Source organism: Phalacrocorax carbo, chromosome 2 (assembly GCF_963921805.1).
Source record: "Phalacrocorax carbo chromosome 2, bPhaCar2.1, whole genome shotgun sequence".
NCBI lineage: Eukaryota > Metazoa > Chordata > Aves > Suliformes > Phalacrocoracidae > Phalacrocorax > Phalacrocorax carbo.
In genome coordinates this window covers 102,610,720-102,681,682 of record NC_087514.1, presented here as the reverse complement: position 1 = coordinate 102,681,682, position 70,963 = coordinate 102,610,720, and positions in this window count along the sequence as shown.

Sequence of the window (70,963 nt, the reverse complement as noted above, 5' to 3'; positions counted from 1 at the left end):
CCTCCAGCCACTGCACACTTTTACCCTGCTCCTCATACGTCTGTCGCATCCAACTATTGTCTTCTTTCCACACTACCGCCGGTCTGTTCGTCTTTGAGGAAGCGTCTGTGAAATATGTTGGTCCTGGGTGAGGGGTATCCAAAACTCTACTATCCACACTCAAATCTACCACTTTGGCTGTTTCGGCCCACTTCTGTACCGTGCCTGTGACTATTTTCCCTGGGTATGAGTATACTGCCAATTGTATATCCTCTTCACTCTCTACCACCTTCTGCCATTTCTCCCCATTCCACGGCACTGTCAGCTTATCTGGCTCTTTTCCAAAAATTACCTTGCTTTCCCGTCGCAGCCGCCAAATCATTCCCCCGGCCACCTTAACTTTTGTGGAGAATGCATCCTTGGGAACCTTCTGATATACCCATCGCAGTGGTTTTTCTTCCCCTGCTCGTATTTGATATAGCAATCCTAACCCTCTACTGGCGGTCAGAATCCAACCTGCAATTAATTCCTCCTGAGGGTCCCACCGCCATACTCCTTCCTTTCGCATTCGACGTTCTATCATCTGCAACTGCTGGACTGCCTCAGCGTCTAAACTCCTGGGCTCCCATGGGTTGGTCCCTTTCAGCAACGCATAGAAAGGTTGCATCTCCTCACCGGTGACGCGCACGAATGTCCGCAACCACTGCAGTGCTCCTACCAGCTTCTGGACATCGTGTAAATTTTTAACCTTAGGTGTAAGCTTAATAGGCTGAGCTTGTATGGAATCCCCTTGTATTCTAGCACCCAGAAATCCACACACTGGTCCTCGCTGTACCTTTGCCTCAGCTACCTTGAGGCCCTGTCCCGCAAGGCCCCTTTGGGTGTCTGAAAAGACTTGTTCACACAGCGCCTCGGTGGGCGCAGCTATGAGGACGTCATCCATGTAGTGGATCATGTAGATTTGCTCCTGATACTGCTGCCTTACTTGCTGCAATGCAGAAGCCACATACCTCTGGCAGATCGCTGGAGAATATTTCATCCCCTGCGGAAGTACTGTCCACTGCCATCTACTACCTGGTTCTGTGCGGTTCACCGCAGGCAGAGTAAAGGCAAATCTCTTTCTATCATCTGGATGTAGCGGAATGCTGAAGAAGCAGTCTTTGATATCTAAAATAATGACTTGCCATCCTCTCGGGACAGCACTCAGATCTGGTAAGCCAGGTTGGAGAGGCCCCATGTCCTCCATTTGCTGATTTACTGCTCTAAGATCATGCAGCATCCTCCATTGGTTTTTATCTTTCTTTTTTATAGCAAATATAGGGGTGTTCCACGGGCTCATCGAGGGCTCTAGGTGCCCTGCTTCGTGCTCTCGTTTTACTATAGCTCTTACAGCCTCTGTTTTCTCTGCTGTCAGGGGCCACTGCTCCACCCAGACGGGCTGTTCGGTTTTCCACACTAACTTGTGCTGATGAAGCCCCTCTGAGGCAGTGGCCCTTATGCTAAATTTTTCAACCCGATCCCCATCTGGGCAAGGGCGTCTCGCCCTAACAAGGGGCTTGCTACCCCATCTGCTACTAGTATGGTCACTACGGCCGTGAGGAGCTTCCCTGCGTCCTCGTCCACGACTTCGAGTTTCACAGGGCAAGTACTTTTTCTCGTCTGTTGTTCTCCTCCTACCCCTATTATACGCTTTCCCATGGCGAGGGGCCAAGTTGGTGGCCACCGTTCGAGTGGCATTATTGTGACATCTGCCCCGGTATCCACTAACATTCCCAGGCATATTCGTGCCGGGTAACTCGGTTCTTGTGGGGTAATCATCACTGCTGCCATGGGGCTCTAGTCACAGCCTATGACCAAGGCCACGCGGGGGCTGTAACCTGCAAATCTTGCCCCCCTGCGTGACGGTTCACTCCCCCTTGGCTCGCTACGGTGGGCCAAGCTCCTGGCGTTGGCACTGTGATGGGGGTCATTTGACTCATAGGAGGCGCGAATCCCCCTTGCTTCGCCCTCCCTTGGCCATTTCCCGGCCTCGTAGTTGGACAATCTCTTGCCAGGTGTCCTGGCTTCCCACACACCCAGCACCTCCCTACTGGGCGCGCTCCTCCTCCATTACATCCTCCCCTTTCCACTAACGGGCACCCAGCTCTAAAGTGCCCTCGCCGGCCACACAAGTGACATATCGGCCCCACCCCGGCTGCTTGCACCATCACCCTTTCTTCGCTTCCACAGTCAGTGTTCTGGCAGACGTGCGCTCCCGCACTGCCATGCTGGTTCAATGCTTCCTGGCGCAAGACATGCCTGATGGTTTCACCCAATGGCGCCCCTACCGCCAGGGTGCGGAGGATATCTTGTGTTTGCGGATTTGCTTGATTTCGGAGGCAATCCATAAGGACTGCCTCCTTGGCTGCTGGTGGCAATTCTGATTCTATAATAGCCTTTTGCAACCTGTCACAAAACGTTGTAAATGGCTCTGCTAGACCTTGCTGTATCTTTTGCCAAGGTTCTGCTTTTTTCTCATACCTGCCCACTTCGCTATACGCTCTGCGGGAACTCTCCGTTACCGCTTGTAGCTCCCTGCCCCTTAATTCTGCTGCTTGCAACTGCGGGGTTTCCAGTCCTTGACTTCTGCCAGTGAGCCGGTCAAGGGTGGTCCCCCTCAGCGGGTGGCCCGGAACTGCCGCCACTTGCTGTATGAGGGCATGGCAAGCACTGTGCATTGCCTCCTTCCAAAGTATGTACATTGTGGGAGCTAATATTGCTTTCGCCAACTGCTTAGCATCAGAGGGGGTCAATGGCGCTGCATGCGCAGCGTCCAGCAGCAATCCTACTCCTTCGTCTTTCAGCCCCTTTTCTTTAATTTCTCGCCATAAAGTTCGCACTAGTTTGGCATCTATCGGCGTCCACTCCACTCCTCCTCCTGGAGCTAATCGGACAGGGAAGATCCCGGGCATCTCTATCCTTACTCCATCGAGGCTACAATCTCTAGCTATCAGCCGCCAGTTAGGTAACGCAACTGACTGTCGCTGGGGTGCACCCTTCGTTAAAAGTCCTGTCTGCTGCCGAGTTACTTCCCCTAGTGCGCGCATAACCTGCTGCAGCTGCCGCAGCACGTCCTCCGGAGACCCCTCCGGAGCTGCAGCGCCCCGGACCTCCCCTTTTGACGGTCCCTTTCCTCCCTCCTTCTGACTGGTCCTCCGAGTCTCTGCTGTTTTGTGCCTCTTTTTTGCGCGCCGCAGGCAAGCTGCTCTCTCTTCCCACCTATGGGCATCGGTTTCTCCCCCAATTTCTGATTCGCTGCTACTCGAAGTTGTTCTATACTCCCCCTGTCCTCCCCTCCAGGCACCCCAATCCCCCTCCTCGTCCGACTCCCATCTCAAGGGTTGGCCCGGGAGCCAGTCTCGAGGGTCGGGCAGAGGGCGGTGCCGCTGCCAGCGCTGCTTCCGGCGCTGGTCATCTTCCTCCTTCCGCTCCGTCACTCCCGCTGCGTCCGCTGCCACGTCACTCTCCCCGCGCACCTGTGCCAAATCATCCCAGGGGTATGCGGGGGGGGGGACACTCTAAAGGCCCCGCTGGCTCAACAGGGAACACCGCCGCTTCCCGATCCACCTCCTTGGGAGCCTCAGACTGAGCCGCTGGCCAGGCTACTCCGTCCGAACTCTCCCCTTCTTCCCCATCCCCCGCGATGCTTGCCCCTGTCTGCGTCCCCACCGCCCCTCCTGGGTCTCTTTCCAGGCTACTGTCGCCCGTAACACCGTGCAGGAACCGCTGCGCCTGCCGCCACGTCTCCTGATCATCCCGAGCTTTCAATAGTAACCGGTGTATCTTTCCCCAGAGCTGTATGTACTGGGGTTTTCCCATCACAGCCCTTTCGGCTAACTCCTCTTTAATCCTCACCCACTTATCCTTATTAAATATGTCTGCGGGACTTCGTATGAGCCCCTGCGTAATCATCCATCGGATGGCCTTTGAGGTAGGCGTCTTCGATATCGAAGTACCATATTCCTTCCCCAATCCCTTCAGTACCTTTACGACTGAATCCATGGCGCGCCCGCCGACCTGCGGCTCCCCGTCCCGCCCCCGCGTGCCCCAAGCTCTCTTTCCCCCCGGCGAACCTGCCAAGCCTCCCCGCTAATCACGTCGGGGTCACCACTTGTAGCTGTACGCTTCTACGGGAGACCTTATCTTGGGCCGCATACCTCCGGGACACAGGGCTCTACCCACCCTGGGGACAGTGATGCACAGACATCAATATGATGGATGCAAAATGTCCGTTTATTTGGCTGCGTCACACGCTTATGTAGATCTTGCGGTTCCTGTTCCTGCCACTCCTATGGGGAGGAGTCTATCTTTCCGTCACATCCCGTAATCTTCCGGTCGCCGATCCCTGTCTATTCACCTACACCTCTTCAACACTGACTGGCCACGGGGCATAGGAAGCCTGTTCCAGGGGTTGAGCACCCTCTTGGTAAAGAGAGATTTCCTCATGTCAAGTCCAAGCCTCCCCTGAGGGATGCAGCTTTGAGCCATTCCCACACGTCCTGGCACTGGATCCCAGGGAGAGGAGATCAGCACCTCCCTCTCCACTTCCCCTCCTCAGGAAGCTGTAGAGAGCCATGAGGGAGGTCGCCCCTCAGCCTCCTTCTCGCCAAACTAGACCAACTCCTCAGCTGCTCCCCAGAGGACATGCCTTCCAGCCCCTTCCCCAGCTTTGGTGCCCTCCTCTGGATGCATTCAGGGACCTTAACGACCTTTTGAAATTGTGGGGCCCAGGTCACGTGACTGCATCCTCCAGAGTTCGGGAATGCAATTACTACAGCTAGAGGTAATTGTTTCGGGATGTGCTATGTCAGCACGCATTTGCCACGTGGGGCCCTTTGCAAGGAGGAAAGCATGGCCTGAAAATGCACTGGCTACCAGTTTGTAAATCAAAACATAGGCTTTAGCTTACTAACGCCATGTTGTTTGAAAGCCTTGCTCCTTAACGGTCCTGTTCTCTTCTTGTTAAAGCCCTCTGCACAGGGGACACTCCTGACAAGGGAATTCCCCTCTAGCCTCACTCTCTCTGCTGATCCACCACATTCATGTTTGGGCACATGCAAGGACCAGTTGCCTCTTCATACTGAGCTGGTATCAAAATGCTGAGATTCTTTAACTGAATAGACAGATGCTGGCAGCTTTCTGTACTCATTGCACTGGTTTTGCAAACTAATTACCAAGTGTGCGCTAGAAGACTGGTTTTCATAGTTGGTTTAATCAATTTGAAAAAAAAACCCAAACAATGACGTTCCTTTGTATCTGAACAACGTTATCAGTCATTTCACCACAGCAACATTCTCAGGTGGTTTCAGGTGGGCGTATAAAAAAGCAAAACCCTCAGTCCTTCTTGGCAGCTATCTTCCAGGCGTGTAGGGACTCTCAAAGAGAGGCAATTGCCTTTTGGTGTCGGGCAGCCACCTGGCCAGCCAACTCCTTACCCACACCAGCATGATCAGCAATGACCTTCCTCTCCCCTAAATACCTGCAGAATTCATTTCAAAACTCAGCAACGTGTCTTCACACTCCTGGAGAGTAAAGCTTATCCCTATAGACAGCCCAGTCAGCTTTCTCAGTGCCTGGCACTTTCTCCAAGGAAACTTCCAAAATGGAAGCTCAGTTCATGCCAGCTGTGGTTATTTCCTTCCCGAGGAGGCAGGCAGACATCCATTTCTAAAGGGGCTACACTGACACCACCAGCTTCTCACTGACAGCCCACCCACACCATCTGTCCATTGCCCACCTGGCCAGCGGAGGGCTGGATCTACTGGCTATGACTGCATGGAGCTGGACTCCAGCAGGCTACTGATGGGTGAAAGCCTCCCTAACACATCTCTCAGGCTCCACCCTTCAGGCTTTGCTGTCATCAAATGTAGGAAAGGGAGCACTTCGTGGTCAGGACTTTTCAATTGAGATTGCAGAAAACCATTGTTCGAGAACTGCAGCTTTCCCTGACTACATCATATTCTCAATGTCGTGGCACCCCATGAACCAGAAAATGCTGTATCCTCCTCGTCATCTCTTTCTACAGACCCCATGCTCCATACCAGCTGAAGCTCTGACAGGAGAGACAGCCCCTACCTCAAGAAAGCATGTGTGAAGAACTGCACTGTAGAAATAGGTAACCCAACATCAGGTGGAGCGCCATGAGTCTCTGCTCCAGTCTGGAAACATGGGAGCAGGCCGGTGTTCCTGTAGGCATGAGGAGATCACTGGGGGACTATGAGCCACCCATGTGATACAGGGAAATGCCTTCTCGCGTGTCAGGAAAGATGTTTCCATAGGAAAGGCAAGCATTGTGCAAAGCCCTGGTGAGAACTCACCTGGACCACCATGGACGTTTCTCATTCCTCAGGTTCAAGAGAGAGAAATTCCACCCGGGGTGAAGGCAGACAAAGGCTGAGCAGTTACTGACTGGGGACGTGGAGGGCCTGCAGGGCAGGTGACGACTCGAAGGAGCAAGGCAAAGACTGAAAAGGGCTGCCGTCACTTTCTTGGAAGTGCCACTATTTGGCACCCCTGTAAAAAATTACAAGAATAGTACCTTTGTTCCTCTTTCAGCACTCAAAATACTCAATGCTAAAGAAAAACGATATTTGCCAGGCTTTGAGATCAGATCTGAACATCTTCCCACAAAAGGAGGCAGGGAAATAACTCTCAGAAACATGAAAGTCACCAGACAGCTCTGAAAGTTGTACCCCATGGCTGAAGCGCACTTTGTACCCCATATCGACACGGCCAACTGCACAGCTTGGTTTCAGTGGGAAAAGGGGATGCGAGGGTGAGAGCAGCCATGGGCTATTTTTACAGTTTGGAAGAGTCATTGCTGACCTGGCTGTGTCTTGGGCACGGATCCAAATGCTCTAGGTCTGAAAATGAGCAGCCTTTCCACCAGACCAGTGTAACCTCTGCTGCCTTCTTTCTCAAAGGCTGTGTTATTTCCATGGCAGTCTCTTGGCACCGCCCATCCCACCCTATGGCGCTGGTTACACTTTGGCTTTCCTCCAGGCCGTGGCTGCTGAAATCACCCCCCTTGCACCCCAGGAAAAGGGTTTGTGCCCAGCCAGATCAAGGCCCTTGTCCTCCTCGCTGCCTGACCTCATGGCCGCCAGCTCTGGTGCAGAGACGGGGGAGAGGGGACAGCTAATAGGGGTGGTCTCTGGGCGGCAGGCTTGGTTTCTGCCATGGCCTGAGAGAAGAGTAACAGCGCGAGGTTTGTCCTTGGGAGCCAAGTGGCAGAGGACACATCAGGGACGGCCAGCAGCTGCGCCCAGTGCGTGGCCACCAAGGGCAGGGACGGCCCCCTGGGCCCCCCGGGCACAGGGACTGCCTCGGGGCCAGCACCCCAAAGGCCTTCCTCCAAAGGACGCTGGGCAGATGGGTGGTGGGCGGGGCGGCGCGGGGGCGGCGGGGGGGCGGAGCCTGGTCACACCCATGTCATAGGGCCACCACCCAGCAATGCAGCAGTCACAATGCCCCGGGACAGGATAAAAGGCAGCACCGTCCAGTGCCCGCTGCCAGGGCTGGCCTGGGGGCAGCCTGAAGACATCCGAGAGGAAGTCCTTGAGAAGCCGGCAGAATTACTTGGAGGGGGCTGCGGGAGCAAGACCGGAGGAGGCTGGACGAGGCTGCTGGAGAGGAGAAGAACCAGCGAGAGCTGGAGGCACCTGAGGCTATCTGGTCTTTTCAGCCGGAGATCTGTGGCTAAAGCAAGGGAACACCTTCTTGAGGAGCACTGCAGAGCTCGCTGTCCTCATCCCCTGCAGAGCCAGTGGCAGCAGCCATAAGAAATGGGACACGCAGGTGTTGCCAGGGGTCCCCGTGTTTTGGAGCAGGACCCACTGGTGTCCTGCCAGGCACAGAAAGGATTCTTGCCGCCAGGGCTGATCAGGCTGGGGACATCAGGCCACTCTGGGAAGCCCCTGAGATGGCTCCAGGTTGAGGGAGAACAGGCTTGGGCATCTCTTGGGAGGCGTGACCAGCCTGTGGGACGAGGAGGCAGGTCTTGCTCACAGGCTCAGGGAATAGCCGATCGCCAGCTCTGGGGTCAGGAAGGAATTTTCCCCCGGGGCAGATTGGCACCGGTCCCCGGGGGTTTTTTGCCTTCCTCTGCAGCACTGAGCATGACCACTTGTCAGGGCTCCTCTGCCCCATTTTGGCTAGGTTACTGCCTGCTGCTCATGCACCACGAAGACGGCCTCTCGTGCCCTGCAGCTGGGGGGAGGAAGGCTTTTTTTCCCCCACGGTGGGCTAGCAAGTGTCCCCGGGGGTTTTTTGCCTTCCTCTGCAGCACTGAGCACAGCCCCTTGCCAGGGCTCCGTTGGGCCATTTTGGCCAGGTGCCTGCTGCTCCTGCTCCACGAAGGTGGCCCTCGTGCCCCGCATCCGGGGGGAGGAAGCGTTTTAGACTCCCAGGGTGGGCCCCCAGTGTGGCCCCCGGGGGTTGCTTCTTTTCCTCCGTAGCATTGAGCACAGCCCCTTTTCAAGGCTCCTCTGGGCCCTTTTCGCCTGGTTCTTGCCTGCTGCTCTCGTACCTCCAAGGTGCTACTTATGCCCTGGCTCTTCTGGGCTCTCTTTCCCATTGCAAGTTTGTAGTGGGAGCCAGCTCGGCTCTTCCCTCGGCTCCATTTCCCCAGGGGTTCTTGCCTGTGCAAAACAGCCAGCACTTGGAAGGGCTCCAGGCTTGCTGCCCCATCTGGAGCTGCCACTTTTCGGCTCTCCCTGTGTGCAATAGAAGCGTGGGACAAGCACGAGAGTGCTTTTCATGCATCACTGGCCAAGAAGTACAACGGAGCAAGTTTTGGAAGGCAAAAAGGATGCTTGTTATCAACGTGTGTCCTGCTTTGGAAAATGCCCCACGATACCACACGCTGCTGCTGCTGCTGCTGCTGCTGCTGCTGCTGCTGCTGCTGCTGCCGCTTCTTCCTCTTTTGTGTGTGGTTGGGCCTGGTCCTCGTTCTCCAAGTTCTCACTCTCCAGGAAACAGGGACCGCTTGGCATGTATTCCTGCTGCCACTTTCTGCAGCTCTGTCACTTGCCTTTCCAAGGGATCCTGCAAAGGACTTTTTTCCAAGCTAAACTGAAGAATGCATCAGCCTGCTCCCGGCTCCATGGCCGTGTTCGGTTAATGCTTGCGAGCACTGGCTCTGAAATCGATTCAGAAAAATAACTTAAAATGATACAAAATCTAAAAATAACATCCTGCTTCCACTTATAACCTTTCTGATTTGTGTCCTTGAATGTGTTTTTGGAGCTGAAAACGCCCTGACATTTCAGGCAAATAACAGCCTCATTGCTATTTGGCTCCCGGTGAGCACCGGGAATAGAACAGAATAGGATAGAATAGTTATGCTATGTTATGCATGTGGTTCTGCATGACAAGCTGTGACCTAGGCCTGAGGGGTCCATCCAGGAGAGCAGCTCCCTGCAGGGCAGGCCCCAGGCCCATCCGTGAGAGAGGGGCAGAGGCGGTGGTTGGTTGTCCAGACCAACAGACGAGGTGTTGCACACCTGCAACATCGCTCAGGCAGGGACTGAAGGCTCCAGGCGGAGCTGAGACACCACGTCCCCTGGGCCCTTGGCAGGAGACGGTGTGGGCGGGGGTCCCAGGGGAGGCCGGTCCTGCCCGTTGAGGCCCCTGAGCACCCCCAGGACCCTGGCAGAAGTAGACCTGTAGCGCTCCTATGCTCTCCTTTCCTTTAGGCATTTATGGTTGGCCACCCTGGAGAACGAGTTTTGGCCCAGATGGACCTTCACCCTGATGGAGTACTGTTGTTCTCTGACTCTTCTTTTAGCATGTTTTTTCCAAAGGAAACAGCTCAGGCATTTCTAAAAAGGAGTACAAGGAGAAAAAAAAAAAAACCAAACAAATCCACAGGGGAAAGAACAGGTATTGCTCACATCAAAAAGGTTTGCAACCATTTAGTTCCAGAGCACTTCCTGCTTCAGACTGAGGGCTTGGTTTTTGAGCCTCGCTAGCGTCACAGATGTGGGGTTTTGCCATCCCGTGGAAACCTAGCTAAACTGGATGAACACAGAAGACTCTCAAAAACTGCAGTGGCCCCATGCTTTTGGCAAATTTGTTCAGGTGGTCAAATTATGTTCCGATGATCCCCAGCTCTCACCCCCATCAGAAGGTACAAGCCCCTTCCACAAAGTGACAGAGCCAGTGCCTAGGCTGGGACGTGATTACCCATTCAATGCCTTCTGCTAGTGCAAGGCTGGGAGTAAATGTCATCAGAGATTTCCTCAGCATGTGCTGGTAGGGAAAGAAGGAGGGAGGGAGGGAGGGAGCGAGGGAGGGAGCGAGGGAGGGAGGGAGGGAGGGAGGGAGGGAGGGAGGGAGGGAGGGAGGGAGGGAGGGAGGGAGGGAGGGAGAAGAATCAAATCAAAATAAATACAGTCAAATTGAACTGAACTGATTCTGAATCTAAGCAAATCATCTTGAATCAAATAGAATAGAAGAGTTGAGTTGCAAGGGACCTACAACAAGGACTGAGTCCAACTGCCTGACCACTGCAAGCCTGACCAAACGTAAAAGAATGTTAATACGGGTGTTGTCCAAATGCCTCTTCAACACTGACTGGCCACGGGGCATAGGAAGCCTGTTCCAGGGGTTGAGCACCCTCTTGGTAAAGAGAGATTTCCTCATGTCAAGTCCAAGCCTCCCCTGAGGGATGCAGCTTTGAGCCATTCCCACACGTCCTGGCACTGGATCCCAGGGAGAGGAGATCAGTACCTCCCTCTCCACTTCCCCTCCTCAGGAAGCTGTAGAGAGCCATGAGGGAGGTCGCCCCTCAGCCTCCTTCTCGCCAGACTAGACCAACTCCTCAGCTGCTCCCCAGAGGACATGCCTTCCAGCCCCTTCCCCAGCTTTGGTGCCCTCCTCTGGATGCATTCAGGGACCTTAACGACCTTTTGAAATTGTGGGGCCCAGGTCACGTGACTGCATCCTCCAGAGTTCGGGAATGCAATTACTACAGCTAGAGGGAATTGTTTCGGGATGTGCTACGTCAGCACGCATTTGCCACGTGGGGCCCTTTGCAAGGAGGAAAGCATGGCCTGAAAATGCACTGGCTACCAGTTTGTAAATCAAAACATAGGCTTTAGCTTACTAACGCCATGTTGTTTGAAAGCCTTGCTCCTTAACGGTCCTGTTCTCTTCTTGTTAAAGCCCTCTGCACAGGGGACACTCCTGACAAGGGAATTCCCCTCTAGCCTCACTCTCTCTGCTGATCCACCACATTCATGTTTGGGCACATGCAAGGACCAGTTGCCTCTTCATACTGAGCTGGTATCAAAATGCTGAGATTCTTTAACTGAATAGACAGATGCTGGCAGCTTTCTGTACTCATTGCACTGGTTTTGCAAACTAATTACCAAGTGTGCGCTAGAAGACTGGTTTTCATAGTTGGTTTAATCAATTTGAAAAAAAACCCCAAACAATGACGTTCCTTTGTATCTGAACAACGTTATCAGTCATTTCACCACAGCAACATTCTCAGGTGGTTTCAGGTGGGCGTATAAAAAAGCAAAACCCTCAGTCCTTCTTGGCAGCTATCTTCCAGGCGTGTAGGGACTCTCAAAGAGAGGCAATTGCCTTTTGGTGTCGGGCAGCCACCTGGCCAGCCAACTCCTTACCCACACCAGCATGATCAGCAATGACCTTCCTCTCCCCTAAATACCTGCAGAATTCATTTCAAAACTCAGCAACGTGTCTTCACACTCCTGGAGAGTAAAGCTTATCCCTATAGACAGCCCAGTCAGCTTTCTCAGTGCCTGGCACTTTCTCCAAGGAAACTTCCAAAATGGAAGCTCAGTTCATGCCAGCTGTGGTTATTTCCTTCCCGAGGAGGCAGGCAGACATCCATTTCTAAAGGGGCTACACTGACACCACCAGCTTCTCACTGACAGCCCACCCACACCATCTGTCCATTGCCCACCTGGCCAGCGGAGGGCTGGATCTACTGGCTATGACTGCATGGAGCTGGACTCCAGCAGGCTACTGATGGGTGAAAGCCTCCCTAACACATCTCTCAGGCTCCACCCTTCAGGCTTTGCTGTCATCAAATGTAGGAAAGGGAGCACTTCGTGGTCAGGACTTTTCAATTGAGATTGCAGAAAACCATTGTTCGAGAACTGCAGCTTTCCCTGACTACATCATATTCTCAATGTCGTGGCACCCCATGAACCAGAAAATGCTGTATCCTCCTCGTCATCTCTTTCTACAGACCCCATGCTCCATACCAGCTGAAGCTCTGACAGGAGAGACAGCCCCTACCTCAAGAAACCATGTGTGAAGAACTGCACTGTAGAAATAGGTAACCCAACATCAGGTGGAGCGCCATGAGTCTCTGCTCCAGTCTGGAAACATGGGAGCAGGCCGGTGTTCCTGTAGGCATGAGGAGATCACTGGGGGACTATGAGCCACCCATGTGATACAGGGAAATGCCTTCTCGCGTGTCAGGAAAGATGTTTCCATAGGAAAGGCAAGCATTGTGCAAAGCCCTGGTGAGAACTCACCTGGACCACCATGGACGTTTCTCATTCCTCAGGTTCAAGAGAGAGAAATTCCACCCGGGGTGAAGGCAGACAAAGGCTGAGCAGTTACTGACTGGGGACGTGGAGGGCCTGCAGGGCAGGTGACGACTCGAAGGAGCAAGGCAAAGACTGAAAAGGGCTGCCGTCACTTTCTTGGAAGTGCCACTATTTGGCACCCCTGTAAAAAATTACAAGAATAGTACCTTTGTTCCTCTTTCAGCACTCAAAATACTCAATGCTAAAGAAAAACGATATTTGCCAGGCTTTGAGATCAGATCTGAACATCTTCCCACAAAAGGAGGCAGGGAAATAACTCTCAGAAACATGAAAGTCACCAGACAGCTCTGAAAGTTGTACCCCATGGCTGAAGCGCACTTTGTACCCCATATCGACACGGCCAACTGCACAGCTTGGTTTCAGTGGGAAAAGGGGATGCGAGGGTGAGAGCAGCCATGGGCTATTTTTACAGTTTGGAAGAGTCGTTGCTGACCTGGCTGTGTCTTGGGCACGGATCCAAATGCTCTAGGTCTGAAAATGAGCAGCCTTTCCACCAGACCAGTGTAACCTCTGCTGCCTTCTTTTTCAAAGGCTGTGTTATTTCCATGGCGGTCTCTTGGCACCGCCCATCCCACCCTATGGCGCTGGTTACACTTTGGCTTTCCTCCAGGCCGTGGCTGCTGAAATCACCCCCCTTGCACCCCAGGAAAAGGGTTTGTGCCCAGCCAGATCAAGGCCCTTGTCCTCCTCGCTGCCTGACCTCATGGCCGCCAGCTCTGGTGCAGAGACGGGGGAGAGGGGACAGCTAATAGGGGTGGTCTCTGGGCGGCAGGCTTGGTTTCTGCCATGGCCTGAGAGAAGAGTAACAGCGCGAGGTTTGTCCTTGGGAGCCAAGTGGCAGAGGACACATCAGGGACGGCCAGCAGCTGCGCCCAGTGCGTGGCCACCAAGGGCAGGGACGGCCCCCTGGGCCCCCCGGGCACAGGGACTGCCTCGGGGCCAGCACCCCAAAGGCCTTCCTCCAAAGGACGCTGGGCAGATGGGTGGTGGGCGGGGCGGCGCGGGGGCGGTGGGGGGGCGGAGCCTGGTCACACCCATGTCATAGGGCCACCACCCAGCAACGCAGCAGTCACAATGCCCCGGGACAGGATAAAAGGCAGCACCGTCCAGTGCCCGCTGCCAGGGCTGGCCTGGGGGCAGCCTGAAGACATCCGAGAGGAAGTCCTTGAGAAGCCGGCAGAATTACTTGGAGGGGGCTGCGGGAGCAAGACCGGAGGAGGCTGGACGAGGCTGCTGGAGAGGAGAAGAACCAGCGAGAGCTGGAGGCACCTGAGGCTCTCTGGTCTTTTCAGCCGGAGATCTGTGGCTAAAGCAAGGGAACACCTTCTTGAGGAGCACTGCAGAGCTCGCTGTCCTCATCCCCTGCAGAGCCAGTGGCAGCAGCCGTAAGAAATGGGACACGCAGGTGTTGCCAGGGGTCCCCGTGTTTTGGAGCAGGACCCACTGGTGTCCTGCCAGGCACAGAAAGGATTCTTGCCGCCAGGGCTGATCAGGCTGGGGACATCAGGCCACTCTGGGAAGCCCCTGAGATGGCTCCAGGTTGAGGGAGAACAGGCTTGGGCATCTCTTGGGAGGCGTGACCAGCCTGTGGGACGAGGAGGCAGGTCTTGCTCACAGGCTCAGGGAATAGCCGATCGCCAGCTCTGGGGTCAGGAAGGAATTTTCCCCCGGGGCAGATTGGCACCGGTCCCCGGGGGTTTTTTGCCTTCCTCTGCAGCACTGAGCATGACCACTTGTCAGGGCTCCTCTGCCCCATTTTGGCTAGGTTACTGCCTGCTGCTCATGCACCACGAAGACGGCCTCTCGTGCCCTGCAGCTGGGGGGAGGAAGGCTTTTTTTCCCCCACGGTGGGCTAGCAAGTATCCGTCCCCGGGGGTTTTTTGCCTTCCTCTGCAGCACTGAGCACAGCCCCTTGCCAGGGCTCCGTTGGGCCATTTTGGCCAGGTGCCTGCTGCTCCTGCTCCACGAAGGTGGCCCTCGTGCCCCGCATCCGGGGGGAGGAAGCGTTTTAGACTCCCAGGGTGGGCCCCCAGTGTGGCCCCCGGGGGTTGCTTCTTTTCCTCCGTAGCATTGAGCACAGCCCCTTTTCAAGGCTCCTCTGGGCCCTTTTCGCCTGGTTCTTGCCTGCTGCTCTCGTACCTCCAAGGTGCTACTTATGCCCTGGCTCTTCTGGGCTCTTTCCCATTGCAAGTTTGTAATGGGAGCGACCTTGGCTCTTCCCTCGGCTCCATTTCCCCAGGGGTTCCTGCCTGTGCAAAACAGCCAGCACTTGGAAGGGCTCCAGGCTTGCTGCCCCATCTGGAGCTGCCACTTTTCGGCTCTCCCTGTGTGCAATAGAAGCGTGGGACAAGCACGAGAGTGCTCTTCATGCATCACTGGCCAAGAAGTACAACGGAGCAAGTTTTGGAAGGCAAAAAGGATGCTTGTTATCAACGTGTGTCCTGCTTTGGAAAATGCCCCACGATACCACACGCTGCTGCTGCTGCTGCTGCTGCTTCTTCCTCTTTTGTGTGTGGTTGGGCCTGGTCCTCGTTCTCCAAGTTCTCACTCTCCAGGAAACAGGGACCGCTTGGCATGTATTCCTGCTGCCACTTTCTGCAGCTCTGTCACTTGCCTTTGCAAGGGATCCTGCAAAGGACATTTTCCAAGCTAAACTGAAGAATGCATCAGCCTGCTCCCGGCTCCATGGCCGTGTTCGGTTAATGCTTGCGAGCACTGGCTCTGAAATCGATTCAGAAAAATAACTTAAAATGATACAAAATCTAAAAATAACATCCTGCTTCCACTTATAACCTTTCTGATTTGTGTCCTTGAATGTGTTTTTGGAGCTGAAAACGCCCTGACATTTCAGGCAAAGAACAGCCTCATTGCTATTTGGCTCACGGTGAGCACCGGGAATAGAACAGAATAGGATAGAATAGTTATGCTATGTTATGCATGTGGTTCTGCATGACAAGCTGTGACCTAGGCCTGAGGGGTCCATCCAGGAGAGCAGCTCCCTGCAGGGCAGGCCCCAGGCCCATCCGTGAGAGAGGGGCAGAGGCGGTGGTTGGTTGTCCAGACCAACAGACGAGGTGTTGCACACCTGCAACATCGCTCAGGCAGGGACAGAAGGCTCCAGGCGGAGCTGAGACACCACGTCCCCTGGGCCCTTGGCAGGAGACGGTGTGGGCGGGGGTCCCAGGGGAGGCCGGTCCTGCCCGTTGAGGCCCCTGAGCACCCCCAGGACCCTGGCAGAAGTAGACCTGTAGCGCTCCTATGCTCTCCTTTCCTTTAGGCATTTATGGTTGGCCACCCTGGAGAACGCGTTTTGGCCCAGATGGACCTTCACCCTGATGGAGTACTGTTGTTCTCTGACTCTTCTTTTAGCATGTTTTTTCCAAAGGAAACAGCTCAGGCATTTCTAAAAAGGAGTACAAGGAGAAAAAAAAAACACCAAACAAATCCACAGGGGAAAGAACAGGTATTGCTCACATCAAAAAGGATTGCAACCATTTAGTTCCAGAGCACTTCCTGCTTCAGACTGAGGGCTTGGTTTTTGAGCCTCGCTAGCGTCACAGATGTGGGGTTTTGCCATCCCGTGGAAACCTAGCTAAACTGGATGAACACAGAAGACTCTCAAAAACTGCAGTGGCCCCATGCTTTTGGCAAATTTGTTCAGGTGGTCAAATTATGTTCCGATGATCCCCAGCTCTCACCCCCATCAGAAGGTACAAGCCCCTTCCACAAAGTGACAGAGCCAGTGCCTAGGCTGGGACGTGATTACCCATTCAATGCCTTCTGCTAGTGCAAGGCTGGGAGTAAATGTTATCAGAGATTTCCTCAGCATGTGCTGGTAGGGAAAGAAGGAGGGAGGGAGGGAGAAGAATCAAATCAAAATAAATACAGTCAAATTGAACTGAACTGAACTGAATCTAAGCAAATCATCTTGAATCAAATAGAATAGAAGAGTTGAGTTGCAAGGGACCTACAACAAGGATTGAGTCCAACTGCCTGACCACTGCAAGCCTGACCAAACGTAAAAGAATGTTAATACGGGTGTTGTCCAAATGCCTCTTCAACACTGGCTGGCCACGGGGCATAGGAAGCCTGTTCCAGGGGTTGAGCACCCTCTTGGTAAAGAGAGATTTCCTCATGTCAAGTCCAAGCCTCCCCTGAGGGATGCAGCTTTGAGCCATTCCCACACGTCCTGGCACTGGATCCCAGGGAGAGGAGATCAGCACCTCCCTCTCCACTTCCCCTCCTCAGGAAGCTGTAGAGAGCCATGAGGTCGCCCGCCCCTCAGCCTCCTTCTCGCCAAACTAGACCAACTCCTCAGCTGCTCCCCAGAGGACATGCCTTCCAGCCCCTTCCCCAGCTTTGGTGCCCTCCTCTGGATGCATTCGGGGACCTTAACGACCTTTTGAAATCGTGGGGCCCAGGTCACGTGACTGCATCCTCCAGAGTTCGGGAATGCAATTACTACAGCTAGAGGGAATTGTTTCGGGATGTGCTATGTCAGCACGCATTTGCCACGTGGGGCCCTTTGCAAGGAGGAAAGCATGGCCTGAAAATGCACTGGCTACCAGTTTGTAAATCAAAACATAGGCTTTAGCTTACTAACGCCGTGTTGTTTGAAAGCCTTGCTCCTTAACGGTCCTGTTCTCTTCTTGTTAAAGCCCTCTGCACAGGGGACACTCCTGACAAGGGAATTCCCCTCTAGCCTCACTCACTCTGATGATCCACCACATTCATGTTTGGGCACATGCAAGGACCAGTTGCCTCTTCATACTGAGCTGGTATCAAAATGCTGAGATTCTTTAACTGAATAGACAGATGCTGGCAGCTTTCGGTACTCATTGCACTGGTTTTGCAAACTAATTACCAAGTGTGCGCTAGAAGACTGGTTTTCATAGTTGGTTTAATCAGTTTGAAAAAAAAACCCAAACAATGACGTTCCTTTGTATCTGAACAACGTTATCAGTCATTTCACCACAGCAACATTCTCAGGTGGTTTCAGGTGGGCGTATAAAAAAGCAAAACCCTCAGTCCTTCTTGGCAGCTATCTTCCAGGCGTGTAGGGACTCTCAAAGAGAGGCAATTGCCTTTTGGTGTCGGGCAGCCACCTGGCCAGCCAACTCCTTACCCACACCAGCATGATCAGCAATGACCTTCCTCTCCCCTAAATACCTGCAGAATTCATTTCAAAACTCAGCAACGTGTCTTCACACTCCTGGAGAGTAAAGCTTATCCCTATAGACAGCCCAGTCAGCTTTCTCAGTGCCTGGCACTTTCTCCAAGGAAACTTCCAAAATGGAAGCTCAGTTCATGCCAGCTGTGGTTATTTCCTTCCCGAGGAGGCAGGCAGACATCCATTTCTAAAGGGGCTACACTGACACCACCAGCTTCTCACTGACAGCCCACCCACACCATCTGTCCATTGCCCACCTGGCCAGCGGAGGGCTGGATCTACTGGCTATGACTGCATGGAGCTGGACTCCAGCAGGCTACTGATGGGTGAAAGCCTCCCTAACACATCTCTCAGGCTCCACCCTTCAGGCTTTGCTGTCATCAAATGTAGGAAAGGGAGCACTTCGTGGTCAGGACTTTTCAATTGAGATTGCAGAAAACCATTGCTCGAGAACTGCAGCTTTCCCTGACTACATCATATTCTCAATGTCGTGGCACCCCATGAACCAGAAAACGCTGTATCCTCCTCGTCATCTCTTTCTACAGACCCCATGCTCCATACCAGCTGAAGCTCTGACAGGAGAGACAGCCCCTACCTCAAGAAAGCATGTGTGAAGAACTGCACTGTAGAAATAGGTAACCCAACATCAGGTGGAGCGCCATGAGTCTCTGCTCCAGTCTGGAAACATGGGAGCAGGCCGGTGTTCCTGTAGGCATGAGGAGATCACTGGGGGACTATGAGCCACGCATGTGATACAGGGAAATGCCTTCTCGCGTGTCAGGAAAGGTGTTTCCATAGGAAAGGCAAGCATTGTGCAAAGCCCTGGTGAGAACTCACCTGGACCACCATGGACGTTTCTCATTCCTCAGGTTCAAGAGAGAGAAATTCCACCCAGGGTGAAGGCAGACAAAGGCTGAGCAGTTACTGACTGGGGACGTGGAGGGCCTGCAGGGCAGGTGACGACTCGAAGGAGCAAGGCAAAGACTGAAAAGGGCTGCCGTCACTTTCTTGGAAGTGCCACTATTTGGCACCCCTGTAAAAAATTACAAGAATAGTACCTTTGTTCCTCTTTCAGCACTCAAAATACTCAATGCTAAAGAAAAACGATATTTGCCAGGCTTTGAGATCAGATCTGAACATCTTCCCACAAAAGGAGGCAGGGAAATAACTCTCAGAAACATGAAAGTCACCAGACAGCTCTGAAAGTTGTACCCCATGGCTGAAGCGCACTTTGTACCCCATATCGACACGGCCAACTGCACAGCTTGGTTTCAGTGGGAAAAGGGGATGCGAGGGTGAGAGCAGCCATGGGCTATTTTTACAGTTTGGAAGAGTCGTTGCTGACCTGGCTGTGTCTTGGGCACGGATCCAAATGCTCTAGGTCTGAAAATGAGCAGCCTTTCCACCAGACCAGTGTAACCTCTGCTGCCTTCTTTTTCAAAGGCTGTGTTATTTCCATGGCGGGCTCTTGGCACCGCCCATCCCACCCTATGGCGCTGGTTACACTTTGGCTTTCCTCCAGGCCGTGGCTGCTGAAATCACCCCCCTTGCACCCCAGGAAAAGGGTTTGTGCCCAGCCAGATCAAGGCCCTTGTCCTCCTCGCTGCCTGACCTCATGGCCGCCAGCTCTGGTGCAGAGACGGGGGAGAGGGGACAGCTAATAGGGGTGGTCTCTGGGCAGCAGGCTTGGTTTCTGCCATGGCCTGAGAGAAGAGTAACAGCGCGAGGTTTGTCCTTGGGAGCCAAGTGGCAGAGGACACATCAGGGACGGCCAGCAGCTGCGCCCAGTGCGTGGCCACCAAGGGCAGGGACGGCCCCCTGGGCCCCCCGGGCCCAGGGACTGCCTCGGGGCCAGCACCCCAAAGGCCTTCCTCCAAAGGACGCTGGGCAGATGGGTGGTGGGCGGGGCGGCGCGGGGGCGGCGGGGGGGCGGAGCCTGGTCACACCCATGTCATAGGGCCACCACCCAGCAACGCAGCAGTCACAATGCCCCGGGACAGGATAAAAGGCAGCACCGTCCAGTGCCCGCTGCCAGGGCTGGCCTGGGGGCAGCCTGAAGACATCCGAGAGGAAGTCCTTGAGAAGCCGGCAGAATTACTTGGAGGGGGCTGCGGGAGCAAGACCGGAGGAGGCTGGACGAGGCTGCTGGAGAGGAGAAGAACCAGCGAGAGCTGGAGGCACCTGAGGCTCTCTGGTCTTTTCAGCCGGAGATCTGTGGCTAAAGCAAGGGAACACCTTCTTGAGGAGCACTGCAGAGCTCGCTGTCCTCATCCCCTGCAGAGCCAGTGGCAGCAGCCGTAAGAAATGGGACACGCAGGTGTTGCCAGGGGTCCCCGTGTTTTGGAGCAGGACCCACTGGTGTCCTGCCAGGCACAGAAAGGATTCTTGCCGCCAGGGCTGATCAGGCTGGGGACATCAGGCCACTCTGGGAAGCCCCTGAGATGGCTCCAGGTTGAGGGAGAACAGGCTTGGGCATCTCCTGGGAGGCGTGACCAGCCTGTGGGACGAGGAGGCAGGTCTTGCTCACAGGCTCAGGGAATAGCCGATCGCCAGCTCTGGGGTCAGGAAGGAATTTTCCCCCGGGGCAGATTGGCACCGGTCCCCGGGGGTTTTTTGCCTTCCTCTGCAGCACTGAGCATGACCACTTGTCAGGGCTCCTCTGCCCCATTTTGGCTAGGTTACTGCCTGCTGCTCATGCACCACGAAGACGGCCTCTCGTGCCCTGCAGCTGGGGGGAGGAAGGCTTTTTTTCCCCCACGGTGGGCTAGCAAGTGTCCCCGGGGGTTTTTTGCCTTCCTCTGCAGCACTGAGCACAGCCCCTTGCCAGGGCTCCGTTGGGCCATTTTGGCCAGGCGCCTGCTGCTCCTGCTCCACGAAGGTGGCCCTCGTGCCCCGCATCCGGGGGGAGGAAGCGTTTTAGACTCCCAGGGTGGGCCCCCAGTGTGGCCCCCGGGGGTTGCTTCTTTTCCTCCGTAGCATTGAGCACAGCCCCTTTTCAAGGCTCCTCTGGGCCCTTTTCGCCTGGTTCTTGCCTGCTGCTCTCGTACCTCCAAGGTGCTACTTATGCCCTGGCTCTTCTGGGCTCTCTTTCCCATTGCAAGTTTGTAGTGGGAGCCAGCTCGGCTCTTCCCTCGGCTCCATTTCCCCAGGGGTTCTTGCCTGTGCAAAACAGCCAGCGCTTGGAAGGGCTCCAGGCTTGCTGCCCCATCTGGAGCTGCCACTTTTCGGCTCTCCCTGTGTGCAATAGAAGCGTGGGACAAGCACGAGAGTGCTCTTCATGCATCACTGGCCAAGAAGTACAACGGAGCAAGTTTTGGAAGGCAAAAAGGATGCTTGTTATCAACGTGTGTCCTGCTTTGGAAAATGCCCCACGATACCACACGCTGCTGCTGCTGCTGCTGCTGCTGCTGCTGCTGCTGCTGCTGCTGCTGCTGCTGCTTCTTCCTCTTTTGTGTGTGGTTGGGCCTGGTCCTCGTTCTCCAAGTTCTCACTCTCCAGGAAACAGGGACCGCTTGGCATGTATTCCTGCTGCCACTTTCTGCAGCTCTGTCACTTGCCTTTGCAAGGGATCCTGCAAAGGACTTTTTTCCAAGCTAAACTGAAGAATGCATCAGCCTGCTCCCGGCTCCATGGCCGTGTTCGGTTAATGCTTGCGAGCACTGGCTCTGAAATCGATTCAGAAAAATAACTTAAAATGATACAAAATCTAAAAATAACATCCTGCTTCCACTTATAACCTTTCTGATTTGTGTCCTTGAATGTGTTTTTGGAGCTGAAAACGCCCTGACATTTCAGGCAAAGAACAGCCTCATTGCTATTTGGCTCCCGGTGAGCACCGGGAATAGAACAGAATAGGATAGAATAGTTATGCTATGTTATGCATGTGGTTCTGCATGACAAGCTGTGACCTAGGCCTGAGGGGTCCATCCAGGAGAGCAGCTCCCTGCAGGGCAGGCCCCAGGCCCATCCGTGAGAGAGGGGCAGAGGCGGTGGTTGGTTGTCCAGACCAACAGACGAGGTGTTGCACACCTGCAACATCGCTCAGGCAGGGACTGAAGGCTCCAGGCGGAGCTGAGACACCATGTCCCCTGGGCCCTTGGCAGGAGACGGTGTGGGCGGGGGTCCCAGGGGAGGCCGGTCCTGCCCGTTGAGGCCCCTGAGCACCCCCAGGACCCTGGCAGAAGTAGACCTGTAGCGCTCCTATGCTCTCCTTTCCTTTAGGCATTTATGGTTGGCCACCCTGGAGAACGAGTTTTGGCCCAGATGGACCTTCACCCTGATGGAGTACTGTTGTTCTCTGACTCTTCTTTTAGCATGTTTTTTCCAAAGGAAACAGCTCAGGCATTTCTAAAAAGGAGTACAAGGAGAAAAAAAAAAACTACAAACAAATCCACAGGGGAAAGAACAGGTATTGCTCACATCAAAAAGGTTTGCAACCATTTAGTTCCAGAGCACTTCCTGCTTCAGACTGAGGGCTTGGTTTTTGAGCCTCGCTAGCATCACAGATGTGGGGTTTTGCCATCCCGTGGAAACCTAGCTAAACTGGATGAACACAGAAGACTCTCAAAAACTGCAGTGGCCCCATGCTTTTGGCAAATTTGTTCAGGTGGTCAAATTATGTTCCGATGATCCCCAGCTCTCACCCCCGTCAGAAGGTACAAGCCCCTTCCACAAAGTGACAGAGCCAGTGCCTAGGCTGGGACGTGATTACCCATTCAATGCCTTCTGCTAGTGCAAGGCTGGGAGTAAATGTCATCAGAGATTTCCTCAGCATGTGCTGGTAGGGAAAGAAGGAGGGAGGGAGGGAGGGAGGGAGAAGAATCAAATTAAAATAAATACAGTCAAATTGAACTGAACTGAATCTGAATCTAAGCAAATCATCTTGAATCAAATAGAATAGAAGAGTTGAGTTGCAAGGGACCTACAACAAGGATTGAGTCCAACTGCCTGACCACTGCAAGCCTGACCAAACGTAAAAGAATGTTAATACGGGTGTTGTCCAAATGCCTCTTCAACACTGACTGGCCACGGGGCATAGGAAGCCTGTTCCAGGGGTTGAGCACCCTCTTGGTAAAGAGAGATTTCCTCATGTCAAGTCCAAGCCTCCCCTGAGGGATGCAGCTTTGAGCCATTCCCACACGTCCTGGCACTGGATCCCAGGGAGAGGAGATCAGCACCTCCCTCTCCACTTCCCCTCCTCAGGAAGCTGTAGAGAGCCATGAGGGAGGTCGCCCCTCAGCCTCCTTCTCGCCAAACTAGACAAACTCCTCAGCTGCTCCCCAGAGGACATGCCTTCCAGCCCCTTCCCCAGCTTTGGTGCCCTCCTCTGGAAGCATTCAGGGACCTTAACGACCTTTTGAAATTGTGGGGCCCAGGTCACGTGACTGCATCCTCCAGAGTTCGGGAATGCAATTACTACAGCTAGAGGTAATTGTTTCGGGATGTGCTACGTCAGCACGCATTTGTCACGTGGGGCCCTTTGCAAGGAGGAAAGCATGGCCTGAAAATGCACTGGCTACCAGTTTGTAAATCAAAACATAGGCTTTAGCTTACTAACGCCGTGTTGTTTGAAAGCCTTGCTCCTTAACGGTCCTGTTCTCTTCTTGTTAAAGCCCTCTGCACAGGGGACACTCCTGACAAGGGAATTCCCCTCTAGCCTCACTCTCTCTGCTGATCCACCACATTCATGTTTGGGCACATGCAAGGACCAGTTGCCTCTTCATACTGAGCTGGTATCAAAATGCTGAGATTCTTTAACTGAATAGACAGATGCTGGCAGCTTTCTGTACTCATTGCACTGGTTTTGCAAACTAATTACCAAGTGTGCGCTAGAAGACTGGTTTTCATAGTTGGTTTAATCAATTTGAAAAAAAACCCCAAACAATGACGTTCCTTTGTATCTGAACAACGTTATCAGTCATTTCACCACAGCAACATTCTCAGGTGGTTTCAGGTGGGCGTATAAAAAAGCAAAACCCTCAGTCCTTCTTGGCAGCTATCTTCCAGGCGTGTAGGGACTCTCAAAGAGAGGCAATTGCCTTTTGGTGTCGGGCAGCCACCTGGCCAGCCAACTCCTTACCCACACCAGCATGATCAGCAATGACCTTCCTCTCCCCTAAATACCTGCAGAATTCATTTCAAAACTCAGCAACGTGTCTTCACACTCCTGGAGAGTAAAGCTTATCCCTATAGACAGCCCAGTCAGCTTTCTCAGTGCCTGGCACTTTCTCCAAGGAAACTTCCAAAATGGAAGCTCAGTTCATGCCAGCTGTGGTTATTTCCTTCCCGAGGAGGCAGGCAGACATCCATTTCTAAAGGGGCTACACTGACACCACCAGCTTCTCACTGACAGCCCACCCACACCATCTGTCCATTGCCCACCTGGCCAGCGGAGGGCTGGATCTACTGGCTATGACTGCATGGAGCTGGACTCCAGCAGGCTACTGATGGGTGAAAGCCTCCCTAACACATCTCTCAGGCTCCACCCTTCAGGCTTTGCTGTCATCAAATGTAGGAAAGGGAGCACTTCGTGGTCAGGACTTTTCAATTGAGATTGCAGAAAACCATTGCTCGAGAACTGCAGCTTTCCCTGACTACATCATATTCTCAATGTCGTGGCACCCCATGAACCAGAAAATGCTGTATCCTCCTCGTCATCTCTTTCTACAGACCCCATGCTCCATACCAGCTGAAGCTCTGACAGGAGAGACAGCCCCTACCTCCAGAAAGCATGTGTGAAGAACTGCACTGTAGAAATAGGTAACCCAACATCAGGTGGAGCGCCATGAGTCTCTGCTCCAGTCTGGAAACATGGGAGCAGGCCGGTGTTCCTGTAGGCATGAGGAGATCACTGGGGGACTATGAGCCACGCATGTGATACAGGGAAATGCCTTCTCGCGTGTCAGGAAAGGTGTTTCCATAGGAAAGGCAAGCATTGTGCAAAGCCCTGGTGAGAACTCACCTGGACCACCATGGACGTTTCTCATTCCTCAGGTTCAAGAGAGAGAAATTCCACCCAGGGTGAAGGCAGACAAAGGCTGAGCAGTTACTGACTGGGGACGTGGAGGGCCTGCAGGGCAGGTGACGACTCGAAGGAGCAAGGCAAAGACTGAAAAGGGCTGCCGTCACTTTCTTGGAAGTGCCACTATTTGGCACCCCTGTAAAAAATTACAAGAATAGTACCTTTGTTCCTCTTTCAGCACTCAAAATACTCAATGCTAAAGAAAAACGATATTTGCCAGGCTTTGAGATCAGATCTGAACATCTTCCCACAAAAGGAGGCAGGGAAATAACTCTCAGAAACATGAAAGTCACCAGACAGCTCTGAAAGTTGTACCCCATGGCTGAAGCGCACTTTGTACCCCATATCGACACGGCCAACTGCACAGCTTGGTTTCAGTGGGAAAAGGGGATGTGAGGGTGAGAGCAGCCATGGGCTATTTTTACAGTTTGGAAGAGTCGTTGCTGACCTGGCTGTGTCTTGGGCACGGATCCAAATGCTCTAGGTCTGAAAATGAGCAGCCTTTCCACCAGACCAGTGTAACCTCTGCTGCCTTCTTTTTCAAAGGTTGTGTTATTTCCATGGCGGTCTCTTGGCACCGCCCATCCCACCCTATGGCGCTGGTTACACTTTGGCTTTCCTCCAGGCCGTGGCTGCTGAAATCACCCCCCTTGCACCCCAGGAAAAGGGTTTGTGCCCAGCCAGATCAAGGCCCTTGTCCTCCTCGCTGCCTGACCTCATGGCCGCCAGCTCTGGTGCAGAGACGGGGGAGAGGGGACAGCTAATAGGGGTGGTCTCTGGGCGGCAGGCTTGGTTTCTGCCATGGCCTGAGAGAAGAGTAACAGCGCGAGGTTTGTCCTTGGGAGCCAAGTGGCAGAGGACACATCAGGGACGGCCAGCAGCTGCGCCCAGTGCGTGGCCACCAAGGGCAGGGACGGCCCCCTGGGCCCCCCGGGCACAGGGACTGCCTCGGGGCCAGCACCCCAAAGGCCTTCCTCCAAAGGACGCTGGGCAGATGGGTGGTGGGCGGGGCGGCGCGGGGGCGGCAGGGGGGCGGAGCCTGGTCACACCCATGTCATAGGGCCACCACCCAGCAACGCAGCAGTCACAATGCCCCGGGACAGGATAAAAGGCAGCACCGTCCAGTGCCCGCTGCCAGGGCTGGCCTGGGGGCAGCCTGAAGACATCCGAGAGGAAGTCCTTGAGAAGCCGGCAGAATTACTTGGAGGGGGCTGCGGGAGCAAGACCGGAGGAGGCTGGACAAGGCTGCTGGAGAGGAGAAGAACCAGCGAGAGCTGGAGGCACCTGAGGCTCTCTGGTCTTTTCAGCCGGAGATCTGTGGCTAAAGCAAGGGAACACCTTCTTGAGGAGCACTGCAGAGCTCGCTGTCCTCATCCCCTGCAGAGCCAGTGGCAGCAGCCGTAAGAAATGGGACACGCAGGTGTTGCCAGGGGTCCCCGTGTTTTGGAGCAGGACCCGCTGGTGTCCTGCCAGGCACAGAAAGGATTCTTGCCGCCAGGGCTGATCAGGCTGGGGACATCAGGCCACTCTGGGAAGCCCCTGAGATGGCTCCAGGTTGAGGGAGAACAGGCTTGGGCATCTCTTGGGAGGCGTGACCAGCCTGTGGGACGAGGAGGCAGGTCTTGCTCACAGGCTCAGGGAATAGCCGATCGCCAGCTCTGGGGTCAGGAAGGAATTTTCCCCCGGGGCAGATTGGCACCGGTCCCCGGGGGTTTTTTGCCTTCCTCTGCAGCACTGAGCATGACCACTTGTCAGGGCTCCTCTGCCCCATTTTGGCTAGGTTACTGCCTGCTGCTCATGCACCACGAAGACGGCCTCTCGTGCCCTGCAGCTGGGGGGAGGAAGGCTTTTTTTCCCCCACGGTGGGCTAGCAAGTGTCCCCGGGGGTTTTTTGCCTTCCTCTGCAGCACTGAGCACAGCCCCTTGCCAGGGCTCCGTTGGGCCATTTTGGCCAGGTGCCTGCTGCTCCTGCTCCACGAAGGTGGCCCTCGTGCCCTGCATCCGGGGGGAGGAAGCGTTTTAGACTCCCAGGGTGGGCCCCCAGTGTGGCCCCCGGGGGTTGCTTCTTTTCCTCCGTAGCATTGAGCACAGCCCCTTTTCAAGGCTCCTCTGGGCCCTTTTCGCCTGGTTCTTGCCTGCTGCTCTTGTACCTCCAAGGTGCTACTTATGCCCTGGCTCTTCTGGGCTCTCTTTCCCATTGCAAGTTTGTAGTGGGAGCCAGCTCGGCTCTTCCCTCGGCTCCATTTCCCCAGGGGTTCTTGCCTGTGCAAAACAGCCAGCGCTTGGAAGGGCTCCAGGCTTGCTGCCCCATCTGGAGCTGCCACTTTTCGGCTCTCCCTGTGTGCAATAGAAGCGTGGGACAAGCACGAGAGTGCTCTTCATGCATCACTGGCCAAGAAGTACAACGGAGCAAGTTTTGGAAGGCAAAAAGGATGCTTGTTATCAACGTGTGTCCTGCTTTGGAAAATGCCCCACGATACCACACGCTGCTGCTGCTGCTGCTGCTGCTTCTTCCTCTTTTGTGTGTGGTTGGGCCTGGTCCTCGTTCTCCAAGTTCTCACTCTCCAGGAAACAGGGACCGCTTGGCATGTATTCCTGCTGCCACTTTCTGCAGCTCTGTCACTTGCCTTTGCAAGGGATCCTGCAAAGGACTTTTTTCCAAGCTAAACTGAAGAATGCATCAGCCTGCTCCCGGCTCCATGGCCGTGTTCGGTTAATGCTTGCGAGCACTGGCTCTGAAATCAATTCAGAAAAATAACTTAAAATGATACAAAATCTAAAAATAACATCCTGCTTCCACTTATAACCTTTCTGATTTGTGTCCTTGAATGTGTTTTTGGAGCTGAAAACGCCCTGACATTTCAGGCAAATAACAGCCTCATTGCTATTTGGCTCCCGGTGAGCACCGGGAATAGAACAGAATAGGATAGAATAGTTATGCTATGTTATGCATGTGGTTCTGCATGACAAGCTGTGACCTAGGCCTGAGGGGTCCATCCAGGAGAGCAGCTCCCTGCAGGGCAGGCCCCAGGCCCATCCGTGAGAGAGGGGCAGAGGCGGTGGTTGGTTGTCCAGACCAACAGACGAGGTGTTGCACACCTGCAACATCGCTCAGGCAGGGACTGAAGGCTCCAGGCGGAGCTGAGACACCACGTCCCCTGGGCCCTTGGCAGGAGACGGTGTGGGCGGGGGTCCCAGGGGAGGCCGGTCCTGCCCGTTGAGGCCCCTGAGCACCCCCAGGACCCTGGCAGAAGTACACCTGTAGCGCTCCTATGCTCTCCTTTCCTTTAGGCATTTATGGTTGGCCACCCTGGAGAACGCGTTTTGGCCCAGATGGACCTTCACCCTGATGGAGTACTGTTGTTCTCTGACTCTTCTTTTAGCATGTTTTTTCCAAAGGAAACAGCTCAGGCATTTCTAAAAAGGAGTACAAGGAGAAAAAAAAAACAACAAACAAATCCACAGGGGAAAGAACAGGTATTGCTCACATCAAAAAGGATTGCAACCATTTAGTTCCAGAGCACTTCCTGCTTCAGACTGAGGGCTTGGTTTTTGAGCCTCGCTAGCGTCACAGATGTGGGGTTTTGCCATCCCGTGGAAACCTAGCTAAACTGGATGAACACAGAAGACTCTCAAAAACTGCAGTGGCCCCATGCTTTTGGCAAATTTGTTCAGGTGGTCAAATTATGTTCCGATGATCCCCAGCTCTCACCCCCGTCAGAAGGTACAAGCCCCTTCCACAAAGTGACAGAGCCAGTGCCTAGGCTGGGACGTGATTACCCATTCAATGCCTTCTGCTAGTGCAAGGCTGGGAGTAAATGTCATCAGAGATTTCCTCAGCATGTGCTGGTAGGGAAAGAAGGAGGGAGGGAGGGAGGGAGAAGAATCAAATCAAAATAAATACAGTCAAATTGAACTGAACTGAATCTGAATCTAAGCAAATCATCTTGAATCAAATAGAATAGAAGAGTTGAGTTGCAAGGGACCTACAACAAGGATTGAGTCCAACTGCCTGACCACTGCAAGCCTGACCAAACGTAAAAGAATGTTAATACGGGTGTTGTCCAAATGCCTCTTCAACACTGACTGGCCACGGGGCATAGGAAGCCTGTTCCAGGGGTTGAGCACCCTCTTGGTAAAGAGAGATTTCCTCATGTCAAGTCCAAGCCTCCCCTGAGGGATGCAGCTTTGAGCCATTCCCACACGTCCTGGCACTGGATCCCAGGGAGAGGAGATCAGCACCTCCCTCTCCACTTCCCCTCCTCAGGAAGCTGTAGAGAGCCATGAGGGAGGTCGCCCCTCAGCCTCCTTCTCGCCAAACTAGACCAACTCCTCAGCTGCTCCCCAGAGGACATGCCTTCCAGCCCCTTCCCCAGCTTTGGTGCCCTCCTCTGGATGCATTCAGGGACCTTAACGACCTTTTGAAATCGTGGGGCCCAGGTCACGTGACTGCATCCTCCAGAGTTCGGGAATGCAATTACTACAGCTAGAGGGAATTGTTTCGGGATGTGCTATGTCAGCACGCATTTGCCACGTGGGGCCCTTTGCAAGGAGGAAAGCATGGCCTGAAAATGCACTGGCTACCAGTTTGTAAATCAAAACATAGGCTTTAGCTTACTAACGCCGTGTTGTTTGAAAGCCTTGCTCCTTAACGGTCCTGTTCTCTTCTTGTTAAAGCCCTCTGCACAGGGGACACTCCTGACAAGGGAATTCCCCTCTAGCCTCACTCTCTCTGATGATCCACCACATTCATGTTTGGGCACACGCAAGGACCAGTTGCCTCTTCATACTGAGCTGGTATCAAAATGCTGAGATTCTTTAACTGAATAGACAGATGCTGGCAGCTTTCGGTACTCATTGCACTGGTTTTGCAAACTAATTACCAAGTGTGCGCTAGAAGACTGGTTTTCATAGTTGGTTTAATCAATTTGAAAAAAAAACCCAAACAATGACGTTCCTTTGTATCTGAACAACGTTATCAGTCATTTCACCACGGCAACATTCTCAGGTGGTTTCAGGTGGGCGTATAAAAAAGCAAAACCCTCAGTCCTTCTTGGCAGCTATCTTCCAGGCGTGTAGGGACTCTCAAAGAGAGGCAATTGCCTTTTGGTGTCGGGCAGCCACCTGGCCAGCCAACTCCTTACCCACACCAGCATGATCAGCAATGACCTTCCTCTCCCCTAAATACCTGCAGAATTCATTTCAAAACTCAGCAACGTGTCTTCACACTCCTGGAGAGTAAAGCTTATCCCTATAGACAGCCCAGTCAGCTTTCTCAGTGCCTGGCACTTTCTCCAAGGAAACTTCCAAAATGGAAGCTCAGTTCATGCCAGCTGTGGTTATTTCCTTCCCGAGGAGGCAGGCAGACATCCATTTCTAAAGGGGCTACACTGACACCACCAGCTTCTCACTGACAGCCCACCCACACCATCTGTCCATTGCCCACCTGGCCAGCGGAGGGCTGGATCTACTGGCTATGACTGCATGGAGCTGGACTCCAGCAGGCTACTGATGGGTGAAAGCCTCCCTAACACATCTCTCAGGCTCCACCCTTCAGGCTTTGCTGTCATCAAATGTAGGAAAGGGAGCACTTCGTGGTCAGGACTTTTCAATTGAGATTGCAGAAAACCATTGCTCGAGAACTGCAGCTTTCCCTGACTACATCATATTCTCAATGTCGTGGCACCCCATGAACCAGAAAATGCTGTATCCTCCTCGTCATCTCTTTCTACAGACCCCATGCTCCATACCAGCTGAAGCTCTGACAGGAGAGACAGCCCCTACCTCAAGAAAGCATGTGTGAAGAACTGCACTGTAGAAATAGGTAACCCAACATCAGGTGGAGCGCCATGAGTCTCTGCTCCAGTCTGGAAACATGGGAGCAGGCCGGTGTTCCTGTAGGCATGAGGAGATCACTGGGGGACTATGAGCCACCCATGTGATACAGGGAAATGCCTTCTCGCGTGTCAGGAAAGGTGTTTCCATAGGAAAGGCAAGCATTGTGCAAAGCCCTGGTGAGAACTCACCTGGACCACCATGGACGTTTCTCATTCCTCAGGTTCAAGAGAGAGAAATTCCACCCGGGGTGAAGGCAGACAAAGACTGAGCAGTTGACTGGGGACGTGGAGGGCCTGCAGGGCAGGTGACGACTCGAAGGAGCAAGGCAAAGACTGAAAAGGGCTGCCGTCACTTTCTTGGAAGTGCCACTATTTGGCACCCCTGTAAAAAATTACAAGAATAGTACCTTTGTTCCTCTTTCAGCACTCAAAATACTCAATGCTAAAGAAAAACGATATTTGCCAGGCTTTGAGATCAGATCTGAACATCTTCCCACAAAAGGAGGCAGGGAAATAACTCTCAGAAACATGAAAGTCACCAGACAGCTCTGAAAGTTGTACCCCATGGCTGAAGCGCACTTTGTACCCCATATCGACACGGCCAACTGCACAGCTTGGTTTCAGTGGGAAAAGGGGATGTGAGGGTGAGAGCAGCCATGGGCTATTTTTACAGTTTGGAAGAGTCGTTGCTGACCTGGCTGTGTCTTGGGCACGGATCCAAATGCTCTAGGTCTGAAAATGAGCAGCCTTTCCACCAGACCAGTGTAACCTCTGCTGCCTTCTTTTTCAAAGGCTGTGTTATTTCCATGGCGGGCTCTTGGCACCGCCCATCCCACCCTATGGCGCTGGTTACACTTTGGCTTTCCTCCAGGCCGTGGCTGCTGAAATCACCCCCCTTGCACCCCAGGAAAAGGGTTTGTGCCCAGCCAGATCAAGGCCCTTGTCCTCCTCGTTGCCTGACCTCATGGCCGCCAGCTCTGGTGCAGAGACGGGGGAGAGGGGACAGCTAATAGGGGTGGTCTCTGGGCGGCAGGCTTGGTTTCTGCCATGGCCTGAGAGAAGAGTAACAGCGCGAGGTTTGTCCTTGGGAGCCAAGTGGCAGAGGACACATCAGGGACGGCCAGCAGCTGCGCCCAGTGCGTGGCCACCAAGGGCAGGGACGGCCCCCTGGGCCCCCCGGGCCCAGGGACTGCCTCGGGGCCAGCACCCCAAAGGCCTTCCTCCAAAGGACGCTGGGCAGATGGGTGGTGGGCGGGGCGGCGCGGGGGCGGCGGGGGGGCGGAGCCTGGTCACACCCATGTCATAGGGCCACCACCCAGCAACGCAGCAGTCACAATGCCCCGGGACAGGATAAAAGGCAGCACCGTCCAGTGCCCGCTGCCAGGGCTGGCCTGGGGGCAGCCTGAAGACATCCGAGAGGAAGTCCTTGAGAAGCCGGCAGAATTACTTGGAGGGGGCTGCGGGAGCAAGACCGGAGGAGGCTGGACGAGGCTGCTGGAGAGGAGAAGAACCAGCGAGAGCTGGAGGCACCTGAGGCTCTCTGGTCTTTTCAGCCGGAGATCTGTGGCTAAAGCAAGGGAACACCTTCTTGAGGAGCACTGCAGAGCTCGCTGTCCTCATCCCCTGCAGAGCCAGTGGCAGCAGCCGTAAGAAATGGGACACGCAGGTGTTGCCAGGGGTCCCCGTGTTTTGGAGCAGGACCCACTGGTGTCCTGCCAGGCACAGAAAGGATTCTTGCCGCCAGGGCTGATCAGGCTGGGGACATCAGGCCACTCTGGGAAGCCCCTGAGATGGCTCCAGGTTGAGGGAGAACAGGCTTGGGCATCTCTTGGGAGGCGTGACCAGCCTGTGGGACGAGGAGGCAGGTCTTGCTCACAGGCTCAGGGAATAGCCGATCGCCAGCTCTGGGGTCAGGAAGGAATTTTCCCCCGGGGCAGATTGGCACCGGTCCCCGGGGGTTTTTTGCCTTCCTCTGCAGCACTGAGCATGACCACTTGTCAGGGCTCCTCTGCCCCATTTTGGCTAGGTTACTGCCTGCTGCTCATGCACCACGAAGACGGCCTCTCGTGCCCTGCAGCTGGGGGGAGGAAGGCTTTTTTTCCCCCACGGTGGGCTAGCAAGTGTCCCCGGGGGTTTTTTGCCTTCCTCTGCAGCACCGAGCACAGCCCCTTGCCAGGGCTCCGTTGGGCCATTTTGGCCAGGTGCCTGCTGCTCCTGCTCCACGAAGGTGGCCCTCGTGCCCCGCATCCGGGGGGAGGAAGCGTTTTAGACTCCCAGGGTGGGCCCCCAGTGTGGCCCCCGGGGGTTGCTTCTTTTCCTCCGTAGCATTGAGCACAGCCCCTTTTCAAGGCTCCTCTGGGCCCTTTTCGCCTGGTTCTTGCCTGCTGCTCTCGTACCTCCAAGGTGCTACTTATGCCCTGGCTCTTCTGGGCTCTCTTTCCCATTGCAAGTTTGTAGTGGGAGCCAGCTCGGCTCTTCCCTCGGCTCCATTTCCCCAGGGGTTCTTGCCTGTGCAAAACAGCCAGCGCTTGGAAGGGCTCCAGGCTTGCTGCCCCATCCGGAGCTGCCACTTTTCGGCTCTCCCTGTGTGCAATAGAAGCGTGGGACAAGCACGAGAGTGCTTTTCATGCATCACTGGCCAAGAAGTACAACGGAGCAAGTTTTGGAAGGCAAAAAGGATGCTTGTTATCAACGTGTGTCCTGCTTTGGAAAATGCCCCACGATACCACACGCTGCTGCTGCTGCTGCTGCTGCTGCTGCTGCTGCTGCTTCTTCCTCTTTTGTGTGTGGTTGGGCCTGGTCCTCGTTCTCCAAGTTCTCACTCTCCAGGAAACAGGGACCGCTTGGCATGTATTCCTGCTGCCACTTTCTGCAGCTCTGTCACTTGCCTTTGCAAGGGATCCTGCAAAGGACTTTTTTCCAAGCTAAACTGAAGAATGCATCAGCCTGCTCCCGGCTCCATGGCCGTGTTCGGTTAATGCTTGCGAGCACTGGCTCTGAAATCGATTCAGAAAGATAACTTAAAATGATACAAAATCTAAAAATAACATCCTGCTTCCACTTATAACCTTTCTGATTTGTGTCCTTGAATGTGTTTTTGGAGCTGAAAACGCCCTGACATTTCAGGCAAATAACAGCCTCATTGCTATTTGGCTCACGGTGAGCACAGGGAATAGAACAGAATAGGATAGAATAGTTATGCTATGTTATGCATGTGGTTCTGCATGACAAGCTGTGACCTAGGCCTGAGGGGTCCATCCAGGAGAGCAGCTCCCTGCAGGGCAGGCCCCAGGCCCATCCGTGAGAGAGGGGCAGAGGCGGTGGTTGGTTGTCCAGACCAACAGACGAGGTGTTGCACACCTGCAACATCACTCAGGCAGGGACTGAAGGCTCCAGGCGGAGCTGAGACACCACGTCCCCTGGGCCCTTGGCAGGAGACGGTGTGGGCGGGGGTCCCAGGGGAGGCCGGTCCCGCCCGTTGAGGCCCCTGAGCACCCCCAGGACCCTGGCAGAAGTAGACCTGTAGCGCTCCTATGCTCTCCTTTCCTTTAGGCATTTATGGTGGCCACCCTGGAGAATGAGTTTTGGCCCAGATGGACCTTCACCCTGATGGAGTACTGTTGTTCTCTGACTCTTCTTTTAGCATGTTTTTTCCAAAGGAAACAGCTCAGGCATTTCTAAAAAGGAGTACAAGGAGAAAAAAAAACACCAAACAAATCCACAGGGGAAAGAACAGGTATTGCTCACATCAAAAAGGTTTGCAACCATTTAGTTCCAGAGCACTTCCTGCTTCAGACTGAGGGCTTGGTTTTTGAGCCTCGCTAGCGTCACAGATGTGGGGTTTTGCCATCCCGTGGAAACCTAGCTAAACTGGATGAACACAGAAGACTCTCAAAAACTGCAGTGGCCCCATGCTTTTGGCAAATTTGTTCAGGTGGTCAAATTATGTTCCGATGATCCCCAGCTCTCACCCCCATCAGAAGGTACAAACCCCTTCCACAAAGTGACAGAGCCAGTGCCTAGGCTGGGACGTGATTACCCATTCAATGCCTTCTGCTAGTGCAAGGCTGGGAGTAAATGTCATCAGAGATTTCCTCAGCATGTGCTGGTAGGGAAAGAAGGAGGGAGGGAGGGAGGGAGAAGAATCAAATCAAAATAAATACAGTCAAATTGAACTGAACTGAATCTGAATCTAAGCAAATCATCTTGAATCAAATAGAATAGAAGAGTTGAGTTGCAAGGGACCTACAACAAGGATTGAGTCCAACTGCCTGACCACTGCAAGCCTGACCAAACGTAAAAGAATGTTAATACGGGTGTTGTCCAAATGCCTCTTCAACACTGACTGGCCACGGGGCATAGGAAGCCTGTTCCAGGGGTTGAGCACCCTCTTGGTAAAGAGAGATTTCCTCATGTCAAGTCCAAGCCTCCCCTGAGGGATGCAGCTTTGAGCCATTCCCACACGTCCTGGCACTGGATCCCAGGGAGAGGAGATCAGCACCTCCCTCTCCACTTCCCCTCCTCAGGAAGCTGTAGAGAGCCATGAGGGAGGTCGCCCCTCAGCCTCCTTCTCGCCAAACTAGACCAACTCCTCAGCTGCTCCCCAGAGGACATGCCTTCCAGCCCCTTCCCCAGCTTTGGTGCCCTCCTCTGGATGCATTCGGGGACCTTAACGACCTTTTGAAATCGTGGGGCCCAGGTCACGTGACTGCATCCTCCAGAGTTCGGGAATGCAATTACTACAGCTAGAGGTAATTGTTTCGGGATGTGCTATGTCAGCACGCATTTGCCACGTGGGGCCCTTTGCAAGGAGGAAAGCATGGCCTGAAAATGCACTGGCTACCAGTTTGTAAATCAAAACATAGGCTTTAGCTTACTAACGCCGTGTTGTTTGAAAGCCTTGCTCCTTAGCGGTCCTGTTCTCTTCTTGTTAAAGCCCTCTGCACAGGGGACACTCCTGACAAGGGAATTCCCCTCTAGCCTCACTCTCTCTGATGATCCACCACATTCATGTTTGGGCACATGCAAGGACCAGTTGCCTCTTCATACTGAGCTGGTATCAAAATGCTGAGATTCTTTAACTGAATAGACAGATGCTGGCAGCTTTCTGTACTCATTGCACTGGTTTTGCAAACTAATTACCAAGTTTGCGCTAGAAGACTGGTTTTCATAGTTGGTTTAATCAGTTTGAAAAAAAAACCCAAACAATGACGTTCCTTTGTATCTGAACAACGTTATCAGTCATTTCACCACAGCAACATTCTCAGGTGGTTTCAGGTGGGCGTATAAAAAAGCAAAACCCTCAGTCCTTCTTGGCAGCTATCTTCCAGGCGTGTAGGGACTCTCAAAGAGAGGCAATTGCCTTTTGGTGTCGGGCAGCCACCTGGCCAGCCAACTCCTTACCCACACCAGCATGATCAGCAATGACCTTCCTCTCCCCTAAATACCTGCAGAATTCATTTCAAAACTCAGCAACGTGTCTTCACACTCCTGGAGAGTAAAGCTTATCCCTATAGACAGCCCAGTCAGCTTTCTCAGTGCCTGGCACTTTCTCCAAGGAAACTTCCAAAATGGAAGCTCAGTTCATGCCAGCTGTGGTTATTTCCTTCCCGAGGAGGCAGGCAGACATCCATTTCTAAAGGGGCTACACTGACACCACCAGCTTCTCACTGACAGCCCACCCACACCACCTGTCCATTGCCCACCTGGCCAGCGGAGGGCTGGATCTACTGGCTATGACTGCATGGAGCTGGACTCCAGCGGGCTACTGATGGGTGAAAGCCTCCCTAACACATCTCTCAGGCTCCACCCTTCAGGCTTTGCTGTCATCAAATGTAGGAAAGGGAGCACTTCGTGGTCAGGACTTTTCAATTGAGATTGCAGAAAACCATTGTTCGAGAACTGCAGCTTTCCCTGACTACATCATATTCTCAATGTCGTGGCACCCCATGAACCAGAAAGTGCTGTATCCTCCTCGTCATCTCTTTCTACAGACCCCATGCTCCATACCAGCTGAAGCTCTGACAGGAGAGACAGCCCCTACCTCCAGAAAGCATGTGTGAAGAACTGCACTGTAGAAATAGGTAACCCAACATCAGGTGGAGCGCCATGAGTCTCTGCTCCAGTCTGGAAACATGGGAGCAGGCCGGTGTTCCTGTAGGCATGAGGAGATCACTGGGGGACTATGAGCCACCCATGTGATACAGGGAAATGCCTTCTCACATGTCAGGAAAGGTGTTTCCATAGGAAAGGCAAGCATTGTGCAAAGCCCTGGTGAGAACTCACCTGGACCACCATGGACGTTTCTCATTCCTCAGGTTCAAGAGAGAGAAATTCCACCCGGGGTGAAGGCAGACAAAGGCTGAGCAGTTGACTGGGGACGTGGAGGGCCTGCAGGGCAGGTGACGACTCGAAGGAGCAAGGCAAAGACTGAAAAGGGCTGCCGTCACTTTCTTGGAAGTGCCACTATTTGGCACCCCTGTAAAAAATTACAAGAATAGTACCTTTGTTCCTCTTTCAGCACTCAAAATACTCAATGCTAAAGAAAAACGATATTTGCCAGGCTTTGAGATCAGATCTGAACATCTTCCCACAAAAGGAGGCAGGGAAATAACTCTCAGAAACGTGAAAGTCACCAGACAGCTCTGAAAGTTGTACCCCATGGCTGAAGCGCACTTTGTACCCCATATCGACACGGCCAACTGCACAGCTTGGTTTCAGTGGGAAAAGGGGATGCGAGGGTGAGAGCAGCCATGGGCTATTTTTACAGTTTGGAAGAGTCGTTGCTGACCTGGCTGTGTCTTGGGCACGGATCCAAATGCTCTAGGTCTGAAAATGAGCAGCCTTTCCACCAGACCAGTGTAACCTCTGCTGCCTTCTTTTTCAAAGGCTGTGTTATTTCCATGGCGGTCTCTTGGCACCGCCCATCCCACCCTATGGCGCTGGTTACACTTTGGCTTTCCTCCAGGCCGTGGCTGCTGAAATCACCCCCCTTGCACCCCAGGAAAAGGGTTTGTGCCCAGCCAGATCAAGGCCCTTGTCCTCCTCGCTGCCTGACCTCATGGCCGCCAGCTCTGGTGCAGAGACGGGGGAGAGGGGACAGCTAATAGGGGTGGTCTCTGGGCGGCAGGCTTGGTTTCTGCCATGGCCTGAGAGAAGAGTAACAGCGCGAGGTTTGTCCTTGGGAGCCAAGTGGCAGAGGACACATCAGGGACGGCCAGCAGCTGCGCCCAGTGCGTGGCCACCAAGGGCAGGGACGGCCCCCTGGGCCCCCCGGGCCCAGGGACTGCCTCGGGGCCAGCACCCCAAAGGCCTTCCTCCAAAGGACGCTGGGCAGATGGGTGGTGGGCGGGGCGGCGCGGGGGCGGCGGGGGGGCGGAGCCTGGTCACACCCATGTCATAGGGCCACCACCCAGCAACGCAGCAGTCACAATGCCCCGGGACAGGATAAAAGGCAGCACCGTCCAGTGCCCGCTGCCAGGGCTGGCCTGGGGGCAGCCTGAAGACATCCGAGAGGAAGTCCTTGCGAAGCCGGCAGAATTACTTGGAGGGGGCTGCGGGAGCAAGACCGGAGGAGGCTGGACGAGGCTGCTGGAGAGGAGAAGAACCAGCGAGAGCTGGAGGCACCTGAGGCTCTCTGGTCTTTTCAGCCGGAGATCTGTGGCTAAAGCAAGGGAACACCTTCTTGAGGAGCACTGCAGAGCTCGCTGTCCTCATCCCCTGCAGAGCCAGTGGCAGCAGCCGTAAGAAATGGGACACGCAGGTGTTGCCAGGGGTCCCCGTGTTTTGGAGCAGGACCCACTGGTGTCCTCCCAGGCACAGAAAGGATTCTTGCCGCCAGGGCTGATCAGGCTGGGGACATCAGGCCACTCTGGGAAGCCCCTGAGATGGCTCCAGGTTGAGGGAGAACAGGCTTGGGCATCTCTTGGGAGGCGTGACCAGCCTGTGGGACGAGGAGGCAGGTCTTGCTCACAGGCTCAGGGAATAGCCGATCGCCAGCTCTGGGGTCAGGAAGGAATTTTCCCCCGGGGCAGATTGGCACCGGTCCCCGGGGGTTTTTTGCCTTCCTCTGCAGCACTGAGCATGACCACTTGTCAGGGCTCCTCTGCCCCATTTTGGCTAGGTTACTGCCTGCTGCTCATGCACCACGAAGACGGCCTCTCGTGCCCTGCAGCTGGGGGGAGGAAGGCTTTTTTTCCCCCACGGTGGGCTAGCAAGTGTCCCCGGGGGTTTTTTGCCTTCCTCTGCAGCACTGAGCACAGCCCCTTGCCAGGGCTCCGTTGGGCCATTTTGGCCAGGTGCCTGCTGCTCCTGCTCCACGAAGGTGGCCCTCGTGCCCCGCATCCGGGGGGAGGAAGCGTTTTAGACTCCCAGGGTGGGCCCCCAGTGTGGCCCCCGGGGGTTGCTTCTTTTCCTCCGTAGCATTGAGCACAGCCCCTTTTCAAGGCTCCTCTGGGCCCTTTTCGCCTGGTTCTTGCCTGCTGCTCTCGTACCTCCAAGGTGCTACTTATGCCCTGGCTCTTCTGGGCTCTCTTTCCCATTGCAAGTTTGTAGTGGGAGCCAGCTCGGCTCTTCCCTCGGCTCCATTTCCCCAGGGGTTCTTGCCTGTGCAAAACAGCCAGCGCTTGGAAGGGCTCCAGGCTTGCTGCCCCATCTGGAGCTGCCACTTTTCGGCTCTCCCTGTGTGCAATAGAAGCGTGGGACAAGCACGAGAGTGCTTTTCATGCATCACTGGCCAAGAAGTACAACGGAGCAAGTTTTGGAAGGCAAAAAGGATGCTTGTTATCAACGTGTGTCCTGCTTTGGAAAATGCCCCACGATACCACACGCTGCTGCTGCTGCTGCTGCTGCTGCTGCTGCTGCTTCTTCCTCTTTTGTGTGTGGTTGGGCCTGGTCCTCGTTCTCCAAGTTCTCACTCTCCAGGAAACAGGGACCGCTTGGCATGTATTCCTGCTGCCACTTTCTGCAGCTCTGTCACTTGCCTTTGCAAGGGATCCTGCAAAGGACTTTTTTCCAAGCTAAACTGAAGAATGCATCAGCCTGCTCCCGGCTCCATGGCCGTGTTCGGTTAATGCTTGCGTGCACTGGCTCTGAAATCGATTCAGAAAAATAACTTAAAATGATACAAAATCTAAAAATAACATCCTGCTTCCACTTATAACCTTTCTGATTTGTGTCCTTGAATGTGTTTTTGGAGCTGAAAACGCCCTGACATTTCAGGCAAATAACAGCCTCATTGCTATTTGGCTCCCGGTGAGCACCGGGAATAGAACAGAATAGGATAGAATAGTTATGCTATGTTATGCATGTGGTTCTGCATGACAAGCTGTGACCTAGGCCTGAGGGGTCCATCCAGGAGAGCAGCTCCCTGCAGGGCAGGCCCCAGGCCCATCCGTGAGAGAGGGGCAGAGGCGGTGGTTGGTTGTCCAGACCAACAGACGAGGTGTTGCACACCTGCAACATCGCTCAGGCAGGGACTGAAGGCTCCAGGCGGAGCTGAGACACCACGTCCCCTGGGCCCTTGGCAGGAGACGGTGTGGGCGGGGGTCCCAGGGGAGGCCGGTCCTGCCCGTTGAGGCCCCTGAGCACCCCCAGGACCCTGGCAGAAATACACCTGTAGCGCTCCTATGCTCTCCTTTCCTTTAGGCATTTATGGTTGGCCACCCTGGAGAACGAGTTTTGGCCCAGATGGACCTTCACCCTGATGGAGTACTGTTGTTCTCTGACTCTTCTTTTAGCATGTTTTTTCCAAAGGAAACAGCTCAGGCATTTCTAAAAAGGAGTACAAGGAGAAAAAAAAAAACAACAAACAAATCCACAGGGGAAAGAACAGGTATTGCTCACATCAAAAAGGATTGCAACCATTTAGTTCCAGAGCACTTCCTGCTTCAGACTGAGGGCTTGGTTTTTGAGCCTCGCTAGCGTCACAGATGTGGGGTTTTGCCATCCCGTGGAAACCTAGCTAAACTGGATGAACACAGAAGACTCTCAAAAACTGCAGTGGCCCCATGCTTTTGGCAAATTTGTTCAGGTGGTCAAATTATGTTCCGATGATCCCCAGCTCTCACCCCCATCAGAAGGTACAAGCCCCTTCCACAAAGTGACAGAGCCAGTGCCTAGGCTGCGACGTGATTACCCATTCAATGCCTTCTGCTAGTGCAAGGCTGGGAGTAAATGTCATCAGAGATTTCCTCAGCATGTGCTGGTAGGGAAAGAAGGAGGGAGGGAGGGAGGGAGAAGAATCAAATCAAAATAAATACAGTCAAATTGAACTGAACTGAATCTGAATCTAAGCAAATCATCTTGAATCAAATAGAATAGAAGAGTTGAGTTGCAAGGGACCTACAACAAGGATTGAGTCCAACTGCCTGACCACTGCAAGCCTGACCAAACGTAAAAGAATGTTAATACGGGTGTTGTCCAAATGCCTCTTCAACACTGGCTGGCCACGGGGCATAGGAAGCCTGTTCCAGGGGTTGAGCACCCTCTTGGTAAAGAGAGATTTCCTCATGTCAAGTCCAAGCCTCCCCTGAGGGATGCAGCTTTGAGCCATTCCCACACGTCCTGGCACTGGATCCCAGGGAGAGGAGATCAGCACCTCCCTCTCCACTTCCCCTCCTCAGGAAGCTGTAGAGAGCCATGAGGGAGGTCGCCCCTCAGCCTCCTTCTCGCCAAACTAGACCAACTCCTCAGCTGCTCCCCAGAGGACATGCCTTCCAGCCCCTTCCCCAGCTTTGGTGCCCTCCTCTGGATGCATTCAGGGACCTTAACGACCTTTGAAATCGTGGGGCCCAGGTCACGTGACTGCATCCTCCAGAGTTCGGGAATGCAATTACTACAGCCAGAGGTAATTGTTTCGGGATGTGCTATGTCAGCACGCATTTGCCACATGGGGCCCTTTGCAAGGAGGAAAGCATGGCCTGAAAATGCACTGGCTACCAGTTTGTAAATCAAAACATAGGCTTTAGCTTACTAACGCCGTGTTGTTTGAAAGCCTTGCTCCTTAACGGTCCTGTTCTCTTCTTGTTAAAGCCCTCTGCACAGGGGACACTCCTGACAAGGGAATTCCCCTCTAGCCTCACTCTCTCTGATGATCCACCACATTCATGTTTGGGCACATGCAAGGACCAGTTGCCTCTTCATACTGAGCTGGTATCAAAATGCTGAGATTCTTTAACTGAATAGACAGATGCTGGCAGCTTTCTGTACTCATTGCACTGGTTTTGCAAACTAATTACCAAGTGTGCGCTAGAAGACTGGTTTTCATAGTTGGTTTAATCAATTTGAAAAAAAACCCCAAACAATGACGTTCCTTTGTATCTGAACAACGTTATCAGTCATTTCACCACGGCAACATTCTCAGGTGGTTTCAGGTGGGCGTATAAAAAAGCAAAACCCTCAGTCCTTCTTGGCAGCTATCTTCCAGGCGTGTAGGGACTCTCAAAGAGAGGCAATTGCCTTTTGGTGTCGGGCAGCCACCTGGCCAGCCAACTCCTTACCCACACCAGCATGATCAGCAATGACCTTCCTCTCCCCTAAATACCTGCAGAATTCATTTCAAAACTCAGCAACGTGTCTTCACACTCCTGGAGAGTAAAGCTTATCCCTATAGACAGCCCAGTCAGCTTTCTCAGTGCCTGGCACTTTCTCCAAGGAAACTTCCAAAATGGAAGCTCAGTTCATGCCAGCTGTGGTTATTTCCTTCCCGAGGAGGCAGGCAGACATCCATTTCTAAAGGGGCTACACTGACACCACCAGCTTCTCACTGACAGCCCACCCACACCACCTGTCCATTGCCCACCTGGCCAGCGGAGGGCTGGATCTACTGGCTATGACTGCATGGAGCTGGACTCCAGCAGGCTACTGATGGGTGAAAGCCTCCCTAACACATCTCTCAGGCTCCACCCTTCAGGCTTTGCTGTCATCAAATGTAGGAAAGGGAGCACTTCGTGGTCAGGACTTTTCAATTGAGATTGCAGAAAACCATTGTTCGAGAACTGCAGCTTTCCCTGACTACATCATATTCTCAATGTCGTGGCACCCCATGAACCAGAAAATGCTGTATCCTCCTCGTCATCTCTTTCTACAGACCCCATGCTCCATACCAGCTGAAGCTCTGACAGGAGAGACAGCCCCTACCTCCAGAAAGCATGTGTGAAGAACTGCACTGTAGAAATAGGTAACCCAACATCAGGTGGAGCGCCATGAGTCTCTGCTCCAGTCTGGAAACATGGGAGCAGGCCGGTGTTCCTGTAGGCATGAGGAGATCACTGGGGGACTATGAGCCACCCATGTGATACAGGGAAATGCCTTCTCGCGTGTCAGGAAAGATGTTTCCATAGGAAAGGCAAGCATTGCGCAAAGCCCTGGTGAGAACTCACCTGGACCACCATGGACGTTTCTCATTCCTCAGGTTCAAGAGAGAGAAATTCCACCCGGGGTGAAGGCAGACAAAGACTGAGCAGTTGACTGGGGACGTGGAGGGCCTGCAGGGCAGGTGACGACTCGAAGGAGCAAGGCAAAGACTGAAAAGGGCTGCCGTCACTTTCTTGGAAGTGCCACTATTTGGCACCCCTGTAAAAAATTACAAGAATAGTACCTTTGTTCCTCTTTCAGCACTCAAAATACTCAATGCTAAAGAAAAACGATATTTGCCAGGCTTTTAGATCAGATCTGAACATCTTCCCACAAAAGGAGGCAGGGAAATAACTCTCAGAAACATGAAAGTCACCAGACAGCTCTGAAAGTTGTACCCCATGGCTGAAGCGCACTTTGTACCCCATATCGACACGGCCAACTGCACAGCTTGGTTTCAGTGGGAAAAGGGGATGCGAGGGTGAGAGCAGCCATGGGCTATTTTTACAGTTTGGAAGAGTCGTTGCTGACCTGGCTGTGTCTTGGGCACGGATCCAAATGCTCTAGGTCTGAAAATGAGCAGCCTTTCCACCAGACCAGTGTAACCTCTGCTGCCTTCTTTTTCAAAGGCTGTGTTATTTCCATGGCGGTCTCTTGGCACCGCCCATCCCACCCTATGGCGCTGGTTACACTTTGGCTTTCCTCCAGGCCGTGGCTGCTGAAATCACCCCCCTTGCACCCCAGGAAAAGGGTTTGTGCCCAGCCAGATCAAGGCCCTTGTCCTCCTCGCTGCCTGACCTCATGGCCGCCAGCTCTGGTGCAGAGACGGGGGAGAGGGGACAGCTAATAGGGGTGGTCTCTGGGCAGCAGGGTTGGTTTCTGCCATGGCCTGAGAGAAGAGTAACAGCGCGAGGTTTGTCCTTGGGAGCCAAGTGGCAGAGGACACATCAGGGACGGCCAGCAGCTGCGCCCAGTGCGTGGCCACCAAGGGCAGGGACGGCCCCCTGGGCCCCCCGGGCACAGGGACTGCCTCGGGGCCAGCACCCCAAAGGCCTTCCTCCAAAGGACGCTGGGCAGATGGGTGGTGGGCGGGGCGGCGCGGGGGCGGCGGGGGGGCGGAGCCTGGTCACACCCATGTCATAGGGCCACCACCCAGCAACGCAGCAGTCACAATGCCCCGGGACAGGATAAAAGGCAGCACCGTCCAGTGCCCGCTGCCAGGGCTGGCCTGGGGGCAGCCTGAAGACATCCGAGAGGAAGTCCTTGAGAAGCCGGCAGAATTACTTGGAGGGGGCTGCGGGAGCAAGACCGGAGGAGGCTGGACGAGGCTGCTGGAGAGGAGAAGAACCAGCGAGAGCTGGAGGCACCTGAGGCTATCTGGTCTTTTCAGCCGGAGATCTGTGGCTAAAGCAAGGGAACACCTTCTTGAGGAGCACTGCAGAGCTCGCTGTCCTCATCCCCTGCAGAGCCAGTGGCAGCAGCCGTAAGAAATGGGACACGCAGGTGTTGCCAGGGGTCCCCGTGTTTTGGAGCAGGACCCACCGGTGTCCTGCCAGGCACAGAAAGGATTCTTGCCGCCAGGGCTGATCAGGCTGGGGACATCAGGCCACTCTGGGAAGCCCCTGAGATGGCTCCAGGTTGAGGGAGAACAGGCTTGGGCATCTCTTGGGAGGCGTGACCAGCCTGTGGGACGAGGAGGCAGGTCTTGCTCACAGGCTCAGGGAATAGCCGATCGCCAGCTCTGGGGTCAGGAAGGAATTTTCCCCCGGGGCAGATTGGCACCGGTCCCCGGGGGTTTTTTGCCTTCCTCTGCAGCACTGAGCATGACCACTTGTCAGGGCTCCTCTGCCCCATTTTGGCTAGGTTACTGCCTGCTGCTCATGCACCACGAAGACGGCCTCTCGTGCCCTGCAGCTGGGGGGAGGAAGGATTTTTTTCCCCCACGGTGGGCTAGCAAGTGTCCCCGGGGGTTTTTTGCCTTCCTCTGCAGCACTGAGCACAGCCCCTTGCCAGGGCTCCGTTGGGCCATTTTGGCCAGGTGCCTGCTGCTCCTGCTCCACAAAGGTGGCCCTCGTGCCCCGCATCCAGGGGGAGGAAGCGTTTTAGACTCCCAGGGTGGGCCCCCAGTGTGGCCCCCGGGGGTTGCTTCTTTTCCTCCGTAGCATTGAGCACAGCCCCTTTTCAAGGCTCCTCTGGGCCCTTTTCGCCTGGTTCTTGCCTGCTGCTCTTGTACCTCCAAGGTGCTACTTATGCCCTGGCTCTTCTGGGCTCTCTTTCCCATTGCAAGTTTGTAGTGGGAGCCAGCTCGGCTCTTCCCTCGGCTCCATTTCCCCAGGGGTTCTTGCCTGTGCAAAACAGCCAGCGCTTGGAAGGGCTCCAGGCTTGCTGCCCCATCTGGAGCTGCCACTTTTCAGCTCTCCCTGTGTGCAATAGAAGCGTGGGACAAGCACGAGAGTGCTTTTCATGCATCACTGGCCAAGAAGTACAACGGAGCAAGTTTTGGAAGGCAAAAAGGATGCTTGTTATCAACGCGTGTCCTGCTTTGGAAAATGCCCCACGATACCACACGCTGCTGCTGCTGCTGCTGCTGCTTCTTCCTCTTTTGTGTGTGGTTGGGCCTGGTCCTCGTTCTCCAAGTTCTCACTCTCCAGGAAACAGGGACCGCTTGGCATGTATTCCTGCTGCCGCTTTCTGCAGCTCTGTCACTTGCCTTTGCAAGGGATCCTGCAAAAGATTTTTTTCCAAGCTAAACTGAAGAATGCATCAGCCTGCTCCCGGCTCCATGGCCGTGTTCGGTTAATGCTTGCGAGCACTGGCTCTGAAATCGATTCAGAAAGATGACTTAAAATGATACAAAATCTAAAAATAACATCCTGCTTCCACTTATAACCTTTCTGATTTGTGTCCTTGAATGTGTTTTTGGAGCTGAAAACGCCCTGACATTTCAGGCAAATAACAGCCTCATTGCTATTTGGCTCCCGGTGAGCACCGGGAATAGAACAGAATAGGATAGAATAGTTATGCTATGTTATGCATGTGGTTCTGCATGACAAGCTGTGACCTAGGCCTGAGGGGTCCATCCAGGAGAGCAGCTCCCTGCAGGGCAGGCCCCAGGCCCATCCGTGAGAGAGGGGCAGAGGCGGTGGTTGGTTGTCCAGACCAACAGACGAGGTGTTGCACACCTGCAACATCGCTCAGGCAGGGACTGAAGGCTCCAGGCGGAGCTGAGACACCACGTCCCCTGGGCCCTTGGCAGGAGACGGTGTGGGCGGGGGTCCCAGGGGAGGCCGGTCCTGCCCGTTGAGGCCCCTGAGCACCCCCAGGACCCTGGCAGAAGTACACCTGTAGCGCTCCTATGCTCTCCTTTCCTTTAGGCATTTATGGTTGGCCACCCTGGAGAACGCGTTTTGGCCCAGATGGACCTTCACCCTGATGGAGTACTGTTGTTCTCTGACTCTTCTTTTAGCATGTTTTTTCCAAAGGAAACAGCTCAGGCATTTCTAAAAAGGACTACAAGGAGAAAAAAAAAACAACAAACAAATCCACAGGGGAAAGAACAGGTATTGCTCACATCAAAAAGGATTGCAACCATTTAGTTCCAGAGCACTTCCTGCTTCAGACTGAGGGCTTGGTTTTTGAGCCTCGCTAGCGTCACAGATGTGGGGTTTTGCCATCCCGTGGAAACCTAGCTAAACTGGATGAACACAGAAGACTCTCAATAACTGCAGTGGCCCCATGCTTTTGGCAAATTTGTTCAGGTGGTCAAATTATGTTCCGATGATCCCCAGCTCTCACCCCCATCAGAAGGTACAAGCCCCTTCCACAAAGTGACAGAGCCAGTGCCTAGGCTGCGACGTGATTACCCATTCAATGCCTTCTGCTAGTGCAAGGCTGGGAGTAAATGTCATCAGAGATTTCCTCAGCATGTGCTGGTAGGGAAAGAAGGAGGGAGGGAGGGAGGGAGGGAGAAGAATCAAATCAAAATAAATACAGTCAAATTGAACTGAACTGAATCTGAATCTAAGCAAATCATCTTGAATCAAATAGAATAGAAGAGTTGAGTTGCAAGGGACCTACAACAAGGATTGAGTCCAACTGCCTGACCACTGCAAGCCTGACCAAACGTAAAAGAATGTTAATATGGGTGTTGTCCAAATGCCTCTTCAACACTGGCTGGCCACGGGGCATAGGAAGCCTGTTCCAGGGGTTGAGCACCCTCTTGGTAAAGAGAGATTTCCTCATGTCAAGTCCAAGCCTCCCCTGAGGGATGCAGCTTTGAGCCATTCCCACACGTCCTGGCACTGGATCCCAGGGAGAGGAGATCAGCACCTCCCTCTCCACTTCCCCTCCTCAGGAAGCTGTAGAGAGCCATGAGGGAGGTCGCCCCTCAGCCTCCTTCTCGCCAAACTAGACCAACTCCTCAGCTGCTCCCCAGAGGACATGCCTTCCAGCCCCTTCCCCAGCTTTGGTGCCCTCCTCTGGATGCATTCAGGGACCTTAACGACCTTTTGAAATCGTAGGGCCCAGGTCACGTGACTGCATCCTCCAGAGTTCGGGAATGCAATTACTACAGCTAGAGGGAATTGTTTCAGGATGTGCTACGTCAGCACGCATTTGCCACGTGGGGCCCTTTGCAAGGAGGAAAGCATGGCCTGAAAATGCACTGGCTACCAGTTTGTAAATCAAAACATAGGCTTTAGCTTACTAACGCCGTGTTGTTTGAAAGCCTTGCTCCTTAACGGTCCTGTTCTCTTCTTGTTAAAGCCCTCTGCACAGGGGACACTCCTGACAAGGGAATTCCCCTCTAGCCTCACTCTCTCTGATGATCCACCACATTCATGTTTGGGCACATGCAAGGACCAGTTGCCTCTTCATACTGAGCTGGTATCAAAATGCTGAGATTCTTTAACTGCATAGACAGATGCTGGCAGCTTTCTGTACTCATTGCACTGGTTTTGCAAACTAATTACCAAGTGTGCGCTAGAAGACGGGTTTTCATAGTTGGTTTAATCAATTTGAAAAAAAACCCCAAACAATGACGTTCCTTTGTATCTGAACAACGTTATCAGTCATTTCACCACGGCAACATTCTCAGGTGGTTTCAGGTGGGCGTATAAAAAAGCAAAACCCTCAGTCCTTCTTGGCAGCTATCTTCCAGGCGTGTAGGGACTCTCAAAGAGAGGCAATTGCCTTTTGGTGTCGGGCAGCCACCTGGCCAGCCAACTCCTTACCCACACCAGCATGATCAGCAATGACCTTCCTCTCCCCTAAATACCTGCAGAATTCATTTCAAAACTCAGCAACGTGTCTTCACACTCCTGGAGAGTAAAGCTTATCCCTATAGACAGCCCAGTCAGCTTTCTCAGTGCCTGGCACTTTCTCCAAGGAAACTTCCAAAATGGAAGCTCAGTTCATGCCAGCTGTGGTTATTTCCTTCCCGAGGAGGCAGGCAGACATCCATTTCTAAAGGGGCTACACTGACACCACCAGCTTCTCACTGACAGCCCACCCACACCATCTGTCCATTGCCCACCTGGCCAGCGGAGGGCTGGATCTACTGGCTATGACTGCATGGAGCTGGACTCCAGCAGGCTACTGATGGGTGAAAGCCTCCCTAACACATCTCTCAGGCTCCACCCTTCAGGCTTTGCTGTCATCAAATGTAGGAAAGGGAGCACTTCGTGGTCAGGACTTTTCAATTGAGATTGCAGAAAACCATTGTTCGAGAACTGCAGCTTTCCCTGACTACATCATATTCTCAATGTCGTGGCACCCCATGAACCAGAAAATGCTGTATCCTCCTCGTCATCTCTTTCTACAGACCCCATGCTCCATACCAGCTGAAGCTCTGACAGGAGAGACAGCCCCTACCTCCAGAAAGCATGTGTGAAGAACTGCACTGTAGAAATAGGTAACCCAACATCAGGTGGAGCGCCATGAGTCTCTGCTCCAGTCTGGAAACATGGGAGCAGGCCGGTGTTCCTGTAGGCATGAGGAGATCACTGGGGGACTATGAGCCACCCATGTGATACAGGGAAATGCCTTCTCGCGTGTCAGGAAAGATGTTTCCATAGGAAAGGCAAGCATTGCGCAAAGCCCTGGTGAGAACTCACCTGGACCACCATGGACGTTTCTCATTCCTCAGGTTCAAGAGAGAGAAATTCCACCCGGGGTGAAGGCAGACAAAGACTGAGCAGTTGACTGGGGACGTGGAGGGCCTGCAGGGCAGGTGACGACTCGAAGGAGCAAGGCAAAGACTGAAAAGGGCTGCCGTCACTTTCTTGGAAGTGCCACTATTTGGCACCCCTGTAAAAAATTACAAGAATAGTACCTTTGTTCCTCTTTCAGCACTCAAAATACTCAATGCTAAAGAAAAACGATATTTGCCAGGCTTTTAGATCAGATCTGAACATCTTCCCACAAAAGGAGGCAGGGAAATAACTCTCAGAAACATGAAAGTCACCAGACAGCTCTGAAAGTTGTACCCCATGGCTGAAGCGCACTTTGTACCCCATATCGACACGGCCAACTGCACAGCTTGGTTTCAGTGGGAAAAGGGGATGCGAGGGTGAGAGCAGCCATGGGCTATTTTTACAGTTTGGAAGAGTCGTTGCTGACCTGGCTGTGTCTTGGGCACGGATCCAAATGCTCTAGGTCTGAAAATGAGCAGCCTTTCCACCAGACCAGTGTAACCTCTGCTGCCTTCTTTTTCAAAGGCTGTGTTATTTCCATGGCGGTCTCTTGGCACCGCCCATCCCACCCTATGGCGCTGGTTACACTTTGGCTTTCCTCCAGGCCGTGGCTGCTGAAATCACCCCCCTTGCACCCCAGGAAAAGGGTTTGTGCCCGGCCAGATCAAGGCCCTTGTCCTCCTCGCTGCCTGACCTCATGGCCGCCAGCTCTGGTGCAGAGACGGGGGAGAGGGGACAGCTAATAGGGGTGGTCTCTGGGCGGCAGGCTTGGTTTCTGCCATGGCCTGAGAGAAGAGTAACAGCGCGAGGTTTGTCCTTGGGAGCCAAGTGGCAGAGGACACATCAGGGACGGCCAGCAGCTGCGCCCAGTGCGTGGCCACCAAGGGCAGGGACAGCCCCCTGGGCCCCCCGGGCACAGGGACTGCCTCGGGGCCAGCACCCCAAAGGCCTTCCTCCAAAGGACGCTGGGCAGATGGGTGGTGGGCGGGGCGGCGCGGGGGCGGCGGGGGGGCGGAGCCTGGTCACACCCATGTCATAGGGCCACCACCCAGCAACGCAGCAGTCACAATGCCCCGGGACAGGATAAAAGGCAGCACCGTCCAGTGCCCGCTGCCAGGGCTGGCCTGGGGGCAGCCTGAAGACATCCGAGAGGAAGTCCTTGAGAAGCCGGCAGAATTACTTGGAGGGGGCTGCGGGAGCAAGACCGGAGGAGGCTGGACGAGGCTGCTGGAGAGGAGAAGAACCAGCGAGAGCTGGAGGCACCTGAGGCTATCTGGTCTTTTCAGCCGGAGATCTGTGGCTAAAGCAAGGGAACACCTTCTTGAGGAGCACTGCAGAGCTCGCTGTCCTCATCCCCTGCAGAGCCAGTGGCAGCAGCCGTAAGAAATGGGACACGCAGGTGTTGCCAGGGGTCCCCGTGTTTTGGAGCAGGACCCACCGGTGTCCTGCCAGGCACAGAAAGGATTCTTGCCGCCAGGGCTGATCAGGCTGGGGACATCAGGCCACTCTGGGAAGCCCCTGAGATGGCTCCAGGTTGAGGGAGAACAGGCTTGGGCATCTCTTGGGAGGCGTGACCAGCCTGTGGGACGAGGAGGCAGGTCTTGCTCACAGGCTCAGGGAATAGCCGATCGCCAGCTCTGGGGTCAGGAAGGAATTTTCCCCCGGGGCAGATTGGCACCGGTCCCCGGGGGTTTTTTGCCTTCCTCTGCAGCACTGAGCATGACCACTTGTCAGGGCTCCTCTGCCCCATTTTGGCTAGGTTACTGCCTGCTGCTCATGCACCACGAAGACGGCCTCTCGTGCCCTGCAGCTGGGGGGAGGAAGGATTTTTTTCCCCCACGGTGGGCTAGCAAGTGTCCCCGGGGGTTTTTTGCCTTCCTCTGCAGCACTGAGCACAGCCCCTTGCCAGGGCTCCGTTGGGCCATTTTGGCCAGGTGCCTGCTGCTCCTGCTCCACGAAGGTGGCCCTCGTGCCCCGCATCCGGGGGGAGGAAGCGTTTTAGACTCCCAGGGTGGGCCCCCAGTGTGGCCCCCGGGGGTTGCTTCTTTTCCTCCGTAGCATTGAGCACAGCCCCTTTTCAAGGCTCCTCTGGGCCCTTTTCGCCTGGTTCTTGCCTGCTGCTCTCGTACCTCCAAGGTGCTACTTATGCCCTGGCTCTTCTGGGCTCTCTTTCCCATTGCAAGTTTGTAGTGGGAGCCAGCTCGGCTCTTCCCTCGGCTCCATTTCCCCAGGGGTTCTTGCCTGTGCAAAACAGCCAGCGCTTGGAAGGGCTCCAGGCTTGCTGCCCCATCCGGAGCTGCCGCTTTTCGGCTCTCCCTGTGTGCAATAGAAGCGTGGGACAAGCACGAGAGTGCTTTTCATGCATCACTGGCCAAGAAGTACAACGGAGCAAGTTTTGGAAGGCAAAAAGGATGCTTGTTATCAACGTGTGTCCTGCTTTGGAAAATGCCCCACGATACCACACGCTGCTGCTGCTGCTGCTGCTGCTGCTGCTTCTTCCTCTTTTGTGTGTGGTTGGGCCTGGTCCTCGTTCTCCAAGTTCTCACTCTCCAGGAAACAGGGACCGCTTGGCATGTATTCCTGCTGCCACTTTCTGCAGCTCTGTCACTTGCCTTTGCAAGGGATCCTGCAAAGGACTTTTTTCCAAGCTAAACTGAAGAATGCATCAGCCTGCTCCCGGCTCCATGGCCGTGTTCGGTTAATGCTTGCGAGCACTGGCTCTGAAATCGATTCAGAAAAATAACTTAAAATGATACAAAATCTAAAAATAACATCCTGCTTCCACTTATAACCTTTCTGATTTGTGTCCTTGAATGTGTTTTTGGAGCTGAAAACGCCCTGACATTTCAGGCAAATAACAGCCTCATTGCTATTTGGCTCCCGGTGAGCACCGGGAATAGAACAGAATAGGATAGAATAGTTATGCTATGTTATGCATGTGGTTCTGCATGACAAGCTGTGACCTAGGCCTGAGGGGTCCATCCAGGAGAGCAGCTCCCTGCAGGGCAGGCCCCAGGCCCATCCGTGAGAGAGGGGCAGAGGCGGTGGTTGGTTGTCCAGACCAACAGACGAGGTGTTGCACACCTGCAACATCGCTCAGGCAGGGACTGAAGGCTCCAGGCGGAGCTGAGACACCACGTCCCCTGGGCCCTTGGCAGGAGACGGTGTGGGCGGGGGTCCCAGGGGAGGCCGGTCCTGCCCGTTGAGGCCCCTGAGCACCCCCAGGACCCTGGCAGAAGTACACCTGTAGCGCTCCTATGCTCTCCTTTCCTTTAGGCATTTATGGTTGGCCACCCTGGAGAACGAGTTTTGGCCCAGATGGACCTTCACCCTGATGGAGTACTGTTGTTCTCTGACTCTTCTTTTAGCATGTTTTTTCCAAAGGAAACAGCTCAGGCATTTCTAAAAAGGACTACAAGGAGAAAAAAAAAACAACAAACAAATCCACAGGGGAAAGAACAGGTATTGCTCACATCAAAAAGGATTGCAACCATTTAGTTCCAGAGCACTTCCTGCTTCAGACTGAGGGCTTGGTTTTTGAGCCTCGCTAGCGTCACAGATGTGGGGTTTTGCCATCCCGTGGAAACCTAGCTAAACTGGATGAACACAGAAGACTCTCAAAAACTGCAGTGGCCCCATGCTTTTGGCAAATTTGTTCAGGTGGTCAAATTATGTTCCGATGATCCCCAGCTCTCACCCCCATCAGAAGGTACAAGGCCCTTCCACAAAGTGACAGAGCCAGTGCCTAGGCTGCGACGTGATTACCCATTCAATGCCTTCTGCTAGTGCAAGGCTGGGAGTAAATGTCATCAGAGATTTCCTCAGCATGTGCTGGTAGGGAAAGAAGGAGGGAGGGAGGGAGGGAGGGAGAAGAATCAAATCAAAATAAATACAGTCAAATTGAACTGAACTGAATCTGAATCTAAGCAAATCATCTTGAATCAAATAGAATAGAAGAGTTGAGTTGCAAGGGACCTACAACAAGGATTGAGTCCAACTGCCTGACCACTGCAAGCCTGACCAAACGTAAAAGAATGTTAATACGGGTGTTGTCCAAATGCCTCTTCAACACTGGCTGGCCACGGGGCATAGGAAGCCTGTTCCAGGGGTTGAGCACCCTCTTGGTAAAGAGAGATTTCCTCATGTCAAGTCCAAGCCTCCCCTGAGGGATGCAGCTTTGAGCCATTCCCACACGTCCTGGCACTGGATCCCAGGGAGAGGAGATCAGCACCTCCCTCTCCACTTCCCCTCCTCAGGAAGCTGTAGAGAGCCATGAGGGAGGTCGCCCCTCAGCCTCCTTCTCGCCAAACTAGACCAACTCCTCAGCTGCTCCCCAGAGGACATGCCTTCCAGCCCCTTCCCCAGCTTTGGTGCCCTCCTCTGGATGCATTCAGGGACCTTAACGACCTTTTGAAATCGTAGGGCCCAGGTCACGTGACTGCATCCTCCAGAGTTCGGGAATGCAATTACTACAGCTAGAGGGAATTGTTTCAGGATGTGCTACGTCAGCACGCATTTGCCACGTGGGGCCCTTTGCAAGGAGGAAAGCATGGCCTGAAAATGCACTGGCTACCAGTTTGTAAATCAAAACATAGGCTTTAGCTTACTAACGCCGTGTTGTTTGAAAGCCTTGCTCCTTAACGGTCCTGTTCTCTTCTTGTTAAAGCCCTCTGCACAGGGGACACTCCTGACAAGGGAATTCCCCTCTAGCCTCACTCTCTCTGCTGATCCACCACATTCATGTTTGGGCACATGCAAGGACCAGTTGCCTCTTCATACTGAGCTGGTATCAAAATGCTGAGATTCTTTAACTGCATAGACAGATGCTGGCAGCTTTCTGTACTCATTGCACTGGTTTTGCAAACTAATTACCAAGTGTGCGCTAGAAGACGGGTTTTCATAGTTGGTTTAATCAATTTGAAAAAAAACCCCAAACAATGACGTTCCTTTGTATCTGAACAACGTTATCAGTCATTTCACCACGGCAACATTCTCAGGTGGTTTCAGGTGGGCGTATAAAAAAGCAAAACCCTCAGTCCTTCTTGGCAGCTATCTTCCAGGCGTGTAGGGACTCTCAAAGAGAGGCAATTGCCTTTTGGTGTCGGGCAGCCACCTGGCCAGCCAACTCCTTACCCACACCAGCATGATCAGCAATGACCTTCCTCTCCCCTAAATACCTGCAGAATTCATTTCAAAACTCAGCAACGTGTCTTCACACTCCTGGAGAGTAAAGCTTATCCCTATAGACAGCCCAGTCAGCTTTCTCAGTGCCTGGCACTTTCTCCAAGGAAACTTCCAAAATGGAAGCTCAGTTCATGCCAGCTGTGGTTATTTCCTTCCCGAGGAGGCAGGCAGACATCCATTTCTAAAGGGGCTACACTGACACCACCAGCTTCTCACTGACAGCCCACCCACACCATCTGTCCATTGCCCACCTGGCCAGCGGAGGGCTGGATCTACTGGCTATGACTGCATGGAGCTGGACTCCAGCAGGCTACTGATGGGTGAAAGCCTCCCTAACACATCTCTCAGGCTCCACCCTTCAGGCTTTGCTGTCATCAAATGTAGGAAAGGGAGCACTTCGTGGTCAGGACTTTTCAATTGAGATTGCAGAAAACCATTGTTCGAGAACTGCAGCTTTCCCTGACTACATCATATTCTCAATGTCGTGGCACCCCATGAACCAGAAAATGCTGTATCCTCCTCGTCATCTCTTTCTACAGACCCCATGCTCCATACCAGCTGAAGCTCTGACAGGAGAGACAGCCCCTACCTCCAGAAAGCATGTGTGAAGAACTGCACTGTAGAAATAGGTAACCCAACATCAGGTGGAGCGCCATGAGTCTCTGCTCCAGTCTGGAAACATGGGAGCAGGCCGGTGTTCCTGTAGGCATGAGGAGATCACTGGGGGACTATGAGCCACCCATGTGATACAGGGAAATGCCTTCTCGCGTGTCAGGAAAGATGTTTCCATAGGAAAGGCAAGCATTGCGCAAAGCCCTGGTGAGAACTCACCTGGACCACCATGGACGTTTCTCATTCCTCAGGTTCAAGAGAGAGAAATTCCACCCGGGGTGAAGGCAGACAAAGACTGAGCAGTTGACTGGGGACGTGGAGGGCCTGCAGGGCAGGTGACGACTCGAAGGAGCAAGGCAAAGACTGAAAAGGGCTGCCGTCACTTTCTTGGAAGTGCCACTATTTGGCACCCCTGTAAAAAATTACAAGAATAGTACCTTTGTTCCTCTTTCAGCACTCAAAATACTCAATGCTAAAGAAAAACGATATTTGCCAGGCTTTTAGATCAGATCTGAACATCTTCCCACAAAAGGAGGCAGGGAAATAACTCTCAGAAACATGAAAGTCACCAGACAGCTCTGAAAGTTGTACCCCATGGCTGAAGCGCACTTTGTACCCCATATCGACACGGCCAACTGCACAGCTTGGTTTCAGTGGGAAAAGGGATGAGAGGGTGAGAGCAGCCATGGGCTATTTTTACAGTTTGGAAGAGTCGTTGCTGACCTGGCTGTGTCTTGGGCACGGATCCAAATGCTCTAGGTCTGAAAATGAGCAGCCTTTCCACCAGACCAGTGTAACCTCTGCTGCCTTCTTTTTCAAAGGCTGTGTTATTTCCATGGCGGTCTCTTGGCACCGCCCATCCCACCCTATGGCGCTGGTTACACTTTGGCTTTCCTCCAGGCCGTGGCTGCTGAAATCACCCCCCTTGCACCCCAGGAAAAGGGTTTGTGCCCGGCCAGATCAAGGCCCTTGTCCTCCTCGCTGCCTGACCTCATGGCCGCCAGCTCTGGTGCAGAGACGGGGGAGAGGGGACAGCTAATAGGGGTGGTCTCTGGGCGGCAGGCTTGGTTTCTGCCATGGCCTGAGAGAAGAGTAACAGCGCGAGGTTTGTCCTTGGGAGCCAAGTGGCAGAGGACACATCAGGGACGGCCAGCAGCTGCGCCCAGTGCGTGGCCACCAAGGGCAGGGACAGCCCCCTGGGCCCCCCGGGCACAGGGACTGCCTCGGGGCCAGCACCCCAAAGGCCTTCCTCCAAAGGACGCTGGGCAGATGGGTGGTGGGCGGGGCGGCGCGGGGGCGGCGGGGGGGCGGAGCCTGGTCACACCCATGTCATAGGGCCACCACCCAGCAACGCAGCAGTCACAATGCCCCGGGACAGGATAAAAGGCAGCACCGTCCAGTGCCCGCTGCCAGGGCTGGCCTGGGGGCAGCCTGAAGACATCCGAGAGGAAGTCCTTGAGAAGCCGGCAGAATTACTTGGAGGGGGCTGCGGGAGCAAGACCGGAGGAGGCTGGACGAGGCTGCTGGAGAGGAGAAGAACCAGCGAGAGCTGGAGGCGCCTGAGGCTATCTGGTCTTTTCAGCCGGAGATCTGTGGCTAAAGCAAGGGAACACCTTCTTGAGGAGCACTGCAGAGCTCGCTGTCCTCATCCCCTGCAGAGCCAGTGGCAGCAGCCGTAAGAAATGGGACACGCAGGTGTTGCCAGGGGTCCCCGTGTTTTGGAGCAGGACCCACCGGTGTCCTGCCAGGCACAGAAAGGATTCTTGCCGCCAGGGCTGATCAGGCTGGGGACATCAGGCCACTCTGGGAAGCCCCTGAGATGGCTCCAGGTTGAGGGAGAACAGGCTTGGGCATCTCTTGGGAGGCGTGACCAGCCTGTGGGACGAGGAGGCAGGTCTTGCTCACAGGCTCAGGGAATAGCCGATCGCCAGCTCTGGGGTCAGGAAGGAATTTTCCCCCGGGGCAGATTGGCACCGGTCCCCGGGGGTTTTTTGCCTTCCTCTGCAGCACTGAGCATGACCACTTGTCAGGGCTCCTCTGCCCCATTTTGGCTAGGTTACTGCCTGCTGCTCATGCACCACGAAGACGGCCTCTCGTGCCCTGCAGCTGGGGGGAGGAAGGCTTTTTTTCCCCCACGGTGGGCTAGCAAGTGTCCCCGGGGGTTTTTTGCCTTCCTCTGCAGCACTGAGCACAGCCCCTTGCCAGGGCTCCGTTGGGCCATTTTGGCCAGGTGCCTGCTGCTCCTGCTCCACGAAGGTGGCCCTCGTGCCCCGCATCCGGGGGGAGGAAGCGTTTTAGACTCCCAGGGTGGGCCCCCAGTGTGGCCCCCGGGGGTTGCTTCTTTTCCTCCGTAGCATTGAGCACAGCCCCTTTTCAAGGCTCCTCTGGGCCCTTTTCGCCTGGTTCTTGCCTGCTGCTCTCGTACCTCCAAGGTGCTACTTATGCCCTGGCTCTTCTGGGCTCTCTTTCCCATTGCAAGTTTGTAGTGGGAGCCAGCTCGGCTCTTCCCTCGGCTCCATTTCCCCAGGGGTTCTTGCCTGTGCAAAACAGCCAGCGCTTGGAAGGGCTCCAGGCTTGCTGCCCCATCCGGAGCTGCCGCTTTTCGGCTCTCCCTGTGTGCAATAGAAGCGTGGGACAAGCACGAGAGTGCTTTTCATGCATCACTGGCCAAGAAGTACAACGGAGCAAGTTTTGGAAGGCAAAAAGGATGCTTGTTATCAACGTGTGTCCTGCTTTGGAAAATGCCCCACGATACCACACGCTGCTGCTGCTGCTGCTGCTGCTGCTGCTTCTTCCTCTTTTGTGTGTGGTTGGGCCTGGTCCTCGTTCTCCAAGTTCTCACTCTCCAGGAAACAGGGACCGCTTGGCATGTATTCCTGCTGCCACTTTCTGCAGCTCTGTCACTTGCCTTTGCAAGGGATCCTGCAAAGGACTTTTTTCCAAGCTAAACTGAAGAATGCATCAGCCTGCTCCCGGCTCCATGGCCGTGTTCGGTTAATGCTTGCGAGCACTGGCTCTGAAATCGATTCAGAAAAATAACTTAAAATGATACAAAATCTAAAAATAACATCCTGCTTCCACTTATAACCTTTCTGATTTGTGTCCTTGAATGTGTTTTTGGAGCTGAAAACGCCCTGACATTTCAGGCAAATAACAGCCTCATTGCTATTTGGCTCCCGGTGAGCACCGGGAATAGAACAGAATAGGATAGAATAGTTATGCTATGTTATGCATGTGGTTCTGCATGACAAGCTGTGACCTAGGCCTGAGGGGTCCATCCAGGAGAGCAGCTCCCTGCAGGGCAGGCCCCAGGCCCATCCGTGAGAGAGGGGCAGAGGCGGTGGTTGGTTGTCCAGACCAACAGACGAGGTGTTGCACACCTGCAACATCGCTCAGGCAGGGACTGAAGGCTCCAGGCGGAGCTGAGACACCACGTCCCCTGGGCCCTTGGCAGGAGACGGTGTGGGCGGGGGTCCCAGGGGAGGCCGGTCCTGCCCGTTGAGGCCCCTGAGCACCCCCAGGACCCTGGCAGAAGTACACCTGTAGCGCTCCTATGCTCTCCTTTCCTTTAGGCATTTATGGTTGGCCACCCTGGAGAACGCGTTTTGGCCCAGATGGACCTTCACCCTGATGGAGTACTGTTGTTCTCTGACTCTTCTTTTAGCATGTTTTTTCCAAAGGAAACAGCTCAGGCATTTCTAAAAAGGACTACAAGGAGAAAAAAAAAACAACAAACAAATCCACAGGGGAAAGAACAGGTATTGCTCACATCAAAAAGGATTGCAACCATTTAGTTCCAGAGCACTTCCTGCTTCAGACTGAGGGCTTGGTTTTTGAGCCTCGCTAGCGTCACAGATGTGGGGTTTTGCCATCCCGTGGAAACCTAGCTAAACTGGATGAACACAGAAGACTCTCAATAACTGCAGTGGCCCCATGCTTTTGGCAAATTTGTTCAGGTGGTCAAATTATGTTCCGATGATCCCCAGCTCTCACCCCCATCAGAAGGTACAAGGCCCTTCCACAAAGTGACAGAGCCAGTGCCTAGGCTGCGACGTGATTACCCATTCAATGCCTTCTGCTAGTGCAAGGCTGGGAGTAAATGTCATCAGAGATTTCCTCAGCATGTGCTGGTAGGGAAAGAAGGAGGGAGGGAGGGAGGGAGGGAGAAGAATCAAATCAAAATAAATACAGTCAAATTGAACTGAACTGAATCTGAATCTAAGCAAATCATCTTGAATCAAATAGAATAGAAGAGTTGAGTTGCAAGGGACCTACAACAAGGATTGAGTCCAACTGCCTGACCACTGCAAGCCTGACCAAACGTAAAAGAATGTTAATATGGGTGTTGTCCAAATGCCTCTTCAACACTGGCTGGCCACGGGGCATAGGAAGCCTGTTCCAGGGGTTGAGCACCCTCTTGGTAAAGAGAGATTTCCTCATGTCAAGTCCAAGCCTCCCCTGAGGGATGCAGCTTTGAGCCATTCCCACACGTCCTGGCACTGGATCCCAGGGAGAGGAGATCAGCACCTCCCTCTCCACTTCCCCTCCTCAGGAAGCTGTAGAGAGCCATGAGGGAGGTCGCCCCTCAGCCTCCTTCTCGCCAAACTAGACCAACTCCTCAGCTGCTCCCCAGAGGACATGCCTTCCAGCCCCTTCCCCAGCTTTGGTGCCCTCCTCTGGATGCATTCAGGGACCTTAACGACCTTTTGAAATCGTAGGGCCCAGGTCACGTGACTGCATCCTCCAGAGTTCGGGAATGCAATTACTACAGCTAGAGGGAATTGTTTCAGGATGTGCTACGTCAGCACGCATTTGCCACGTGGGGCCCTTTGCAAGGAGGAAAGCATGGCCTGAAAATGCACTGGCTACCAGTTTGTAAATCAAAACATAGGCTTTAGCTTACTAACGCCGTGTTGTTTGAAAGCCTTGCTCCTTAACGGTCCTGTTCTCTTCTTGTTAAAGCCCTCTGCACAGGGGACACTCCTGACAAGGGAATTCCCCTCTAGCCTCACTCTCTCTGATGATCCACCACATTCATGTTTGGGCACATGCAAGGACCAGTTGCCTCTTCATACTGAGCTGGTATCAAAATGCTGAGATTCTTTAACTGCATAGACAGATGCTGGCAGCTTTCTGTACTCATTGCACTGGTTTTGCAAACTAATTACCAAGTGTGCGCTAGAAGACGGGTTTTCATAGTTGGTTTAATCAATTTGAAAAAAAACCCCAAACAATGACGTTCCTTTGTATCTGAACAACGTTATCAGTCATTTCACCACGGCAACATTCTCAGGTGGTTTCAGGTGGGCGTATAAAAAAGCAAAACCCTCAGTCCTTCTTGGCAGCTATCTTCCAGGCGTGTAGGGACTCTCAAAGAGAGGCAATTGCCTTTTGGTGTCGGGCAGCCACCTGGCCAGCCAACTCCTTACCCACACCAGCATGATCAGCAATGACCTTCCTCTCCCCTAAATACCTGCAGAATTCATTTCAAAACTCAGCAACGTGTCTTCACACTCCTGGAGAGTAAAGCTTATCCCTATAGACAGCCCAGTCAGCTTTCTCAGTGCCTGGCACTTTCTCCAAGGAAACTTCCAAAATGGAAGCTCAGTTCATGCCAGCTGTGGTTATTTCCTTCCCGAGGAGGCAGGCAGACATCCATTTCTAAAGGGGCTACACTGACACCACCAGCTTCTCACTGACAGCCCACCCACACCATCTGTCCATTGCCCACCTGGCCAGCGGAGGGCTGGATCTACTGGCTATGACTGCATGGAGCTGGACTCCAGCAGGCTACTGATGGGTGAAAGCCTCCCTAACACATCTCTCAGGCTCCACCCTTCAGGCTTTGCTGTCATCAAATGTAGGAAAGGGAGCACTTCGTGGTCAGGACTTTTCAATTGAGATTGCAGAAAACCATTGTTCGAGAACTGCAGCTTTCCCTGACTACATCATATTCTCAATGTCGTGGCACCCCATGAACCAGAAAATGCTGTATCCTCCTCGTCATCTCTTTCTACAGACCCCATGCTCCATACCAGCTGAAGCTCTGACAGGAGAGACAGCCCCTACCTCCAGAAAGCATGTGTGAAGAACTGCACTGTAGAAATAGGTAACCCAACATCAGGTGGAGCGCCATGAGTCTCTGCTCCAGTCTGGAAACATGGGAGCAGGCCGGTGTTCCTGTAGGCATGAGGAGATCACTGGGGGACTATGAGCCACCCATGTGATACAGGGAAATGCCTTCTCGCGTGTCAGGAAAGATGTTTCCATAGGAAAGGCAAGCATTGCGCAAAGCCCTGGTGAGAACTCACCTGGACCACCATGGACGTTTCTCATTCCTCAGGTTCAAGAGAGAGAAATTCCACCCGGGGTGAAGGCAGACAAAGACTGAGCAGTTGACTGGGGACGTGGAGGGCCTGCAGGGCAGGTGACGACTCGAAGGAGCAAGGCAAAGACTGAAAAGGGCTGCCGTCACTTTCTTGGAAGTGCCACTATTTGGCACCCCTGTAAAAAATTACAAGAATAGTACCTTTGTTCCTCTTTCAGCACTCAAAATACTCAATGCTAAAGAAAAACGATATTTGCCAGGCTTTTAGATCAGATCTGAACATCTTCCCACAAAAGGAGGCAGGGAAATAACTCTCAGAAACATGAAAGTCACCAGACAGCTCTGAAAGTTGTACCCCATGGCTGAAGCGCACTTTGTACCCCATATCGACACGGCCAACTGCACAGCTTGGTTTCAGTGGGAAAAGGGATGAGAGGGTGAGAGCAGCCATGGGCTATTTTTACAGTTTGGAAGAGTCGTTGCTGACCTGGCTGTGTCTTGGGCACGGATCCAAATGCTCTAGGTCTGAAAATGAGCAGCCTTTCCACCAGACCAGTGTAACCTCTGCTGCCTTCTTTTTCAAAGGCTGTGTTATTTCCATGGCGGTCTCTTGGCACCGCCCATCCCACCCTATGGCGCTGGTTACACTTTGGCTTTCCTCCAGGCCGTGGCTGCTGAAATCACCCCCCTTGCACCCCAGGAAAAGGGTTTGTGCCCGGCCAGATCAAGGCCCTTGTCCTCCTCGCTGCCTGACCTCATGGCCGCCAGCTCTGGTGCAGAGACGGGGGAGAGGGGACAGCTAATAGGGGTGGTCTCTGGGCGGCAGGCTTGGTTTCTGCCATGGCCTGAGAGAAGAGTAACAGCGCGAGGTTTGTCCTTGGGAGCCAAGTGGCAGAGGACACATCAGGGACGGCCAGCAGCTGCCCCCAGTGCGTGGCCACCAAGGGCAGGGACAGCCCCCTGGGCCCCCCGGGCACAGGGACTGCCTCGGGGCCAGCACCCCAAAGGCCTTCCTCCAAAGGACGCTGGGCAGATGGGTGGTGGGCGGGGCGGCGCGGGGGCGGCGGGGGGGCGGAGCCTGGTCACACCCATGTCATAGGGCCACCACCCAGCAACGCAGCAGTCACAATGCCCCGGGACAGGATAAAAGGCAGCACCGTCCAGTGCCCGCTGCCAGGGCTGGCCTGGGGGCAGCCTGAAGACATCCGAGAGGAAGTCCTTGAGAAGCCGGCAGAATTACTTGGAGGGGGCTGCGGGAGCAAGACCGGAGGAGGCTGGACGAGGCTGCTGGAGAGGAGAAGAACCAGCGAGAGCTGGAGGCACCTGAGGCTATCTGGTCTTTTCAGCCGGAGATCTGTGGCTAAAGCAAGGGAACACCTTCTTGAGGAGCACTGCAGAGCTCGCTGTCCTCATCCCCTGCAGAGCCAGTGGCAGCAGCCGTAAGAAATGGGACACGCAGGTGTTGCCAGGGGTCCCCGTGTTTTGGAGCAGGACCCACCGGTGTCCTGCCAGGCACAGAAAGGATTCTTGCCGCCAGGGCTGATCAGGCTGGGGACATCAGGCCACTCTGGGAAGCCCCTGAGATGGCTCCAGGTTGAGGGAGAACAGGCTTGGGCATCTCTTGGGAGGCGTGACCAGCCTGTGGGACGAGGAGGCAGGTCTTGCTCACAGGCTCAGGGAATAGCCGATCGCCAGCTCTGGGGTCAGGAAGGAATTTTCCCCCGGGGCAGATTGGCACCGGTCCCCGGGGGTTTTTTGCCTTCCTCTGCAGCACTGAGCATGACCACTTGTCAGGGCTCCTCTGCCCCATTTTGGCTAGGTTACTGCCTGCTGCTCATGCACCACGAAGACGGCCTCTCGTGCCCTGCAGCTGGGGGGAGGAAGGCTTTTTTTCCCCCACGGTGGGCTAGCAAGTGTCCCCGGGGGTTTTTTGCCTTCCTCTGCAGCACTGAGCACAGCCCCTTGCCAGGGCTCCGTTGGGCCATTTTGGCCAGGTGCCTGCTGCTCCTGCTCCACGAAGGTGGCCCTCGTGCCCCGCATCCGGGGGGAGGAAGCGTTTTAGACTCCCAGGGTGGGCCCCCAGTGTGGCCCCCGGGGGTTGCTTCTTTTCCTCCGTAGCATTGAGCACAGCCCCTTTTCAAGGCTCCTCTGGGCCCTTTTCGCCTGGTTCTTGCCTGCTGCTCTCGTACCTCCAAGGTGCTACTTATGCCCTGGCTCTTCTGGGCTCTCTTTCCCATTGCAAGTTTGTAGTGGGAGCCAGCTCGGCTCTTCCCTCGGCTCCATTTCCCCAGGGGTTCTTGCCTGTGCAAAACAGCCAGCGCTTGGAAGGGCTCCAGGCTTGCTGCCCCATCCGGAGCTGCCGCTTTTCGGCTCTCCCTGTGTGCAATAGAAGCGTGGGACAAGCACGAGAGTGCTTTTCATGCATCACTGGCCAAGAAGTACAACGGAGCAAGTTTTGGAAGGCAAAAAGGATGCTTGTTATCAACGTGTGTCCTGCTTTGGAAAATGCCCCACGATACCACACGCTGCTGCTGCTGCTGCTGCTGCTGCTGCTTCTTCCTCTTTTGTGTGTGGTTGGGCCTGGTCCTCGTTCTCCAAGTTCTCACTCTCCAGGAAACAGGGACCGCTTGGCATGTATTCCTGCTGCCACTTTCTGCAGCTCTGTCACTTGCCTTTGCAAGGGATCCTGCAAAGGACTTTTTTCCAAGCTAAACTGAAGAATGCATCAGCCTGCTCCCGGCTCCATGGCCGTGTTCGGTTAATGCTTGCGAGCACTGGCTCTGAAATCGATTCAGAAAAATAACTTAAAATGATACAAAATCTAAAAATAACATCCTGCTTCCACTTATAACCTTTCTGATTTGTGTCCTTGAATGTGTTTTTGGAGCTGAAAACGCCCTGACATTTCAGGCAAATAACAGCCTCATTGCTATTTGGCTCCCGGTGAGCACCGGGAATAGAACAGAATAGGATAGAATAGTTATGCTATGTTATGCATGTGGTTCTGCATGACAAGCTGTGACCTAGGCCTGAGGGGTCCATCCAGGAGAGCAGCTCCCTGCAGGGCAGGCCCCAGGCCCATCCGTGAGAGAGGGGCAGAGGCGGTGGTTGGTTGTCCAGACCAACAGACGAGGTGTTGCACACCTGCAACATCGCTCAGGCAGGGACTGAAGGCTCCAGGCGGAGCTGAGACACCACGTCCCCTGGGCCCTTGGCAGGAGACGGTGTGGGCGGGGGTCCCAGGGGAGGCCGGTCCTGCCCGTTGAGGCCCCTGAGCACCCCCAGGACCCTGGCAGAAGTACACCTGTAGCGCTCCTATGCTCTCCTTTCCTTTAGGCATTTATGGTTGGCCACCCTGGAGAACGAGTTTTGGCCCAGATGGACCTTCACCCTGATGGAGTACTGTTGTTCTCTGACTCTTCTTTTAGCATGTTTTTTCCAAAGGAAACAGCTCAGGCATTTCTAAAAAGGACTACAAGGAGAAAAAAAAAACAACAAACAAATCCACAGGGGAAAGAACAGGTATTGCTCACATCAAAAAGGATTGCAACCATTTAGTTCCAGAGCACTTCCTGCTTCAGACTGAGGGCTTGGTTTTTGAGCCTCGCTAGCGTCACAGATGTGGGGTTTTGCCATCCCGTGGAAACCTAGCTAAACTGGATGAACACAGAAGACTCTCAAAAACTGCAGTGGCCCCATGCTTTTGGCAAATTTGTTCAGGTGGTCAAATTATGTTCCGATGATCCCCAGCTCTCACCCCCATCAGAAGGTACAAGGCCCTTCCACAAAGTGACAGAGCCAGTGCCTAGGCTGCGACGTGATTACCCATTCAATGCCTTCTGCTAGTGCAAGGCTGGGAGTAAATGTCATCAGAGATTTCCTCAGCATGTGCTGGTAGGGAAAGAAGGAGGGAGGGAGGGAGGGAGGGAGAAGAATCAAATCAAAATAAATACAGTCAAATTGAACTGAACTGAATCTGAATCTAAGCAAATCATCTTGAATCAAATAGAATAGAAGAGTTGAGTTGCAAGGGACCTACAACAAGGATTGAGTCCAACTGCCTGACCACTGCAAGCCTGACCAAACGTAAAAGAATGTTAATACGGGTGTTGTCCAAATGCCTCTTCAACACTGGCTGGCCACGGGGCATAGGAAGCCTGTTCCAGGGGTTGAGCACCCTCTTGGTAAAGAGAGATTTCCTCATGTCAAGTCCAAGCCTCCCCTGAGGGATGCAGCTTTGAGCCATTCCCACACGTCCTGGCACTGGATCCCAGGGAGAGGAGATCAGCACCTCCCTCTCCACTTCCCCTCCTCAGGAAGCTGTAGAGAGCCATGAGGGAGGTCGCCCCTCAGCCTCCTTCTCGCCAAACTAGACCAACTCCTCAGCTGCTCCCCAGAGGACATGCCTTCCAGCCCCTTCCCCAGCTTTGGTGCCCTCCTCTGGATGCATTCAGGGACCTTAACGACCTTTTGAAATCGTAGGGCCCAGGTCACGTGACTGCATCCTCCAGAGTTCGGGAATGCAATTACTACAGCTAGAGGGAATTGTTTCAGGATGTGCTACGTCAGCACGCATTTGCCACGTGGGGCCCTTTGCAAGGAGGAAAGCATGGCCTGAAAATGCACTGGCTACCAGTTTGTAAATCAAAACATAGGCTTTAGCTTACTAACGCCGTGTTGTTTGAAAGCCTTGCTCCTTAACGGTCCTGTTCTCTTCTTGTTAAAGCCCTCTGCACAGGGGACACTCCTGACAAGGGAATTCCCCTCTAGCCTCACTCTCTCTGATGATCCACCACATTCATGTTTGGGCACATGCAAGGACCAGTTGCCTCTTCATACTGAGCTGGTATCAAAATGCTGAGATTCTTTAACTGCATAGACAGATGCTGGCAGCTTTCTGTACTCATTGCACTGGTTTTGCAAACTAATTACCAAGTGTGCGCTAGAAGACGGGTTTTCATAGTTGGTTTAATCAATTTGAAAAAAAACCCCAAACAATGACGTTCCTTTGTATCTGAACAACGTTATCAGTCATTTCACCACGGCAACATTCTCAGGTGGTTTCAGGTGGGCGTATAAAAAAGCAAAACCCTCAGTCCTTCTTGGCAGCTATCTTCCAGGCGTGTAGGGACTCTCAAAGAGAGGCAATTGCCTTTTGGTGTCGGGCAGCCACCTGGCCAGCCAACTCCTTACCCACACCAGCATGATCAGCAATGACCTTCCTCTCCCCTAAATACCTGCAGAATTCATTTCAAAACTCAGCAACGTGTCTTCACACTCCTGGAGAGTAAAGCTTATCCCTATAGACAGCCCAGTCAGCTTTCTCAGTGCCTGGCACTTTCTCCAAGGAAACTTCCAAAATGGAAGCTCAGTTCATGCCAGCTGTGGTTATTTCCTTCCCGAGGAGGCAGGCAGACATCCATTTCTAAAGGGGCTACACTGACACCACCAGCTTCTCACTGACAGCCCACCCACACCATCTGTCCATTGCCCACCTGGCCAGCGGAGGGCTGGATCTACTGGCTATGACTGCATGGAGCTGGACTCCAGCAGGCTACTGATGGGTGAAAGCCTCCCTAACACATCTCTCAGGCTCCACCCTTCAGGCTTTGCTGTCATCAAATGTAGGAAAGGGAGCACTTCGTGGTCAGGACTTTTCAATTGAGATTGCAGAAAACCATTGTTCGAGAACTGCAGCTTTCCCTGACTACATCATATTCTCAATGTCGTGGCACCCCATGAACCAGAAAATGCTGTATCCTCCTCGTCATCTCTTTCTACAGACCCCATGCTCCATACCAGCTGAAGCTCTGACAGGAGAGACAGCCCCTACCTCAAGAAAGCATGTGTGAAGAACTGCACTGTAGAAATAGGTAACCCAACATCAGGTGGAGCGCCATGAGTCTCTGCTCCAGTCTGGAAACATGGGAGCAGGCCGGTGTTCCTGTAGGCATGAGGAGATCACTGGGGGACTATGAGCCACCCATGTGATACAGGGAAATGCCTTCTCGCGTGTCAGGAAAGATGTTTCCATAGGAAAGGCAAGCATTGCGCAAAGCCCTGGTGAGAACTCACCTGGACCACCATGGACGTTTCTCATTCCTCAGGTTCAAGAGAGAGAAATTCCACCCGGGGTGAAGGCAGACAAAGACTGAGCAGTTGACTGGGGACGTGGAGGGCCTGCAGGGCAGGTGACGACTCGAAGGAGCAAGGCAAAGACTGAAAAGGGCTGCCGTCACTTTCTTGGAAGTGCCACTATTTGGCACCCCTGTAAAAAATTACAAGAATAGTACCTTTGTTCCTCTTTCAGCACTCAAAATACTCAATGCTAAAGAAAAACGATATTTGCCAGGCTTTTAGATCAGATCTGAACATCTTCCCACAAAAGGAGGCAGGGAAATAACTCTCAGAAACATGAAAGTCACCAGACAGCTCTGAAAGTTGTACCCCATGGCTGAAGCGCACTTTGTACCCCATATCGACACGGCCAACTGCACAGCTTGGTTTCAGTGGGAAAAGGGATGAGAGGGTGAGAGCAGCCATGGGCTATTTTTACAGTTTGGAAGAGTCGTTGCTGACCTGGCTGTGTCTTGGGCACGGATCCAAATGCTCTAGGTCTGAAAATGAGCAGCCTTTCCACCAGACCAGTGTAACCTCTGCTGCCTTCTTTTTCAAAGGCTGTGTTATTTCCATGGCGGTCTCTTGGCACCGCCCATCCCACCCTATGGCGCTGGTTACACTTTGGCTTTCCTCCAGGCCGTGGCTGCTGAAATCACCCCCCTTGCACCCCAGGAAAAGGGTTTGTGCCCGGCCAGATCAAGGCCCTTGTCCTCCTCGCTGCCTGACCTCATGGCCGCCAGCTCTGGTGCAGAGACGGGGGAGAGGGGACAGCTAATAGGGGTGGTCTCTGGGCGGCAGGCTTGGTTTCTGCCATGGCCTGAGAGAAGAGTAACAGCGCGAGGTTTGTCCTTGGGAGCCAAGTGGCAGAGGACACATCAGGGACGGCCAGCAGCTGCGCCCAGTGCGTGGCCACCAAGGGCAGGGACAGCCCCCTGGGCCCCCCGGGCACAGGGACTGCCTCGGGGCCAGCACCCCAAAGGCCTTCCTCCAAAGGACGCTGGGCAGATGGGTGGTGGGCGGGGCGGCGCGGGGGCGGCGGGGGGGCGGAGCCTGGTCACACCCATGTCATAGGGCCACCACCCAGCAACGCAGCAGTCACAATGCCCCGGGACAGGATAAAAGGCAGCACCGTCCAGTGCCCGCTGCCAGGGCTGGCCTGGGGGCAGCCTGAAGACATCCGAGAGGAAGTCCTTGAGAAGCCGGCAGAATTACTTGGAGGGGGCTGCGGGAGCAAGACCGGAGGAGGCTGGACGAGGCTGCTGGAGAGGAGAAGAACCAGCGAGAGCTGGAGGCACCTGAGGCTATCTGGTCTTTTCAGCCGGAGATCTGTGGCTAAAGCAAGGGAACACCTTCTTGAGGAGCACTGCAGAGCTCGCTGTCCTCATCCCCTGCAGAGCCAGTGGCAGCAGCCGTAAGAAATGGGACACGCAGGTGTTGCCAGGGGTCCCCGTGTTTTGGAGCAGGACCCACCGGTGTCCTGCCAGGCACAGAAAGGATTCTTGCCGCCAGGGCTGATCAGGCTGGGGACATCAGGCCACTCTGGGAAGCCCCTGAGATGGCTCCAGGTTGAGGGAGAACAGGCTTGGGCATCTCTTGGGAGGCGTGACCAGCCTGTGGGACGAGGAGGCAGGTCTTGCTCACAGGCTCAGGGAATAGCCGATCGCCAGCTCTGGGGTCAGGAAGGAATTTTCCCCCGGGGCAGATTGGCACCGGTCCCCGGGGGTTTTTTGCCTTCCTCTGCAGCACTGAGCATGACCACTTGTCAGGGCTCCTCTGCCCCATTTTGGCTAGGTTACTGCCTGCTGCTCATGCACCACGAAGACGGCCTCTCGTGCCCTGCAGCTGGGGGGAGGAAGGCTTTTTTTCCCCCACGGTGGGCTAGCAAGTGTCCCCGGGGGTTTTTTGCCTTCCTCTGCAGCACTGAGCACAGCCCCTTGCCAGGGCTCCGTTGGGCCATTTTGGCCAGGTGCCTGCTGCTCCTGCTCCACGAAGGTGGCCCTCGTGCCCCGCATCCGGGGGGAGGAAGCGTTTTAGACTCCCAGGGTGGGCCCCCAGTGTGGCCCCCGGGGGTTGCTTCTTTTCCTCCGTAGCATTGAGCACAGCCCCTTTTCAAGGCTCCTCTGGGCCCTTTTCGCCTGGTTCTTGCCTGCTGCTCTCGTACCTCCAAGGTGCTACTTATGCCCTGGCTCTTCTGGGCTCTCTTTCCCATTGCAAGTTTGTAGTGGGAGCCAGCTCGGCTCTTCCCTCGGCTCCATTTCCCCAGGGGTTCTTGCCTGTGCAAAACAGCCAGCGCTTGGAAGGGCTCCAGGCTTGCTGCCCCATCCGGAGCTGCCGCTTTTCGGCTCTCCCTGTGTGCAATAGAAGCGTGGGACAAGCACGAGAGTGCTTTTCATGCATCACTGGCCAAGAAGTACAACGGAGCAAGTTTTGGAAGGCAAAAAGGATGCTTGTTATCAACGTGTGTCCTGCTTTGGAAAATGCCCCACGATACCACACGCTGCTGCTGCTGCTGCTGCTGCTGCTGCTTCTTCCTCTTTTGTGTGTGGTTGGGCCTGGTCCTCGTTCTCCAAGTTCTCACTCTCCAGGAAACAGGGACCGCTTGGCATGTATTCCTGCTGCCACTTTCTGCAGCTCTGTCACTTGCCTTTGCAAGGGATCCTGCAAAGGACTTTTTTCCAAGCTAAACTGAAGAATGCATCAGCCTGCTCCCGGCTCCATGGCCGTGTTCGGTTAATGCTTGCGAGCACTGGCTCTGAAATCGATTCAGAAAAATAACTTAAAATGATACAAAATCTAAAAATAACATCCTGCTTCCACTTATAACCTTTCTGATTTGTGTCCTTGAATGTGTTTTTGGAGCTGAAAACGCCCTGACATTTCAGGCAAATAACAGCCTCATTGCTATTTGGCTCCCGGTGAGCACCGGGAATAGAACAGAATAGGATAGAATAGTTATGCTATGTTATGCATGTGGTTCTGCATGACAAGCTGTGACCTAGGCCTGAGGGGTCCATCCAGGAGAGCAGCTCCCTGCAGGGCAGGCCCCAGGCCCATCCGTGAGAGAGGGGCAGAGGCGGTGGTTGGTTGTCCAGACCAACAGACGAGGTGTTGCACACCTGCAACATCGCTCAGGCAGGGACTGAAGGCTCCAGGCGGAGCTGAGACACCACGTCCCCTGGGCCCTTGGCAGGAGACGGTGTGGGCGGGGGTCCCAGGGGAGGCCGGTCCTGCCCGTTGAGGCCCCTGAGCACCCCCAGGACCCTGGCAGAAGTACACCTGTAGCGCTCCTATGCTCTCCTTTCCTTTAGGCATTTATGGTTGGCCACCCTGGAGAACGAGTTTTGGCCCAGATGGACCTTCACCCTGATGGAGTACTGTTGTTCTCTGACTCTTCTTTTAGCATGTTTTTTCCAAAGGAAACAGCTCAGGCATTTCTAAAAAGGACTACAAGGAGAAAAAAAAAACAACAAACAAATCCACAGGGGAAAGAACAGGTATTGCTCACATCAAAAAGGATTGCAACCATTTAGTTCCAGAG